The 70,646-nt window shown below is 50.3% G+C and overlaps 6 protein-coding genes across 6 annotated transcripts; 2 read left to right on the top strand and 4 right to left on the bottom strand.

The window, feature by feature from the left end:
• Positions 1 to 9,221: 9,221 nt before the first annotated feature.
• Positions 9,222 to 10,499, bottom strand: EI90DRAFT_3285177 (uncharacterized protein). Its single transcript, XM_039066953.1, has 2 exons — positions 10,434 to 10,499; positions 9,222 to 10,373 (listed from the first exon to the last, which is right to left on the bottom strand). The coding sequence occupies exon 2, from the start codon at positions 10,077 to 10,079 to the stop codon at positions 9,507 to 9,509; it is 573 nt and encodes a 190-aa protein (XP_038922612.1). The 5' UTR covers positions 10,080 to 10,373; positions 10,434 to 10,499; the 3' UTR covers positions 9,222 to 9,506.
• A 6,166-nt stretch (positions 10,500 to 16,665) lies between these two features.
• On the bottom strand, positions 16,666 to 17,625 carry EI90DRAFT_3115781 (uncharacterized protein; the record flags this gene model as incomplete). The annotated part of the gene is made up of 1 exon (XM_039062822.1): positions 16,666 to 17,625. The coding sequence occupies one exon, from the start codon at positions 17,623 to 17,625 to the stop codon at positions 16,666 to 16,668; it is 960 nt and encodes a 319-aa protein (XP_038922613.1).
• Positions 17,626 to 25,939: 8,314 nt separating this feature from the next.
• EI90DRAFT_3115783 (uncharacterized protein) lies at positions 25,940 to 26,422 on the bottom strand (the record flags this gene model as incomplete). Its single annotated transcript, XM_039062823.1, has 1 exon — positions 25,940 to 26,422. One exon carries the CDS (start codon positions 26,420 to 26,422, stop codon positions 25,940 to 25,942), a length of 483 nt encoding a protein of 160 aa, XP_038922614.1.
• A 1,846-nt stretch (positions 26,423 to 28,268) lies between these two features.
• EI90DRAFT_3115784 (uncharacterized protein) lies at positions 28,269 to 29,186 on the top strand (the record flags this gene model as incomplete). Its single annotated transcript, XM_039062824.1, has 1 exon — positions 28,269 to 29,186. One exon carries the CDS (start codon positions 28,269 to 28,271, stop codon positions 29,184 to 29,186), a length of 918 nt encoding a protein of 305 aa, XP_038922615.1.
• Positions 29,187 to 54,570: 25,384 nt separating this feature from the next.
• EI90DRAFT_3115794 (uncharacterized protein) lies at positions 54,571 to 55,179 on the top strand (the record flags this gene model as incomplete). Its single annotated transcript, XM_039062825.1, has 1 exon — positions 54,571 to 55,179. The coding sequence occupies one exon, from the start codon at positions 54,571 to 54,573 to the stop codon at positions 55,177 to 55,179; it is 609 nt and encodes a 202-aa protein (XP_038922616.1).
• A 6,567-nt stretch (positions 55,180 to 61,746) lies between these two features.
• Positions 61,747 to 62,705, bottom strand: EI90DRAFT_3150157 (uncharacterized protein; the record flags this gene model as incomplete). The annotated part of the gene is made up of 3 exons (XM_039065636.1): positions 62,451 to 62,705; positions 62,184 to 62,364; positions 61,747 to 62,114 (listed from the first exon to the last, which is right to left on the bottom strand). Exons 1-3 carry the CDS (start codon positions 62,586 to 62,588, stop codon positions 61,747 to 61,749), a joined length of 687 nt encoding a protein of 228 aa, XP_038922617.1. The 5' UTR covers positions 62,589 to 62,705.
• Positions 62,706 to 70,646: the final 7,941 nt, after the last annotated feature.

The raw sequence follows: 70,646 nt of genomic DNA on the forward strand, positions 1-70,646 counted from the left end.
GGAGTGGGTTCCAATGCAGGCAATGATCTCGAAAGGGCCAAGGTTTTTCTCGGAGAGCTTCTTGGAAGGATGGGTGGAGTGGAAATACTTGGCCTTTACATAGACTGAAGTTCCTACCTCAAAAGCTGGAGCAGGACCCTGATGGGAGTCTGCTGGGCCCTGGTAATGGATCTGAGCAAGGTGCATTTCCTCGCAAAGGAAGTGATGGAGGGAGTCAAGATCTATTGAGTACTCTTGGGCGCATACTGATGTTAGGTCTCGCTCCAGGTGAATGGTGATGTTCGGATGGTAACCCTTATTGGCAAAGAACGGAGAGATGCCGGTGGTGGCATTTGGAGCGTTATAGTATGCGAACTCCACGAGAGGTAGGAGTTCGGACCAATTATCCTGCTGATAGTTACTATAGATGCACAGGTACTGCTCAAGCATCTGGTTCACCCGTTCAGTCTGTCTGTCTCCTTCCAGGTGATATCCAGAGGTGAAGTGGAGGCGGATGTCGAGGGCTTTACCAAGTGAACAGAAAAAATGAGAAATGAACTCCGGACCCCTGTTGGAGGTGACATGGGAAGGAACTCCATGCTTGGAGAACACATGGAGGAGGAATAGCTTGGCCAGTTCCGGAGAGGTGATGGTATTGTGGGTAGGAATGAAGATGCACTGTTTGGACAGGTGGTCCACGACAACCAAGATGGAAGTGAATCCGGAAGAGGAGGGTAGCTGTTTGATGAAGTCCATTGAGATGGAGTTCCAAGGGCGATTGGGGATGGGGAGTTGTTTGAGTAAGCCGTAAGGCTTGTGGCAAGGGACTTTGGCATGGGCACAAGAAGTACAAGAGGATATGTAGTTCTTGACGAAGTTATAGATACCTGGCCAGGTATAGTCACAATGGACTAGCTCCAGGGTCCGGTTTTGACCGAAGTGTCCGGAGAGCTGGTGGTCGTGTTTGTCTCACAATATGTGGAGACAAAGATCATTGGAGTCCGGAACGTAAATGCAGTTGTCCAGCCTTAACAGGCCTTCAGCATCAATGGACCAGCGGGAGTTTGGGAGGTTGGGGGAAGCGAGATGAGAAGAGATTGTGGTGTCAGAGGAGAGGGATGACAGGATGTCTCGATGGAGAGCCTCTGTGTCAACGAGTATGGCTGCCTGGATTACTGTGGCAGCTAGAAACATGGCTCATAAGGACACAGTGAGCTGCTCTGAAGTGAAGACTGGTCAGAAGTTCTGTGGATTGACACAAGTGTAGTCCATATCCCCTTCTTTGGGATAGATGTCCCAGCATCTAGTCAATGCATCTGGTTTTACTCCGAGTCTTCCGGGACAGAATTGGACAGTCATGTGGAATTGGGAGAGGAACTCTGACCAGTGGGCTTGCTGCCAGGTCAAGAGTTTGGTGGTGGAGAAATACTCCAGGTTCTTGTGGTCAGTGACGACGTCGATTGGGGTTCCTGAACCTTCAAGGTAGTGACACCATGATCGGAACACATCATGGATGGCGAGCAGTTCCTTATCATGGGTGTCATAATTGAGCTCTGGCACCGAGAGTGTTCTAGAGCAGAAAGCGATGGGGCAAATCTCTCCATCATCACAATGGATGGACCGGATTCCGGAGATCTGTCAGGGACAGCTCCGAAAGCGGTGAGGTCCCATCGTGCAGGACTTGGTGGGATGAATAGCGGCTGTGCGTAGCGGCGATCCCGTTGCGGGGTGAGCATCCCTGACCACTAAGTCTGAAGTGGGAATGTGAGAAGAAGGCTATTTCTTCGGTTCCCACTCCAGCTGTTATTATATACATGTGGGACCGATCACGTGGGGCACGCCATGTCACCCTCGCACATGGCCATGGCTCTCCAGGTGCCTCCATGGGAGATCCCGAGAGGGCCCACTGTGGGTGCAGGGCGAGTGCGGTGGTGGTGGCAGCGATATAGGGATGGTAAGATACAGGAGGGGAAATGGGCATGCGTGCTGGTGATACATTGGACAGTGGGAAAGGTGGTCCATGTAAGAGAGAGAGAAAGAAAGAAAGAAAGGAGAAAGGAAAAGGGAAAGGAGGGAGAAGCGGTGCAGAGCGGGGAAGCGGAGCGGGGGTCAGGTGGGGCGTGTCGGGGTGTGCCCTGACAAGATCACGTAATTGGAGGCGTCGGTTTCTACAATGAGAGGGGCATTGGGTACCCAATGCGTCAGGATGGGGGCTGATGTGAAGGCTTCTTTCAGAGTGTTGAAAGCAGAACGACAGTCGTTGGAGAATAACCAGGGGGCTCCTTTACGCATGAGGTTATCTGAAGGATACATCAGCTTTCTGTTTGCTTTATTGGGCTGTATTTTAAATTTACTCTTTTTGGGACACTTTTCAAAACTGATTTATACCCTACATAACATGCATGGTTACATTGCCACACTTAAGTGCTTTCCAATGCACATAGATAGAATCATCAAAATTGGATGAGTTTTGAGCAAGAAATGAGATGAAAGATAAAGTGCAAAGTTTTGAATTTTGGAGTTTTCCTCAAATTTTGCAAATAGCAATAAACAAGGTGCTGTATCTCAGCATATTCCATGGATACATCAGTAAACACAAAAGGTCTATGAGGTCTATGAGCCTGCTGAGATCATGGAGCTCATAGAGCCTTTGGAGCCTTTGGAGTGATGAGGATGGCTATTTTCCACACATTTACAGAAACATGTATCCATATTACCATTGCACTACTGGTGTCAGCAGATTCCATGGAGACATGAAGACCATTCATTAGTAAAAAAAAAACACAAAGCTCTATGAGCTCTATGAGCCCACTGAGCTCATAGAGCTTTTCCAGTGATGATGATGGCTATTTTACATGCATTTCCAAAAATGGATATCCATATTATCTTTGCACTTCTGCATCCTTATGAGAACAAAATCATATATATATTTCATTTTCTTGGCTCTATGTGTAGAGGGTGCACAGCAAAAGACTCAATTTGCTCTGAGAGGTCCGTACCAGGTTTGCTGATGGAGACACGGTCATCTGTGGGAGGTATCCATATACTAACTCAAATGGGGCAAATCCTGTTGATTTATTTGCACTTGAGTTCAGTGCGAATTCTACCATGGGTATATGCATGGTGTTAAAGACCGGATGCAAGATGAAGGAAACGTCTCCATGGTGGAGGGCTTCGGCCTCAGCGACTTAGACCAAGAGCACTGTGCCTAGTTACATGTCTGTGCCCTAATTTACTAACTGGCAGCAAGAACTAAAAGGGGGATAACTCTAGTCGATTTTATCACTAGGGTGTAACCTATCTACAAGTTGTGTATATAGTTACATGAGGGTGGGCCTGTCATGGAAATGGGATTTTCCCATTTTTAGCCTCTTATGGGCTCTATGCAGTACAATATCACGTGATATGTAAATAGTAACAACTTAACCATCAATTACTACCCAAAAACACTCCTGTCCATGTTATTGTAAACACCATTGTTATAACTTCTGTTACATTAACTGTAACACTCTTTCTTTTTTTTTTTTTCTTTTTTTTTTTTTTTTTTTTTTTTTTTGGTGGAACTGCCCGTAGCTTTCGCTGGGTAGGTTTGCTACCTGGGGGTTTGAGTGTGGGGGGTTGTTCCCCGGGGAGAGAGGTTGTGCCTGTTGCTTGTGGTCTTGTTAGTGTTAAGTACCGCCTTCTGAGACTCCACCGCAGGGAAATGCCTTTATGCACTTTCCGGGATCATCCCTTGAGTGTGGGGCTCACGCTGATCCGGAGGATCGGGAATACCCACTAAAACCCCGTTGGTTTTTAGCCAGTTCTCAGGAAGGTCTACATCTGTGTTCAGGAGGTTCTTCCATGTCTCAAGCGCGATCTTTTCTGGGAGGGCCTTTGTGCCATATTTTCTCTTGTTAGTTAGTATTTTGTCGCTTTGTAGTCTGTCGTTAATGGCAGATCTTATGATATTATGGGCTTCTGTTCTCGATATTTTAATTTCGTTGTCGGTGTTGCTGTTGATGACTCTGTGGCAGCATAGTTTCCAGATTTGCCATGCCCCCTCGAGAATGAGGATTTTTAGGGCTCTGGAGTCTCCCGGTCTAGCGAGCCCTTCTTCGTCCTTGAGGTTCCATAGCGGGGTCGCCATTATGAGTGGGGTATTCATATTTGTAGGCCAGGGTATTCTTTTCTGGGCACAGAGGGATTTGATGGTGTCCCATACAGTTTGGCTTTGGTTGTGCGGGCAGTTAAATAGGACGTGGTCTAAGTTTTCTGTTTCCTCGCATTTTTGGCAGATTCCTCTGTGTTCATAGTTATGGATTTTCTTCCAGTAGTCCCCGATTTTGTGGCCGTTGTGGATCATTTTCCACAGGAAATTGCATATGCTAGTGGGGATGTCCCTTTTGTTTTTTAGGGTAGCCACCCAGATTCTGTCGTCTGTGGGTTCCCCGTTGTTTAGGTCGCAGAGCGTTTTTCTGATCTCGTTCAGGTTAGTTTTTACTGAGTTCTTGGTTTGGATGGCCTTTTTAAGCGAGTTTTCTCTTTTTATTAGTTTAAGGGCCGTGGCTTGGGTCAAGGTTCTTAGTCTTGCCCCTTTTGGGCAGTGTGGGAAGGTGTGGTTGGGTGTTGTTTGGCTGTTTACATCGGGCGTCTTGGCGGCTCCTTTCGCAGCAAGTTTGTCTGCTTCGGTGTTGCCCAGGATGCCTGAGTGTCCCTTTATCCATTCAAAGGTGGTGATCGCTTGCCTATTTCTTAGTAGGTTAACCACTTCTTTAATTAGGTTGGCATTCTTTTTTCTTATGTAGTCGCAGTCTTCATTGGATGGGAAGGTTGGGGCCTAGGGTTTTGATACACCAGTCCGAGTCCGATTTAATGTGGAGGCGGGAGTTACTGGGGGTATTTTTGGCAGCGTGGTATATGGCGAGCAATTCCGCTACGTTATTTGACTGGGTGAGGTTAGGGTCTACTGCTTCATCCATGTTGCGATGATCGTTTGGGCCGAACCAGACTCCGAACCCGGCTTTGGCTGTGGTTTCGCCATTGTTTGTACATGAGCCATCTGTGAACACTACTGTGTCTTGGGGGGATCTACTGTAGGGGAGTTGGGGGGCCGGTATGTTTTGTTTTTTGTAGTCATTTTTATTGCTGAGAATTCTATAGTTTGCTAGGGAGTCATCGTGTTCCATATCGGGCTGGTCGAATATTTTTATTTTGGAGAAGTTTCCGATGGCATGTTTTTTGATGCTCACCCGGTCTTCGGCATCTGGGGGAGTTTTTGGGGGTTCTGGGTCATATGGGTTGAATTTCGTGGATAGGTTCCCCAGGACTTTCTCTGCGGTGTTATAGCAGGTGTTGGGGTTTTTGCATCCCTTGGATCTGTAGGTTGTGCAGTGCCGGCACAGGCAGCTTTTGGTTTTCGGGTGGTGAGTCGTTTTTTCTGTGATGCTGGCTTGTATAACTAGGTCTCCGGTTTTGAAACAGTTGTGGTTTTTTCTTAGGCATTTTGCCTGCAGGCTTCTTTCTCGGTGAGCACCGTTAGTTTTTTTCCCCAGGTGGTGCCATGCGGGTAAGTTCATTTTTATTTCATTGGGAAGGTATGGCACGTCTAATTTCAGGTTGTATTTCGATGTGTTGAGTACTCGATTCAATTCTTGGGGTAGGATCTTACTGGTGTATTTCGATTTCTGGAATAGCCGTTGCGTGTAGATGTTTGTTATACTGGGGTCATGAATTTCTTCTAGGAGGATTTTCCCGGGGGTGGCTAAGGTAATTATGGCTTCTGCTGCTATGCTCGCCAGAGGTCTTACGCTTTTGTTTTCCAAGATACGTTTTAGTTTTATTATGTTTATGGCTTCGTTTCTGAGGGGGATATTCAGGATATTCCTGCCGCCTTCTTCAATTGGGCTGATCATTCTGTCGGTACTTATGGGTGGGGGGGCTTCGGATCCCCATATGAATGTTCTGGTCAGTTTGTCGAGTTTGGCTTCGGTGTGTTTTGGCATGCCTTGGGCTACCGTGTGGAATTGTGTCATTCCTCCGATGACCATTTGGGCGATTAGCTTTCTACCTTCGAGGGACAGGTAGGCCTTTTCCCATGTCTTTAACTTCTCAGTGATTTTTTTGGTGATGTTTGGCCAGGGGTCGTCGCTTATCGGCTTGTTGCCACACTGGGCCCCTAGGTACCGTGTGGATTGGCCATCTTTCAGGATTAGGATCTCATTGTCGATTACTGTTGAGTGGTCTGTGTTGAGTCGCCTCAGATTTGTGAGGTTTTCTCTATATTCTTTGGATCCAACCGGGATGGTTACTGATTTCTCTTTGTTGAATTTAGCACCTGAAGCGGTGCACCATTCATTGAGTATGGAGTATAGGTCCTCCAGTCTGTCGTCTTTGGACAGGAAGACGGCTGCATCATCTGCGAAGAGGGATAGGATGGCCTTTTCGGTTAGTGCTGGAGTTGGGATTTTGAGGCCATTTAGGTTTGTTGTGTTACGGATAGCTATCGACATTGGCTCAATTGCGATGTTGAAGAGTAGGCAGGAGAGGGGGTCTCCCTGTCGTACCCCTCTGTCGACTTTGAATTCTCTGCTTATGGTGCCGTTAATGATTACTCTGGTGTATGCTTTGCTGTATAGGGATTTAATTGTGTTAATTAAGTTGTTTGGGAAGTTCATGGCTGTCATTGTTTGCCAGAGATAGTCGTGCCTTATACAGTCGTAGGCTTTTTCTTGATCGAGGGCGATAATCGCCCCGTCTTGGCTGATTATCTCACATAGATCTATCATTCTGTTGACCAGGTCTATCTGGTCAAAGATACTTCTATTTTTGATGAACGCCGCTTGGCATTTGTTTATCAGCTTTGGGGCTATTGGTTGTATTTTATTCATTAGGGCCATTGTGATTATTTTGTATTCTGCATTAAGTACAGTGATTGGCCTATAGTTTTCGATTAGTCTTCTGTCCTTTTTCTTGTAGATCGGGCATATCCAGCCTTCTAGGATTCCGGGTTCTTGGATGCCGTTCGTCTCGATGTCGTTTGCTAGTCTGCAGAGTAGTTTCACAATGTCTAGTCTCTCTTTGTCATCTGATTTTTTGGAGGCCCATCTGGCGGCTATTTTTTTGTAGAGTTCAGTTGGTATTCCATTTAGGCCTGGGGCTTTACCGTTGGGTGATTGTCTCAGAGCCGTGTTTATGTCTTCGCAGCTGATGGGTTTATCTAGGTCCTGGGCTTCCTGGTCGGTGAGTCGCGTTACGTTTTCTAGCGTTTTTCTGATACAGTTTTTCCTGAGGTTCTCCGGGGCATCGAGGTCTTTCTTTTGGATTGAGTCATAGTGGGCAGCGGCAATTTCGGCCATTTCCTCTGGGTCAGACGTGAAGGTCGGTGTGGTGTGGTTCGCTCTTTGGATTTCCATTATTGTGTCTCTCGGTTTCTTCTCGTTTCCCCACTGGCACCAGTATTTATTGATTGATTCTGCTAGGAGGCGTTTGTTGGCTTTGGAGTGGGCTTTTATTTTCTCGTTTCTTAGCCTTTCTACTTCACTAATTCTTTCTGTTAGCGCTTGGATGCGCTTTTGGTCCACTAGTAGTTTGACTTGGTTTTGGGGGGACAGGTTGGTTGTGATTTTGTCTCTTCTTTGCGTTAGTTTTCTGATTGTTGAGTTCATTTTTCCAGCTTTTATTTTTTCTAGTTTTTTCGCTAGGGTGGTTAGCGATTTGCTGAATGTGAGGAAGGTCTGTTGGGTATTGGTTTCGTGGTGGTTATCTAGGTGAGCTAGGGCTTCGTTGCCTAGTTTCTCGACTTCTACTAGGAAGATTTTGTCGCTTAGGAGGAATTTGGGCATTGCCCAGCGGCCGCGTCCAATTGCTGGGGTGTTGGAGTTGTATAGGCTCGCCAGGATTAGTTGGTGGTCGGCTGTGGGGATTTCGGGGTTCATGATGTTCCATGTGAAGGCATTATTGTACATATCATCTGATACATAGATTCTGTCGATTCTAGACATGTGCGTTCCTGTTGTGTGGCCGAAAGTGAAGTTCTGGGCCGGGGTTGGGTTGGCTTTCCTCCAGCCGTCGGTAAGTTGGTGGTAGCTGATGAGGTTCTGGAAGGCTTCGGTTGCTACTGCTGCATCGGGGCGTTGGGGGAGTCGGTCCAGTGCATCCTCTACCATGTTGAAGTCGCCTAGTAGTATGTCAATTCTTACGCGTGTTGTGAGGTGTTTCAGTTCGCTCCAGAAATCCGCATTCTCTTGGCCAGAGGAGGTCATGTTAGGTGCGTAGATTGCTAGGATATTTATTTGGTTTTCTGGTGACCATTCTAAGTTTAGAAGTGCTGCGCGGCCTGGTACTAGGTTCTCAGTGAGGGTTGGTTCGTTTTTGATGAAGTCTTTGTTTAGTATTATTGCCACACCGCCCGCTCGTGAGTGGGGTTGTAGGAGTGTATTATTTGGTGGGTTTGTTTGTATCTCTCATTTAGGTAGTTTTTTTGGGGCTCATCTGTGTGCGTTTCTGACAGGCAAAGGATGGCTAGTTTCTCTTTTTTCATCTTGTTCATGACTAGGTTCCATTTGTGCTTGGTATTTTGGCTGTTGGTGCCTTTGATGTTAAGGGCACCTATTTTTATCTGTCCTGTTTTCTGTGTTGGGTCTCTACCACCCCTGAGGCGGAGTGGGCATCTGTTTTTTCTGGGTATTGTGTCATGGGGTGTTTGGTCACTTCTGGGGGGGATTTCGGGTGTTTCTTTGTTTATATTGGGCACCACAGTTCGCTTTATACTCATCCCTGTGCCCACCGTGGCCGAGGCACGGGGGTGAGGCAGGATTGTCTTTGCGGCCTCTTCACCTCCTTGCATGAGTGAAGGGGGGCCTCGTGGTTTTGTGCTGATATGCCGACCAGCACTATCAGGTGGCTCCGGGTGCGCCACTCTCCCCGCCAGGTGCACCTTTTGTGCACTTAGAGGGGCCGGTTCTGTGTATTTATTAGTGTGTGTGTGTTCATTGGGTGTTGTAGTCAGTTTGGAAACTTGACTAGGTTGTTGCGGTATTGGGGTTGTTAGTTATGTATTGGGATGTTGCGGTTTTTTGCTAGGGTGGGGGATTACATGATGTATCTACCTCTTGTGCCGGAAGGGTGTCTGCCGCGTGGGCCCCTAAGCCTTGCTGGTCCGCCTCTGTAGTTTCCGCATCCCATCCCCCTACCTCTGTGGTGTGTGTGGGTTTCTTCTCTCGCCATGCTCTGGTGGCCGCTTAGCTCGGTGGCCAGGGAAATGTCTGTGTTGGTGATCTCTTTCCAGAAGGGGAGTTCCGTGAGTGGGCACTGGAGTGTCGAGTGGTCGTGGCCTTTGCAGCATCTACATGGCTTGGGGGGGTTCCTTTTGGCTCCTTTCGCGATGGCTGGGTGGTACCAGACTGTGGCTTCTGCTGCTTCAATCCAGTGGCTGTGCTTCACAATGTCTTCGGGGTGTGGGGACTTGACTAGGAACGTCCAGTGGGTTGCAGTGGTGCTGTGGGTGGTGACTGTCAGAGGTCTTACTCGTGCTGAGTCGATTATTGTTAGACGTTCGTAGTTGTCGGGGACATTTTCGACAAGGTATTTCCCAATTTTCGAGGAGGGCGGTTCAGGGTGGTTTTTAGGCATGTTTGGACAGCCGTGCGGTCTCTGGCCGTGGCTGCGAACGCCCAGTTTCCAATCCAGTCGGAGGTGAACTCGGAGGCTGGGTGCGCCACAAAGCTGAATGCTTTGGAGAGCCAGAATTGGTGGTAGAGGAGCGTTGCAGCATCGCAGAGTGTCAAGCCATTGATCATGATACCCCAGGGGAGGGGGTCGTCTCCCTGGGCGTCAATCGCATTGGCAGCCGGTATGGTGCTAAGTGTTTCTGCTGAGTCTGGGAACGCTCTTTTAATGAAGGTGGAGGCGTGGTCTTTTGCCTCTTGCATTTTCGTGAGGGAGAACGCCATGTAGAGAGGGATAATGATAACTGCGTGTTCGTTGGCTTGGTTCCAAGCTTCGCAGGCTTCATCGGTTACGTTCAGGCGGAGGTGTGGGCTGTGCATACCAAGGACCTTATAGTCGAAGTTGGCTGGGAGTGGGCGGGCATTGTAGCTGACTTCGGTGTCGTCGGGCATGTCAAAAGGGCCGGATGCTGGGGTGATCTTCGCTTCGCGGTTTGTTGGGGCTCGGGTGTGGCTGAGAATTCTTTCTCTGAGACCCGGAGTTGGGATGGCTGGACTTCCTCTGTCAGGCCGCTACTGTCCATGTTTATGCCCAGGGTTGTAGGGGGGGTTTGGGTCGCGGGGACTCTGATAGCGGGTTTGGCGGGGGCTCCGCTACCGAAGCCAGGTAGGGCCATTCTGCGTTCTTTTCTAGGGGGGGTTGGGGTGTCCGAGGTGGAGTTTCCTCGGTTACGTTTATTACCCGCACTGGTTATGGGGGGGGCGGTGTGGTTAGGGTGCTGAAGTCCGGGCGGCATTGGGGCTTACAGGGTCGGTGGTTCTCGTGGTTGCGCTGCTACTTAAGTGGTCTTTGGGGCACGTGGTGTCATTTGGTGGGTCGTTTGCCCTTTCGTCTGCTGTACAGTTTTGGGGGTATGGCCGTAAGTTTTCTCTTCTTTTTTTTTTTTTTTTTTTTTTTTTTTTAGATTTAAGTTTAGATTTTTCGGTTATATGTGCGCATTTGTTTTCGTTGTTTCTTAGGGAGGGGGGTGTTTTGGGTGGCTTAGACTGCTGGGAGGTTTTCCTAGGCTTCTACCGCCCCGTTTGGCGAACGGGGCCCTAGCAGCTCACTTGGGTACAGTGAGGGTGGCCCTGCTGGCGCAGGGTCGGCAGGTTGGGGACTTGTTTGCCTGGCTAGCCTCTCTCCCAGTACTGGCAGTCACCCCTCGTTTCGTTTAGGTTTCATGTGTTTCTTAGGTTCCTAGTTTAACGACTTTGCGGTCGGTGTAACACTCTTTCGATGTCACGGCCCTCTCCTGCACCTGAACGCTATAGAAATGGGCCAATTAGGCCCCATTTTTATAACAGGGCCCATGAATGGTGGGGCCAAGTGGAGCGGAGCTAATGGAGTTACAAGTTAGCTGACTAAATATTACTGATGAGTCGGGTTACAGGGTTAGCAGAATGGCAGGCTATAACCCAGAAATGGAAAGGAGGGATAGGCCCATTGGTAGACTTGCAGGGCAAGCAAGTGAATTGCCCAGTGGAGGCAGGAGTGCGCTAGCGGACATCGGAGCTGTCCAGGAATCCGTACTTAGGGAGGCATAGGTAATATATTGGATTGAGGGGGTGGTGACCATTGAGGGGGTTGGAGGGACGATGGCTGTGGATGGATATGACAGTATCCCCTTCTTAGGCCTGAACCCTTGAAGGCCCAGAATTAGCAAGGTGAGGGGAGCTGTACTTACAGAAAAATAAAAATGGAATGAGGAGTGGAGAGAAAGGAGAGATGGAAGGGGAGTCAATGTTCCTAAGGAGCTTCAGGTCCAGGCTTATCTGGATACCGAGAGTGGAAAGCTTCGACAAGGTCAGAGGTGTGATCAAGTTCGCCAGCAAGGAGCCATTGTGTCTCCTTGTCAGTCCCTTCATAACCTAACCACTTGACCAGGTAGAGCAACTTGTTGCATCTATGTCAGTTGATCTTGGAGTCGAGTATCTCCTTGATCTCAAACTCCATTTCGCCTTCGATTTCTATTGGAGGCAGAGGTGGTTGGTGGCAGTTTGGAATGACGTTCAGGATGGAGGGTTCAATCTGCAAGACATGGAACACCAGGTGGATGGCTCGCATGTTTTCTGGCAGTTGGAGAGTGAGGGAGTGGGTTCCAACATGGGCGATGATCTCAAAAGGGCCGAGGTTTTTCTTGGAGAGCTTCTTGGAAGGTCGGGTGGAGCAGAAATACTTGGCCTTTACATAGACCAATGTTCCTACCTCGAAAGCTGGAGCAGGGCTCTGACAGGAGTCTGCCAGGCCCTGGTAACGGATCTGAGCATGGTGCATTTCCTTGCAAAGGAAGTGATGGAGGGAGTCGAGATTGACCAAGTACTCTTGGGCACACACTGATGTCAAGTCTCGCTCCAGGTGAGTAGATCTGTTGTAATTATAGTACCAATCCAAGTGTTTTGGCTAATTCTATTTTATGGGTTAGTCTAAAATTTCTGAGAAATGACTTACAGATAAACAAAGCCCGGTGGAGCTGTTCCTCTAGTGTAATTTCTCAATTTATCTGGGTGTAATTCTGTGTAGGATTGTTAAATTTGGATTTTAACCTGAAATAAATCTTCTACTTGGTGAATTTTCAAAGATTCTACTCAGTTAATGAGTTTAGATTGTGTCTGAAGTGTCCCTTGGCCTTGTTTATTTTTATTGTTTGTTTTAACAGTAGCAAAATAACTGTTTTGTGTTTACACTTTGAAATCTGGAGTGTTAACCAGCTCTCCTGTTGAAATATTACTTAATATATCTCTCCCTAATTGCTGCCTTTTACTACAGTGGCAATCTTAACTGTATTTCACTTTTTTGCACTGGAGTGATACAGTCATTCACCCCCCAATGGTGTGGATCTCACTAATCCAGGCCTCAGTGTAACGAAGTTCCATGAAAAAAATTGATAAATTTGAATAACATGAAGAACATAAATATGAATCAGTGGCTGGCAATATTTTGAGTGGAGTCCTGTCATGAAGTGAGTACGGGAGTGAGTGTGAAATGGGTGCTTTCACCTGTCAAAAACCCGGATCATAGGGGTAAATGCGTGATGTCATATCCGTGCATACCCGATCCCGACCCGACTTCCGGACCTCCTCCTTCCCCACCTCCGGAGTCCTACCCTACCGCCGCCCGTTCCGATACTCACCTTCGGTCCTGGCAACACACCTCCTTCTACCTCCCATGCCACCTCTACTCCTCCTTCCCTCTCCTCCCCTATCTCCGTCCACTCTGATACTCACCTCGGACCAAACACCGCCCCTCTCGCCACCCTCCTACTACTACTCCTCCTACACCTCTGCTCCTCCCTCACAACACCTCCACCCTCCCGTCATCCTCCTACGCTTCTCCCATCTGCTCCGATACTCACCCTCGGACCTGACAACTCTCCTTCCCGCCACTCCTTCCTTCTTCCCTTTCTCCTCCCTCTCTCCTCTGGTACTCTCCCGCTGACCTCCCGCCAAGTTACGACCTTCCACCGCTGTCCCATACTTCATACTTGGGCACCGATCGTACCTTTGCTCCGAGCCTCCGTCATAGTCCCTACCTCGGACTTTGACTCCACCTCGGTCTTAGTCCATTGCATTGGTGACCTCATACTACGTAAACACCATTGCCAATATTCCTCGGACTTTCAACCCCGCCTCCGTAAGCTCCGTAAGCTCCGTAAGCTCCACAACCTCCGAGCTTTGTGGATCATCTTCGGCACTCTCGCTGCTTGTAATGTATCTCTCGCGTTTTCCCCTCATCCCTATTTGGACTGCTGCTTCTTCCCATTCTAGCCAGTTAGTCATCATCCTGTCAGGGCATACACCCTGACCTAGCCCACACCTGCACTCCACCTGCACTCGCACCCGCATCTGCATGCACACCTGGCCGTTGCACCTCCCACGCGTACCCTGTGCCGGACGCTCCATGCGGCCGGATGCGCCAGGCCCCGGGTCTCGGGCCTCATGTGACTTCCGGATATCTCCGGAAGTTTTCGATTATATTGGGCCACTGTGGGAAGGTGAGAAGTTAGCTTCCTTCTCACCTTCTTACCCACAGCAGGCAAGTTGTACACTACTTGCCTTTTATCTATTCACCTTCTTACCCACAGCAGTGTGCCCTGGACAGGGCTGTGTCCCTTTAGGCTGTGGGCCATGGGGGGGGGTCACGGGGACCCATGAGACGTCCCCTGACACATCCCCACTTCTCTTCATCCTCCTGCCCCTCTGGGCCTGTCAGGGACGCGTCCGGGGTAGAGGGGGTCCGGATGTATCGCCCGGCAGAAGGGCCCTCACGGGGTGCAAACCGGGCGCATGTGCTGGCGGGTCCGGGGAGGGACAGCAGTCCCTGGCCACTTAGACTGAAGTGGAGAATGTGTTATTGTTATTAAAAGGGAAAACTATACTACTTACCTGAAGTGGAGAATGTGAGAAGAAGGTTACTTCTTCGGTTCCCACTTCAGGTACATTTATGTACATGCGGCTTGAGTCACATGACGAGTGCCACATCACCCTCGGAGGCAGCCGCAGGCATCCGGGTATCCCCGTGGGGGATCCCGAGAGCGTCCGCTGCATGCGCGTGTGTTGGGCACAGCGGGGAGCCGTCCAGGGTGTGTGGGCCGGATGGGTCAATAGTACATTGATACAAAGGAAGGTGGTCCGTGTAGATAGAAGGAAATAAACAAGAAAAGGAAGATGAGAGGAATGAGATAAAGAAAAGGGGAAGAAAGAGAGAAAGGAAAAGGGGAGGAGAGACAGAGGAAGGAGGAGGGAGAGGGTTGGACAGCAGGGAGCGGGTGTGGTGTGGCCGGGTGGGTCCGGGTGGACCCGGGTCAGGTGGGTGTGCCCTGACAGGGCCTCACCCTCCCTACCTCCTTTCGGACGTATCACATGTCCTGCCTTATGACCTTCGGTACCACTCCGCTTCTGTCTACCCTTTGTTCCCGTTTGGACGTCTTCGTTCCGATTCGGATCCCCTTTGTCTCCTTGTGCTTTTGCCCCCTCCATTATATATATCGGCACCTGTACATACTCGTTTTGGGCTCAGTCCGAAATCGACCTGAAATGCCCCCTAGAGACTTCCTGCTCACCTACTGTGAAATTAAGGACCAAATGGACAAACAGCAATGGCACAGCGCTCCGCTTGAGTCGCTGAGGCCAAGGTCCCTCCACGCTGTCAGGGCACACCTGTGTGACCCAAGCTGCATGTACATAAATGTACCTGAAGTGGGAACTGAAGAAGTAACCTTCTTCTCACGTTTTCCACTTCAGGTAAGTAGTGTAGTTCTTCCTTTTAATAACAATTCACGTTTTCCACTTCAGTCCAAGTGGCCAGGGACTACAGTCCCAGATCGGGCCCATCAGTACGTGCGTGTCAGGGATGGCTCGAGGGAGGCAGAGGTTGTGGCGTAGCGCTTGGCGCTAGCGGCCCAGACGGCGGCGGGGCGGTAAGACCGTATAGTGGGCAGCCCTCACTCGGGCTTACATCCCTGTGTGGCTTCTTAGGCTGAAGCGGGAAATGTATTGTTATTAGGGTGGGAAGCTAGACTAAACTAGGGTACTTACCTGAAGCGGGAAATGAGAAGAAGGTTACTTCTTCGGTCCTGCTTCGGCTTAGTTTATATACATGTGTGAATGGGTCACGTGGAAGTGCCACGTCACCTTCGGACAAAGCCGGGTTACCACGGGTGGCTCTGTGGTCGATCCCGAGTGTTGGAGGGGAAATACAAGTAGGAGTGCGCGGCACGTCTGGCGTGGCGGTGCCCCTACGGGGTGCTCAGCGTCGGGCGCGTCCATGCTACAAGTGTAGGAAAGAAAGAGAGAGGTCGTCTGTATAAAGATAGAAAAAGAGAAGAGGGAAAGAAGAGAGAATGAGACGATGAGACGAAAGGAAAGGAGGTGGCGGCGGCGGCGGCGGCATGCCCTGACAGCGCACCCACTTCATCCCCCGAGAGGGTCCCTCTGCCAGGCACTACAGCCGGGCCCCCTCCACCCCGGATGCGTCCCTGACACACGCTAAGTCTCCGATTCCACTCTGGAGTCGTCTGAATCCGCCCATCTCTAACATGTGAGTCCGAATGCAGGCGGGGCTCATCTAGCAGGGGATCCGAGAGCTCCAGTAGTGGTCCGAAGCTTCTCCAGGAAGCCCGAGTCTGCTGGATGGTACAAGAGGCTCTAAGAAGGATGCGGCCTCAGCGACTCAGAGGGAGCACTGTGCCTCTGTTACGTCTCAGTTAGTCCTCGTATTTCTTATGTCTGAGGTATCTTGTAGAACGGGAACGGGATTCACTCAGAGGGACTTTGGGTAGCATTTTAGTCGAGATTAGAACTGAGGAACTACAGGTTCTAATCTACGGGTATTTTATAAAGGGGAGTGGAAAGGACTTAGTCAAAGTCCAAATAACAATGGGACGCACCAAAAGGTGCCGAATGATACCAAGAGGTACCGAAAGGTCCCGAACGATATCTTTAATGGGGAACCAAGGTGTCGGACCATAGAGGGCGGAGTAAGAGGCCGGAAAATGAATGGGAACGAGAAATGGGTAAGGGGGGTTAGCCGACTGAATGGCAAGAAGAAGATAGTTGTGCTAAGAATGGAGGGTGACTAATAAGTGATGACGTGAGTGAGATCACCGAAGGATGCGGGTAACTCCAAAAGCGGAGTTGCATATCCGAAGGATGTTGGGTGACTCAAATAAATGAAATGGGTGGAGAAATGGTTTAAGGGTGTGTCACGGGATGTCGGAGGTCCATCGGGGTATCGGAGCAAATCCGGAGTCTCTGAATGTTCCGACTCAGGACCGAGCTTCCGGGATGGGAGTGGCCAAGGTTTGGTGTGCCGCAACCAGACTGGAGCTGAGACAGTCAGGAGGGAAGGTGACTTGAGGAGTGGGGAGGCATGGTGTAGGGGATGGTGAAGTTGTTAGGAAGGTGTGATGTGGTGGGAGTGCATGGGGTCGGGATTCCAGGATATGACATCACCCCTCAGTGGTATCCTGTGACAGAGTGTGACAGTGCATTTGCATGCTCATGTTGGACCCCCACTGACCCCATCAGTCACTTGTTCAGCACACCCTGGCACCTCCAGCATTGCAGGGGGCTTGTTCTGCTGGAGCTGTGGATAATTCTGAGCCATCCAACCCCTCATTCGGATTTCCGCTGGCTTTGCTGGCACTCTTTGTTTGAGCACAACTAAGTGCGCTTTTTCCTCTTTCCATTTCACCACCTCTGCTTTCTGTGTCTCATTGAACTTTCTCCATCCCTCCTTGGCCTCCTCCTTCAGCTTCTCCAGCTTGGCCTCATCCAGCCTCCATTGAGTGCGCTCAGCTTGATCCCTCAAAAACCCTTCATGTGTCACAACGTGGCTGAACGTTCCCTTGATACGTCCACCTTCTTCTTTCTCTGTTGACTTTTCCAATTCCTCCTGTGCTAGAAGTTGTGTCTGTGATTTAGACACATACATTCTTCCCAATGCCAACTGGGCATTTGCTGCATCCACCACATTAACGGCTCTTTCTACCAGTGTCTTTGCCTTCCAAAACTCATGTCGCATTTTGTCGATCTCCTTCATCAATTCAGGGTGAGTCTTGTGCTCTGAATTGTGATCATGTATCAGATCCCAATTGATAGGAGGAAGATCACTGAGGTGCCCATATGTGCGTTTGGGTAGTTTAAAGGTTGAACAAAGAGGTGAGGAAGACATGATAGAATTTGAGGATGAGGAGAATGACATGATATGTTCCAGGTCATCAACAGCGCGCTTCTTTGCCTGAGAGTAGGAAGGAGGGAAGGTAGGAGTTTGACAACAAGCATTGACTGTCGCATCATCTGAGCCAGAAGGTTGCGGTGGCATGTGGACATGTGTTGTCTGAGACACAGCAAACAATAAGGGATTAATGATCAGTCCATCACACTCATTATTATCCACTTCGCTGTATGTTCCATCATGACCCCCTAGGTACATCTGAACATCCTGCGAGTCATTCATCAGTGAGGGGGTATCATCACGCTAGTACACATGGGCCATCAGCTGACCATGAAAGTGCATAATGCGCTTAACAGGAGAGGTCACAGGGAGGGGAAGGTCTCCCTGGGTGGAATGTTCAATGCTTGGAGCAAGTTGTTCAGGGTGGATGATGGATGGATTAACAGGGTAGACACCAGTCACTCAGAAACTGGTGATAATGTGAGTTGAGTTCACAGCCTCCATCCATGTGTGGCCAAAGACTGATAAGAATGATGACTTGTTCAGTTTTTTGGGGTAATTCTGCAAGTTGAATGCATCATGTTGTTTAGAGAAGCTCCACTTCAAGAGGGAGAATATGAGGACATTGAGTCCTTGAAGGACATGAGTTGTATGTGCAGGATAATGAGAAGACAGGGGTGGCCAGCAGCTTTTCCCTGTGTAGCAGCATTAAGAGTTTGAAGCCAATCAAGGCCAATCTCATTGTCCGTCCACCCTTTCTCTGAAACAGTGACCCTAGTAGAAAGTGGAAGTATAAGCATGTGCAGTGATATTATGGATAAGAAACTCATGCAGCCTCCAAAGGATTGTCCTTCAACCATTTGGAGTTCACATTCTGCCCTTTAAAGATGACAACTGGAGGCACTGAAGTGCCATCTGCACAGACAGTTACAATCATGCTCACATTCTCGTGGTTCCCATCATGTTGAATGTGTGCTATTTTTGTCATCTTGCATGCAATGACTTTGGCCTTTTGTCCTGTCCCAAATGGGAAGCCGCTTTCATCCATTGCATAGATATCCTCACGTTGTAACGGGTCTATCGCCTAGACTCAAGACAGAGAGAAGGGGGAGGGTGGTAGTGTGCACGGGTGTGGTTCGTGAGGCCGGGTCTTGGTCCGTGGGCGCTACTGAGTCTGCAAAAACCTCAAACAAACACTCACCTACGTCTCTCTTGGACGTCAAGGCTGAGTATTATGATGTGAGGGGTCTTAGACGTGAGCAACTAGCTCAGAGGGGGCGTTAGGGTCGTGGATGGCGTCTTTGCCACTTGGATGCAACTTCTGCTTGTCCCTTCACGGGTCTATTCAATACTAACTTGTTATGTACAAGTTGTTATCTAGTTTATATATGTTTGAAATGGAATAAATGGCATGGGGGAATGTAAATGGGCCGTTAGGCAACCGTAAATGATGAATATCCAATTGGGAACAAAGAAACAATAAAAGAAATATGAATGAATGGGGAAAATGTGACAACGGGTCCGAAATGGGAATTGTGAAAATTAACTCCGCAACAGTTCGCCACAGCGCCCACCTATCCTCCCGTCAGAAATCTCCTCGTCTCCAGCTTTCCAACGAGCCCTTATTCGTCCCATTTGGTGCAGTAGTTCTTGAGATGTGGCCGTTGACAGGTGCTGTCAAGACCACGTGAGACTCTACTCCATGCTGAACCATCCGGGTATGGGATTGCCATTCTGGGAAATGCTCCGGGGGTGAAGAAGGGTGGTAGAGCATCACTATCGGGTAGAAAAACGGCTGGGTTGTGAGTGTGGGTATGGAGGTCTGGAGAGGGGGTGAAATTGGCGGCATGGTTGGGCGTGGGAATTTTGCTTGGGGTTGTCGGGAACGATGGGGAAAATGAGGAAAAATATGGAGTGAGTGTATGGAGTGTTGGATAGTGATGTAATGAGTATCGGGAGCGTCAGCGGATATGTACTGCCTGTTGGTGACCAAATTCCGCAGAATCCAACTTTTTGCGGTACACGGAGTTGTCCCCACAACAACGTCTAAATTTGAAATGGTCATACTGAGCTTGTAACAGCTGGAACCAGTGTCGCACAGCTGCAGGATTTACAGCACCACCCTGAATACTTTCAAGGTTGGAACTCCACTTGGCATCAAGTCAGTTTTTGTTGCATACTAAAAAGCTGTCAACCCAATTTTTACCAAGCCCAGTAAGGTTTGGGTGGCGTATCTGGGCAACTTCCAAGGCATATTCCTTCGAACGATCATGGGTAGCAGGGAATCCACAGTCAGACATAAGGAGAAGGAATTCCACCAGGGTGTCACTCTCAATCTGATTCAGCCATGACCGGTTTATTGAGGCCTCAAGCCGACTTTTCCCACCACTCAGCCTCCACATAAATGTAGAATAGGAAACATCACAATTAGAAGCATGTTCCCTGGTGCTGGGAGCTTTTTTGTGATTTTGTGTTGTGTCCAGGACCTGAGATCTATATGAAATGATGGTGTTCTGCATGTGCACCTCTGCTGCCTCAGCTGCAAGCTGCCTATGGCACTCCAAAGAGTTGGCATGCCAGACCATTTGTCAAAAGAAGCAAGCAAAGCAATATTGGGGTTGGGGGATGTGGGAATGGTGATTTAACTTACAGATTGTTTGGGTAACAGATGAAAACATGCTTCCGACTTAGGTTCCGTGTCTCATCAAAACAAACAAATACTGGCATGTGTAACACTGGCCTTTTGCTCACTAGCTGTCTGGCTAGCTATTGGTAAGATAAAGAGAGCAATGAAACTGGAGTGGTTAAGTTGCAAGCACGGCAACTCCTCACACCCAAGTTCCCTATGTTTCCTTGATTTTTTCCTTTACTTCTTGCCCACTTGACATCAAACTCGGTACATAAGTAGATCTAGCAACGACTTATATACATGCCAAATCTCATCACAAAGGGTGGGGGGGCTCGGAAATTATGTGGTGATTTATCATTGGGGGGTGTGTCTCATTGAGGGGTGAATGACTGTAACCAGAAATGCTTGAGAAAAATAATACTCTATTTTCTTACTTCTCTGAGGGGGGCGTAAAGTCCCAGAAAGGGTCTCCTTTTTATACAGTACTCCTTGGGTTGCCTTCCTTTTTCATGCTCTACCTCGTATTTACAGGATTTATTTACAGTGTATTTTCCTCAAACTGAATACAAATGAAATTTTCATGCTATAGTGTCAGGGCAGACCCACCCGACCCGGCTCCACCCACCCTCACCCGGTACCCCACCCACCTCCACTCCTCACTCTTCAGCATTGTTTCTCACTTCATGTTTTTCCTTTTGCCTTTCTGTTCTTTTGCTCTCTTGCCCTTTCTTCTATCTTTATCCACATGGACAACATTTCCCCTTATCTATGTATTATCGACCTGCCCGCAACGTGTGCATGATGCACCCAGCCCCGGACAGCCTCACGGTTGACTGCGGCTGTATGCAGGGTGACATGGCAAACCTCATGTGACCCAAGCTGCATGTACATAAAAGTACCTGGGGTGGGAACCGAAGAAGTAACCTTCTTCTCACAATTCCCACTTCAGTCTGAGTGGCCAGGGATTGTCGTCCTGGATTGGGCCTGTCACTACGCACGCCCGCTCTACACCTCGCAACGGCCTCAGCGCCAGGTGTTACACCTGGGCCCCCTCGACCCCGGACACGTCCCTGACATACAGTTCTGCTGCACTCAGCTGCGCTGAACTGCAGTTCTGCTCCAGTCAGACTGCACCTAGAATCCTTATTGTCCTTCCTCACCTAAGCTATTTTAATGATTTAATTAGAACTTGACTGTGCCGCATTTGTCGCAGTTCTTTATTTCAAATTACTCTTGTTTACCATTAAATTCACTATGACTTTCAGGTGATTTATTCTATTTTTATCCAGTGACATTTAGTTGAAATGAGACTTGAAATGTTAAACAAGTGAAATTGTTCAAGTTTAGAACCAAAAAAAAGAGTTGCTAGTAGTTAAGAATTGATCAAACGAATGTGTTAGAGCTCTCTGCCTTACAGTTTTTCACCCCCCAACAGTGAACATTTCACTAATCCGAATAGTGTTGCAAAACCTGAGTCACAACCAGTATTATAAGATTTCTATGTTACAAGGTGAGCATGCAAGGAAGCACTAAAACAATCCATTCACCCCTCAATGGTGAAGTGTGACATGCTGTGACACCGCTTTCACATGCTCACACTGGACTGTTGTCTCTGTCCATCATCGCTTGTTCTATGTTCTTGTCAGGGCACGCCGCTCCACACCCTCCCACTCCTCCTCTTTCCTTTCCCTTTCTTCTCTCTTTCTTTCTTTCTTTCTGTCTTTCTTTCTGTATACGGACAACCTCTCCTCTTACCTGTGTAGCATGGACGCATCTGATGCCAAGTACTCCATATGGGTACCACACTGCTGGATACACTGTAGGCGGGATAATCGCCCATGCACAGACTCGGCTCAGATACCCGATTCTACAATTAGGGAACCACTTCCATTCACGCAACAACTCGATACGAATTTGGTACCTAAAAATAGTCCTAATTCGTACGATTCTGACGATACCAAGAACGCCCCAATCGGTCGAGATTTGACGGAGTTCTGCATTGGACAGGTTAGGCATGGAAGGTCACGAGTGCAGGCATGGGAATCTCAAGCGGCAACCCAGAATTCCAGCCTCACTCGTTCCCACAGTATCTAATAAATCGGTAAAAATGCTTATCGGCTGCGTGAGAGTTATCTCCGGCTGCATTTCCAATTTTGGCTCTTAATTCCGCAAATCCGTTGAGATATCGCTTATTTTCTTATATTTTCATATTTTTGCATCATTTCAGGTATTGATCAATATTCTTTTATTGATACTGTTACCCTTTTTTATTATTTCGCCTAATAAGGTACCCAGGTGCCATATGGTACCAATATTTCCCATCTATTATTTCTAAAAATAATAATCCTGTACATACTGGATTTTGGAGAAAGAAGTTCTCCCCTCCCCCAATTCTCTAAGGTGCTAGGATGCGCTAGAGTTGGTGAGAGTGAGTGGAATTCCAACAGTAGGAATAAGGGCAACAATCTAGCCTGCAATGAGTGGGTAGTGGATTTGTTGAGCCTGGACCTTGCGGAAATCCTGGAGAACTCACCACAGAGTCAAGGATCGAGAGCATAGCAAAGCCAAGAGTGAGAGTAGGAGTTTAGGGAGGGTTTGGCCCCATGAGCTTAGTCGGCATCGAGAGCCATGAGCCCTCTTGCAATGCCATGCACCCTCACTTGTACCTCTCTCCTCTAACACTTGGGATTACCTGCAGAGCCACCCACAATAACCTGGCTCTGCCCGGGCTGACATGGCACCCCCACGTGACCTGTTCCTGCCTGTATATAAACCGAGCCGAAGCAGAACCGAAGTAGCCTTCTTCTCATTACTGCTTCAGGCAAGTACCTTAGTCTAGCTTAGTTTAGTTTAGCCTTTCATTCTAATAACAACCATTACTGCTTCAGCCTAAGAAGCCAGACAGGGACGCAAGCCTGAGTGAGGGCCACTCGCCATACATTCCCGTTACTCCCCTGCCGCCTGGGCTGCTAGCGCCAGGGGCTATGCCACTACCCCTGCCGCTCCTGTACCGTCCCTGACAGGTCTCCAGGGCCTCCAGTGTCACAGGATTTTTGTTCTGTTGAAGCTGTGGGTAGTTTTTGGCCATCCAGGCCCTCATTAAGACCTCTGATGGCTTAGGAGATACTTTCTGTTTGAGTACAGCAAAGCGCCCTTTTTCTTCACCCCATCTTGCAACCTCCGCTTTTTGTGCCTCATTGAACTTCTTCCACCATTCCCTGGCCTCTTCCTTTAGCCTCTCCAACTCTCCCTCATCTAATTTTCTTCGATTACACCTGGCTTGGTCCCTCAAAAAGCCCTGATGTATCACAACCCGAACCCAACCAAATGTTCCCTTGATGCAGCCACCATCCTCCTTTGACTTCTCTGTCTCCTCCTGTGTCAGGAGTTGTGTCTGGACCTTAGACACATACATCCCTCCTAATGCCAGCTGACCATTTGTCGCATCTACTGCATTGATGGCTCTCTCCACTAACACCTTTGCCTTCTGAAACTCGTGCCAAGTTTCATAGATTCCTTTCATCAATTCGGTCTGGGTCTTTGATGCCAAGTCACAGTTGTCTGTGAGATCCCACTTGATAGGTGACAGGTCACCAAGATGTCCATATGCACATTTGGGAAGCTCAAATGTTGAACAGAGAGGTGAGGAGGACACAATACAATTTGACAATGAAGAGAATGACATAATCTGTTCTAGGTCACCTGTTGCATGCCTCTTTGCACTGGCATGGGCTGGGGGGATGGTAGTGCCAAGAGATGAAGATGAAGATGGTCTATCACCCCCGCTTCCTGGGGATAAGGCTGCATGTGGGATTGTCAATGGAGACACAGCAAACAGCATAGGATTGATGATTGGTCCATCATTCTCATCTTCTCCCCCACTGTACCTGTCCTCATAACCCCCAAGTACATGCTGATGTCCTGTGAGTCATCAATTGGCAAAGGAGTGTGATCCCGTTGGTAAGTGTGGGACATCAGCTGACTGTGGAAGTGCATAACTCGCTTAACAGGAGAGGCCACAGGGAGTGGAAGATCTCCCCAGGTGGAATGCTGGATGCTTGGTGCAAGTTGATCCGAATGGATAACAGATGGATCAACTGGATAGACACCTGTTACCTGGAAGCTGGTAATGGTGTGCATTGAAATTATTTCTTCCATCCATGCATGACCAAAGACTGATAGAAATGATGATTTGTTTAGTTTCTTCATTCTGACGTGTAGTCTGGGAACACTGGACTCCTTGTCCATGGTTTGCCATATTGCACTCAAGAGTCATGGTAAAAGGGTCAGAGGTTAAAACTCTGCCCAGAGTTCCTGTCATTTCAAATTCCTCCTGGTCTTGTATTCCTGCTGTCATAAGGTCCTCACCACCCTTGCTCTTCACTACCTCTCCCTTAGGTAGTATCATTTCAACTATAGGCTTCCCTAAGCCAACCATGCTCCCTCTTAGCTTCCCATCAGCTTGTGCTGCCACTGGGAAAGATTGTTGCGGTACAAAATATCCCTTGCCATAAGGATTCCACTCATAAATCTCTGGCCCTCCTGTAGGCTTATTCTTAAACCTAACAAGTTCTCCATCCACTCCTGGGTAAGTCTCATGTCTGAAATCCCAAAACTCCGCATCCTCTTTGATGAATTTTTCCAACTCCTTCTCATCTAGATCCGGCTCCACAAGCTCAGGATGGTCAGGTTCAGTTAGTCTAAGCTTCATCTGCCTAAATTTCCCTTCCCAATACTCATCCCTCGCTTTTCCCTTCAGTTCCCATGGTTGCAGAAGCCCAAATTTCCTCTTAACTTTCGACCCATCCACAACATCTACTTCCTTATCGTACTTTTCCTCCTCTGCCTTAAGCAGCACCACTCTAACAATTGCGTCTTTGTTCTTACGATGATGGTACAATTTAATTCTTTTCCATGCCACTGGACGTTTCATAATTGTGCCATCCAATTCCTGAAGCAAAAACGCGCCCGACTTCAATCTCCCAAGTACCACATAAGGTCCAAACCACCTTAAGTGACCCTTGGAGTCGTGCTGAGTCTTCAACCTCTCATTAGACACTAAGACCATTTCTCCACGCTTATCCTTGCCAAATGCTTCTGATTAAAGGCATCGGCAGCTTTCTTCCTGGACTCATATGAGCTAATCGCCATGAATTCCTCCCACTGTGACAACTGTCTAATCCTCATGGCTATTAACTCCCTCGTGGTTGAGACCTTCAGCCAGTCCAAGGCATGGAAGGTCAAATCCATGACATCAAATGGCATGAGTGGGTGTTGACCATAAAGTAAGAAATAGGGCATATAGCCTGTATTCCTCTTCGTTGTCACCCTATCCGCCCATAATGCATATCCCACAAACTCGGGCCACCTATCAGTGCGGCCCTGTAACACCTTCCAAATACTTTCAATCCACACTCCATGTCCTCTTTCCACTTTCCATTTTCCCTGGGATTGTATGCTGTAGTTCTTACAATGGGAACCTGATATTTCTCCATTAACACTTGCGTAGCTCCCTGAAACTCACTTCCATTATCTACCGTTAGCTGAAAAATACACCTGAATCGACACATTACTTCAAATAACAAGTTAGCAATGGTCTCTGAGCATATATTTTTTGTGGCTTTGGCTTCCGTCCATCCCATGAGATTGTCAACAATGTCAATGAGGTATTTAAAACCTCCTTTTCCTTTCGGCATATTAACTGTATCTGCATCAAATCTCCTTAACAAGGTTTTCACATATTGCAGTTGAACTGGTACTGCATTTTTTTGTGAAGACCTCATTTGACATTCATGACACATCTGACAAAATTCACTGACTAGGTGGTACATATTCGGCCACCAATATGTGTCTTTAATCTTCTGATATGTTGGATCCCTTCCCCTATGTCCACTTCCATCGTGGGCATCACTGATTATTCTCGTCCTAATCTCTGGGTTCAGCACGACTTGGAGAAGGGGCTTATCCTTATTCCTTTTCCAGTAACTTCGCATTTTGAAGGTAGGTGATAATTGCCTTCCAATACCCTTCCAAATCATACTCCTTAACTCGATGAGGATGATTATTCTTCTTCATTTGTTCCTCTGGCTGGGGCTCAACTCCTTTGCCCTCAAATGCATCTCCTATTGCATTCAGCCTACTAATTCTTGACGGATCAGCCCAAACCACCTCCAAGGCTTTACACTCTCTGTCTTTTCTCATTAGGCAGGTTCTCCTTATTTTAATTTCTTCATCTGCATCAAATTCCTGTTCCCAAACCTCTGCTGCACTTGTATTTCTGAAATCATTGCTATACAACTCCTCTACTTCCTTCACCAATTTAACTCCATCTTCCACATCCAATTCTCCATCACTATAGTCAGAGTCTTCCCCTCCTTTCCTATGCCTAAATAATCCATCTGGCACCTTATGCTTATGTTTTGGATTATGTTCAATCTCAAAACTGAACATCAAAATATATGTAATTCACCTAGTCATTTCCGCGTTGGGCAAATCCAGTGAATTACTGCTGTTTTCCATTCAATAGTCCACATGACTGTCAGAGACCTGGTCGAGACGAAGGAGTGTCTCTGTGGTGGAGGGCTTCGGCCTCAGCGACTTGTGCCAGGAGCGCTGTGCCAAGTAACATGTCTGTGCCCTAACTTACTAAACTGGCAACCAGAACTGAAGGGGGTAAACTCTAGTCGATTTTATTACTGGAGTGTAACCTATGTACAAGTTAAGTATATATAGTTACTGTCATATCCATTCCTGGCCATCGACTTCCGGTCCCTCCGATTCCTCCGTTCCAACTCCGCTCCTCCCTCACTAACCTCGGAGCCCCCGTTATTCCGCAATCCTCTCGGTACCCCTCGATGGTCACCACCCCCCCATTCCAATTTATTACCTACGCCTCCCTAAGTACGGAGCCCCGAAGACTTCCGGACAGCTCCGACGTCCGCTAGCGCACCCCCGCCTCCGCTGAGCAATACACTCGCCTGCCCTGCAGAGTCCACCTTCGGGCTTATCCCTCCTTTCCGTTTCTGGGTTATCGCCTGCCTTTCCGCTAACCCCATGAACCGACTTGTCGGTAATATTCAGTCGGCTAATGGTTAAACCCCGTTAGCTCCGCTCCGTTCGGCTCCGCCAATTGCGGAACCGTCTCCGCTGTAACCATATATATATCCCACTTGTACATAGGTTACGCCCCAGTAGAAAAATCAACTAGAGTTCCCCCTAGGTTCTAATTGCCAGTCAGTAAGTTAGGGCACGGACGTGTCACTAGGCACAGCGCTCCTGGCAGAAGTCGCTGAGGCCGAAGCCCTCCGTTACGGAGACATTCTTTCGTCTCAAGTCTGGTCTCTGACAATCAGCTGTTAACGCCTGGCATTGACGAGCTAGACTCAGTCCTCCCCCTGGATTTGTGACCAGCGGACCCAGCGCCTATTCCGGTCATATCAGGCCAGTCGTCTCCTGCCACAGGTGAGTTTACTCAGTCCCAAGTCGACTATTCGTTGAACAAGCCCCAATACATGGGGCAAAATTACACCCCAGAAATGATGGTGCCTGTGCAGGTGCCACCATACCCAATGTTTGCCCCAGGCATGTGGGGGTATAATCCCCACATGCAGCAAGAGCCAGTGAGACCGCCCATTGCGGCCTCAAATGACTCAATACTAGGCAACCTTCTTAAGGAAGCAAGTCAACGAGTCCACCTTTTGGAAGGCTGTCAGAGACCAGGTTTGAGACGAAGGAAAGTCTCCGTGGCAGAGGGCTTCGGCCTCAGTGACTTATGCCAAGAGCGCTGTGCCTAGTAACATGTCCATGCCCTAACTTACTAACTGGCAACCAGAACCGAAGGGGGTTAACTCTAGTCGATTTTATTACTGAAGTGTAACCTATGTACAAGGTGGATATATATATGGTTACAGCGAAGACGGGTCCGCAAATGGCGGAGCCGAACGGAGCGGAGCTAATGGGGTTAAACATTAGCCGACTGAATATTACTGACGAGTCGGGTCATGGGGTTAACGGAAAGGCAGGCAATAACCCAGAAACGGAAAGGAGGGATAGGCCTGAAGGTGGGCTCTGCAGGGCAGGCGAGTGTATTGCCCAGCGGAGGCGGGAGTGCGCTAGCGGACATCGGAGCTGTCCGGAAGTCTTCGGGGCTCCGTACTTAGGGAGGTGTAGGTAATAAATTGAAAGGAGGGGGTGGTGACCATCGAGGGGTACCGAGGGGATTGTGGAATACAGGAGCTCCGAGGGTAGTGAAGAAGGAGCGGAGGTAGACCGGAGGAATTGGAGGGACCGGAAGTCGATGGCCGGGGATGGATATGACAAAGGCAAACTCTCCCAATCTCGTGATGAGGCCAATAACCTCAGAAACGAGAATAAGGAACTACAGGAGAATTTCCACAGGCTTGAGATCGAGAACGTTCATCTCAATCTTGAGTTGAGAAACTCTTCCTGTCACCAATCATGGCTCCAAGACAAGTGCAATGACCTCGAAAAACAGATTGATCGCTTGGAAAAGGAAACTAACGTCTTCAAGGGCTCTCGCCCTCGTAAGATCCCTCACATGTTGAGGGTAAGTATGCCACACATACTGCCTCAACACAGCCAGCATAGGGCACCAGTGGTCCCTATGTCTGCTTTGAATGTGGAGGTGCATAACTGCGCTGTGAGACCTCCTGTCCCGACAAGGGTAAGGGTTCCTCTTGCTGGCCTCATGGATGGCCATTACGGTCACCATGCAGCTCCCATTCCTCCTCCAGGGCCTCAAGGGCCCTCATCCTCTTTTGGTGCCATGACAGCACCTCCTCCTCCCCAACCCAGCGAGGTGCCTAGCTTGGTCCCAGAGGGGTATTTGTGGTTCACTGAGGTGAATTGCTCTGCCACTGCTGGGACCTGGAGAAACGTCCCTATCCCAGGCACGTTCTTCCAAGGTGACTTCCATTTTGGTGTCACCATCAGTGGCAAAAACTGGCCTGTGTCGGACAGTCGCAACCATCACCAAAAGCGGTGGAATGACTGGGTTCACCCATTCTTGAACTCGATTGAAGGGTTCAAGTTCATGGTGGACTTGAAATGGCTCGACCATGAAATGAGGAATGGGTTCAACAGCGCTTTGCTGGAGGCTCGTCAACTTCATGGACAATTCTTCGACATTAAGTTTGTGAACGGACAGAACATGTCTGCCACTGAACTTGATGGACATTTCGGGGATGATCCCTGAAACTTCGAAAATACTATCGAGGCAGGGAAGAAGTATCTTCTTTGCTGCCTCTGGAAGCACTACTGCTCAGAAGCGGCACAAATTATGAAGGCAACTAGCACCACTGCATACAACCTTTCCAGGTTGCAAGTAAGTGAACCTAGTTCTGCCATTTCGGGGCCCCCCCAGGTTCTGCCTCCTCACTACACAATGGTGGATAATAATCCACCGTTACCATATTCACAGGTAATAGAACCCACCCTGCCCCATAACCCCGTTCCCCACACTGAGGGAATGTTGGTGGACAATGGTGTTGTGGAAGAGGCCCCAAGGCCGAGACGTTTCCTGGTGGCCCAACAGATGCAGGCCCCCTCTGCTGAGAATGCAGTGGTGGGCCTGTCTAGAGGGCCCCAGGCTAGTGGGTCCATGCCTGCCTGAAAGGGCAAAGCCAAGAAGGACTGATGTCCCCTCGGCTTGGTAACCCCTGCTCACACTCGATGAGTGGGATGGGGTATTTCTTGTCCAACAAGCAGGAAAGGTCTAACAACCTTGGCTGCCTAGCTTAACTTCCTCAAGAGCGTTGAAGGTCTGACCACCTTCGTTGCCTCCTATTCTTGTTCCAGGAGGCTGGGGTTTAACCACCTCCACCCAATTATTCTTGTTCGATTGAGTAATGTCAGGGGACGACTCCCGGGTCCCCATGACCCTCCCCTATGGTCCACAGCCCCATGGTGTAACCAGCCTTATCCAGGGCACAACCTACTGTGGGTAAGGAGATGAGAAGGAAGCTAACTTCTCATCTTCCCACAGTGGCCACAATATCAGGAAAACTTCCGGGGATACCCGGAAGTCACATGAGGAATAGGAACCGGGCCTGGAGCATGCAGGGCAGAGCATGCAGGGTGGAGCACACATGCAGGTCCAGATGCGGGCTAGTCAGGGTGTGTGCCCTGACAAGTAACTGGGGCCTAACTGTTAGATCGGGCAGATTCGGACGATCTGGAATGGAATCAGAGACTTAGCATGGAAGGACCTCAGCCTCAGCAACTCATGTGGAGCACTGTGCCATTGCTGGTTGTCCTGGGGGTCCCTAATTTCGGATCTAGCAGAGGGGAAGTCTCTTGGGGGGAAATCAAGTCGATTTCAGACTGAGGTTACAAGTTACTAAGTACATTGTATATAAGGAGGGGTCTGGAATCAAAAGAAGCAAGGGTACTCCAAAAGGAGACAAAGGGAGCTGGAGGGAGGAACAACACCAAGGGTCAAGGGTTTGACTCAATGGTGTTTCCCAAAGGAGGAGTGAAGGGCCAAGGCCCAAGGAGGATGGGAGTGGGGAATGGCCAGCTGACTGAATAGAAAGGAAGCAGCAGCCCAAATAGGAATGAGGGAGAATAGCGGAATTGAATGGAGCAATGCAATAGTTGCAAGGTCCGAAGTAAGTCCGGAAAGTCCGAACTTGGAAGTTAAACTCTGGAATATTGGCAAAGGTGATTAAATGGAATGAGCTAACCAATACAATGGGTATAAGCGGAGGTGGGGTCAAAGTCTGAGGTCAGAGCTAAGACCAGAGGTTCCAGAGACGGAGACGTGAACAGGATTCCAGAGCAGAGGTCCGGAGTTGGGAGCATAGGTGTTGCATGCTCGTTGTCAGGGCACACCCGCCTGACCCGGTTCCACCCGGCCCAACCTGACCCGGTACCCCGCTGGTCCACCCTTCCTTACCTCCTCCCCCTTTTCCTTCTTCCCCCCTCATCCTCCCCTCCTCAGTTTCTCCTTATCTTACGTCTTCTTTATTCTCCCTTTATTCCACATGGACAACTTTCTCTGTATCAATGTACAATTGACCCATCTGCAGCGCGCCCACCATGTACCTGGCCCGGGCACCTCGGGCGACCTCCTGCTGTGCCCAGCACGCGCGCCTGCACTGGATACCCTCGGGATCTCCCACGGAGACACCCGGGTGGTTACGGCTGTGTGCGAGGGTGACGTGGCACCCGTCATGTGATCCAAGCCGCATGTATATAAACGAACCTGAAGTGGGAACTGAAGAAGTAGCCTTCTTCTCAACCTTCCACTTCAGTCTAAGTGGCCAGGGACCACTGTCCCACATCGGGCCTGTCAGTACGCACGCCCGATCCGCCCCCCGCCAGGCTCTCGGTCCCGGACGCTATACCCGGACCCCCTCGACCCCGGATGAGTCCCTGACACTCGTCTGGAAGGTGTCGAGGTTGAGGTCGGACCTGGAATGTTCCGGAGTCAGACTGAAGGTGGTGTCGGAGCCGGAGGTGGGATAACCTCTTGGAAGTTGGCAAGGAGAAGGTGACGGAAGGGAATTGGGGCTCCGGAGTCAGTTTCGGAGTTCCAGGAGCCCGGAGCAGAGGTCGGTGTTAGAACAGGCAGATTCAGATGACTCCGGAGTGGAATCAGAGACCTAGCGTGGAAGGACCTTGGCCTCAGTGACTCAAGCGGAGCGCTGTGCCATTGCTGTTTGTCCATTTGGTCCTTAATTTCACAGTAGGCGAGCAGGAAGTCTCTAGGGGGCATTTCAGGTCGATTTCAGACTGAGCCTCTGTCAGGGCACGCCCGCCTGACCCGGCCCCACCTAACCCGGTGCCCCACCATCCACTCCTCCCGACCTCCCCCCTCTTCCCCTTTTTCTCCCTTCCCTTTCTCCTTCTCCTTCTTTTCTATTCTCTCTCCTCTTTATTCCTTTCTTATCACATGGACGACTTCCTTTGTATCAATGTACCATTGACCCGGCTGCAGTGTAACGCGCCCGAACCCGGACACACCGGACAACCCCCCGCACACCGGACGCTCCTAGGACCTCTTACAGAGGTACCCAGACGGGGGTGGCTGTGTGCTCAGATGACGTGGCGCTTCCCACGTGGCCTTCAACCACATGTATATAAACATAGCCTAAGTGGGAACTGAGAAGCAACCTTCTTCTCACATTTCCCACTTTAGGCAAGTAGCTTACACCTCCCTTGATAATGACAATAACACATTTCCCACTTTAGTCTTAGTGGCCAGGGACCCTTGTCTGCTTCGGGCCCGTTGCTACGCGTGCCCGTGTCATACCTACCGGACCCTCAGCCTCGGGCGATACACCCGGGCGTTCTCGACCCCGGGTCGGTCCCTGACAGCCTCCTATGAGTATGTACAAGTGCCGATATATATAATGGAGGGGCAAAAGCACAAGGAAACGAAGGGGAACCGAATCGGAATGAAGGCGTCCAAACGGGAACAAAGGGATGACAGAAGTGGAGCGGTACCGAAGGTCATAAGGCAGAACCTGTGATATGTCCGAAAGGAGGTAAGGAGGGCGAGGCCCAGAGGGGCAGGAGGATGAGGGGAAGTGGGGATGATGACTAACTGGCTAGAATGGGAAGAAGCAGCAGTCCAAATAGGGATGAGGGGAAAATGCGAGAAATACATTACAAGCGGCAAAAGTGCCGAAGATGATCCACGAAGCTCGGAGGTTGCGGAGCTTATGGAGGCGGGGTTGAAAGTCCGAGGAATATTGGCAATGGTGTTTACGTAGTATGAGGTCACCAATGCAATGGACTAAGCCCGAGGTGGAGTCAAAGTCCGAGGTAGGAACTATGACAGAGGCTCGGAGCAAAGGTACGAGCAGTGCCTGAGTACAAAGTATGGGTCAGTGGCGGAAGGTCGTAACTTGGTGGGAGGTCGGCAGAAGAGGACCAGAGGGAAGAGGGGGGAAGGAAGAGAGGAGAGGTGTCAGGTCCGAAGGTGGGTATCGGAGCGGATGGGAGAAGAGTAGGAGGATGACGGAAGGGTGGAGGTGTTGTGAGGAGGGAGCAGAGGAGTAGGAGGAGGAGTAGGAGGAGGAGTAAGAGGAAGAGTAGGAGGAGGGGTGGTGTTCGGTCCGAGGTGGTTATCGGAGCGGACGGAGATAGGACAGGAGAGTGACGGAGGAGTGGAGGTGGCATGGGAGGTGAAGGGTGGTGTGGTGCCAGGACCGAAGGTAAATATCGGAACGGACAGCGGTAGGGTAGGATTCCGGAGGTGGGGAAGGAGGAGGTCCGGAAGTCGGGTCGGGATCGGGTATGCACAGATATGACATATACCATGCCCCAATACAGGACCAGTTCGCCTTGCCTTTCCCATTCATCCGACCTTAGCGTCCCCTCTCCTAGCTCTCACATGGCTTTTACTACCCTCTCATCGTGGTCCTTTTCCCTGCGTATCCGATCTAAGATGCCTACCTCCTCACCTTCCACCAAGAATGCCTCTGTTGCACGGGCCTCAAACCAGGCTGGTTGGAGGAGGGTCAACCCTTCGTTGTCGTCTTTCCCTTTCGGATGGTCAGCACGATGGGAGAGTGCATCCGGTTTTCCCATGAGCTTCCCAGGATGATGGACAAGGGTGAAGTGGAAGCGGGAGAGGAAGAGGGACCATCGGGCCTGGCGACGATTTAGCCTCTGGGCCATCCGGAAGTACCCCAGGTTGCAGTGATCGGTGTAGACCTCGACCTTCTCTTCAGCACCCTCTAAGAAGTGTCGCCATTCCTCAAGAGCTCGGACGATCACGAGCATCTCTTTGTCATACACTTCGTAGTTACGTTCCCCGTCCGTAAAGCTCTTGGACATGAATGCCACCGGGTCGAACTCCCCATCGGGTTGGAGCTGGGAGAGGACCGCACCGGTTGCGAAATTGGAGGCGTCGCATTCGAGTTTGAAGTGGCTGGAGTCGGAGGGGAAGGAGAGAACTGGGGCAGTGGTGACAGCTTCTTTGAGGGTGCAGAAGGCATCATCTTCGTTCGTGCCCCAGTTCCAGATTTGGGCCTTTCGGGTCAACTTGTGGAGCGGGCGTGCCTTCTCAGAGAAGTCTCTGATGAACCGGCGATAGAAGTTCACAAACCCCAGGAAGGACTGCACTTCCTTCACTTTGGTTGGGGTTGGCCAGTCAAGGACTCCACGGACCTTTACGGGGTCCATGGCAACGCTACCCTCCGAGATGATGAGGCCTGTCAGGGTCGCGTCTGCGGTCAAGGCAGTCCGGGCGTAGCGTCCGGTGCTGAGGACCTCACGGGGGATGGATCGGGCATGCGTACTGGCAGCCCCGATGCAGGACGGCGATCCCTGGCCACTTAGACTGAAGTGGGAATGTTGAGTTATTATTAAAAGGGAACTAAGCTACTTACCTGAAGTGGGAATGTTGAGAAGAAGGTTACTTCTTCGGTTCCCACCCCAGGTGTGTTTATATACATGCGGCTTGGGTCACATGAGGTCCGCCACGTCACCCCACATACAGCCGCAGTCACCCGGGTGTCCCCGTGGGGGATCCCGAGGGTGTATGCTGCACTAGGTTGCACCCTAGAGCCGTCCGGGGTCGTCCGGGGCTAGGCACGTCGTGTGTGCGTCGCGGGCGGGTCAATAATACATGGATATAAGGGAAAGGTCGTCCGTGTGAAGTAGAAATAGAAATAGAAATAGAAATGGAAATAGACGGGGAAGTGGGAGAGGGATAGAGGGGGAAGGGGTATGAAGGAGGGGTGCAGGGTGGGAGAAGGGGAACCCGGGTGAGGTGGCCCCGGGTGGAGGCGGGTCAGGCGGGTGTGCCCTGACAAGGCCGAGGTACTCGATCTGGGTCCGCTCGAACTTGCACTTTTCTGGCTTCAGGAAGAGCCTCCTCTTTCGCAGCGTCTCCAGGACTTCTCGGACGACCTTCCGATGCTCCTCCAGGGTGGCCATGAAGATGAGAATGTCGTCCATGTAGCAGATAATGACTTCCCGGTCGATGAAATCGCTAAGGATGTCATTCATCATGGTTTGGAAAGTCGCAGGGGAGTTACACAGCCTGAAGAACATCACCATAGGCTCGAATAGCCCTCGGTTGGTCGCAAATGCTGCCTTCCACTCGTCCCCATCCTTGATCCAGATGTTGTTAAACCCCCAGCACAAGTCCAGGGCAGAGAAGTATTTGGCATTCCGGAGGCGGGTGAGGACGTCCAAGATGAGTGGGAGTGGGTATGAGTTCTTTACGGTGATCTCGTTCAGCTTCCGGTAGTCCTGTACTAGGCCAGTGATCCATCTTTCTTCTTGACAAAGAAGACTGGTGCACCCATCGGAGACTTAGACGGTCGTATCTGCCCGTTCTGCAGGTTCTTGCGCAGGAACTCATCCAGTTCTTTCTGCTCCGGGCACGAGAGGGGGAAGGTCTTTCCTCTGGGCAGTTTGGCATCTGGTACCAGATCTATAGCGTGATCCCAGGGCTTCCGGGGGGGCAACTGGTCGAAGGCTTCTTTCAAGAACACGTCCCGGAAGTCCTGGTAGTGCTCTGGCACCAGCGTCTCGAATGATGCGGGCTGGGCATCTGGGTCACAGGCTTCCTGGGCCATCCGCTGAGAGGGGGTTGTGGTGGCCCTCAGGTCGTGTCCCCAGTTGCAGTGTAGATCCCATCCCCCAGCTCTAGTGCAGGGTCCTGGTCTTCTCGTGCTCGCAGCTGTCTACAGGCGGATGGGCAACAGGACATGATGACTCTCTGTTGTGCCCAGTCTACCTCTGGGTTGTGGTGTAGCAGCCACGAGTGCCCTATGATGAGGGACTGTCATCCCAGGTTTGCAACTGCGAAGTGGGCGCGCTCTGTGTGCCGCCCAAACATCAGGAGGGCTTCCAGCTCTTCGGTTATGGCTCCATTCTCGTTTGGGGTTCCATCAATGTTACAGACAGGAATGGGTTGCGGGAGAGGGGTTGTCTCGAGCTTGTGCTTCCAGATGAACTCAGGGCTCACGAAGTTCCTGGTGGCCCCTGAATCTAGGAGGGCTGATACCGACACTGATGCGAGGGAGGTCAGGGCAGTTAGTTTCACCGTAAGGTTGAGGGATCTGGGGGATTGCTTGGAGAGGACATAGATGGCTGGCAGGGATACTGCCACTTCGGGTGCTGCCTCTATGGTTCTCTTACTCTCACGGGTTGAGGATGCATTTTTTCTCCTCTTCTTTGCAATAACTCGGTGAAGTTTTGGCATTGGCGTTGACTCACGTGCGCTGCAGTATTTACACAAGCTATCTTCTATGGGCGGCCAGGATGCATCCCTCACCAGTCGCCTTCCTGAAAACCCCCCTGAGCCTCCGTCTCTGGCTCTTCAGTCAGCTGGCTCTTCAGCCCTTCCATCAATGCCCGAAGGTCCTCAGGGTGGAGACGTCGTGCTCGGCGGACTCTGGGGTGCAGGCAGTCTCGTAGGATGTGCCCCTGGGTGTTACAGTTGTAGCACTGTCTCTGGTCAGTCCTCAAGCGGTCGAGGTCCATCGGTTGGGGGCCCGTCCCTGTTGTGGGGCGGGCTGCTGGGGTGGAGGGTGGAGGCAGTGGTGCAAGTCGTGGAGGCCCGGGTGTGGGTCGTGCCTGAGGTGGGTCACGATCGACGGGGGTCGAGTTGGCGGGAGCACGGGTTTGGGTGGGAACGTGCGTGGTTGAGTGGCCTGGAATCGTCACCACTGGTTGTCCAGGAGCATGGCTTTGCGCTTCCACTCGGCCCAAGTAGTGGGCATGGGACGGAGCCGGTATATACTCTCCAGGAGGCGGGAGTTGATCGCCTGCTCGAAGCAGTCGACTAGTCCTATGTTGCCCAGCCTTGAGGCGGGTCCCAATATCTCGAACTCTTGGATTACTTTATCCACAGAGTCACTTCCCTCGCAGATGGCTGCCAGCTTCTGCCTGGCTGTGGCCTCCCAGTTTGGGTCCTGGAACATGGCATCGAGTTCTGCATTGAACTCGTCCATGGTGAGGGGGGGGGAGCCGGCTGTCAGCAGTGTGATCATGCATTGCGTGGCCCATGCCCCTGCGGGTCCTCCTTTCATGTAGGACAACATGAAAAGGATCTGGGAGAGGGCGGTAGGGAACTCAGCCACAGAACGTGGAAATAAATCCCGCACTCGGCCTTAGGTGGTTTGGGTCTGGGTGCAGGTGCGGGTGCAGGGGTAGGCGCAGGGGCGGGTGCTGGTGCAGGTGCGGGTGGGGGGTGGTTGCAGGCCTGGCTCTCCACAATGGCTTGGAGCTCTTGGAAGCGAGCCAGCAGTTCTTCATACTGCTCTTCTGACACCATGGCTGGGGAGGCAGGGGAGATGGGGGAGGTGGGGGAGGTGGGGGAGATGAGGTTGAAACCTTCTTCTGCTGTCAGGGATGCGTCCAGGGTAGAGGGGGTCCGGATGTATCGCCCGGCAGAAGGGCCCTTGCGGGGTGTGAACCAGGTGTGCGTGCTGGCAGGTCCGGGAAGGGATGGCAGTCCCTGGCCACTCAGACTGAAGTGGAGAATGTGTTATTATTATTAAAAGGGAAAACTATACTACTTACCTGAAGTGGAGAATGTGAGAAGAAGGTTACTTCTTCGGTTCCCACTTCAGGTACATTTATGTACATGCGGCTTGAGTCACATGACGAGTGCCATGTCATCCTCGGAGACAGCCACAGGCATCTGGGTGTCCCCATGGGGGATCCCAAGAGCGTCTGCTGCATGCACGCTGAAGGAGAGAACAAAGGAAGGTCAGTTGGGAGGTTCAAACGAGACCACCACCAAGCTGTTCCCTGGTTCTTTAGTTAGGATGGGGAAGTGTACTAGTGTTATTTATTGTAAATATAGTACCAATCCGAGTGTTTTGGCTAATTCTATTTTTATGGGTTAGTTTTAAAGTTCCTGGGAATTGACTTACAGATAAACCGAGCCCTGCGGAGCTGTTTCTTTATTGAAATTTATTAATTTGTCTAGGTGTAATTCTGTGTAGCGTTGTTTAATTTGGATTTAAACTTGAATTTAATCTTCTACTTAGTGAAGTTTCGAAGATTCTATTCAGTTAATGAATTTGGATTCTGTCTGGAGTGTCCCTTGAGTTTGTTTTATTTTTGTCTTATTTTATTGCTTGTTTTAACAGTAGCAAAATAACTGTTTTGTGTTTACACTTTGAAATCTGGAGTGTTAACCAGCTCTCCTGTTGAAATATCTACTTAATATTTCTCTCCTTAATTGCTGCCTTTTACTACAGTGGCAATCTTAACTGTATATCACTTTTTCGCACTGGAGTGACAACCAGAAATGCTTGAGAAAAATAATACTCTATTTTCTTACTTCTCTAAGGGGGGCGAAAAGTCGCAGAAAGGGTCTCCCTTTTATACTCCTTGGGTCGCCTTCCTTTTTCACACTCTACCTTCTATTTACAGGATTTATTTACAGTGTATTTTTCTCAAACTGAATAAAAATGAAATTTTCATGCTATAGTTCTACTGCGCTTTTGCTGCACTGAACTGCGGTTCTACTGCGGTCAGACTGTGCCTAGAATTCTTATTGTCCTCCCTCACCTAAGCTATTTTAATGGTTAATTGGAACTTGGCTGCGCTGCATTTGCTGCAGTTACCTATTTCAAATTCCCTATATATACCATTAAATTTGCTATGACTCGATGATTCTGAATTCAAACTTCGCATTACTATGCGTACGGCTGTGCTGAGACCTTCAGCTGATTTATTCCATTTTTATTTAGTGACATTTAGTTAAAATGAGACTGAAATGGTAAATGAGTGAATTATTCAGGTTTAAAACTGAAAGAAAAAGTTGCTAGTAATCAAGAATTACTCAAACGAATGTGTTATAGCTCTCCACCTCATTAGAATATCGTTCCCTAAAATTCCTGCCATGGTCTGTCATAGTTTAGTGGTTTTCGTGAATTTCATTCATATTCCCTGATTCCCTTTTGTATTATCACATCCTAATCCTCCATATGTATTGTTCGTTGTTATAGTAGGTCGTCCTTGAAGATTTCATATTTTTATGTATTTTATTTAGGACTCTGGACCTCTTGAAGCTGTTTTCCCGCGCATTTTCAGGTTTCTAACTTCATGTCCCTATATCTCATTCATTTCTGGATGTTTTCTCACGTTCTTGGTATCATACATTTTCATTTATTCCCACCTTTCCAATGGTACCAAGGTTGTGTCCTATTTCCTGGTATTCGTTGAGTTAGCAAAAGTTCGCGCACACATTCGGTAATCACGTGCGTCATTCCCATAGTCGTTTGTATGCGGGCGCCGTTTCCGTTTAATTGTTCGGGATTTATGATATGCGTGGGTGTTTATTTCTTTCATATGGGCTTCTGTGATTTATTTCAGATTTTTCCCTCATGATTTAAGGTTGTTTTGCACTTTCCGTGCTTTGTTTTGACCGGGCTCTTCCTTATTTGGACAGAAATTGGTCTTCGCGATCTGCCGAAGTGCGGATCTCGGTTCCGATGGCCGGTTCCCTGTGCATCGCCACCCTCACGTGTCATTACACATGATGCGGATTTCTATATTCCTGTCATGGGTATAACTTCACAACGGCTGGACTGTTTTGGCTGAAAATTTGCATAACTATAGTTCCCCATTTTTAATAATTTCCGTGTAAATTTCGTTGTATGTTTTAATTATGGATCCTACGCAAACATTGTCTTTTCCCTAAGCTCGGACTTTTGATGTCACTATTCCTGTTATTGGATATCTCATTAACGCATGATCCTTTTATTATGAAAATTTGGGAGGATTAAGATTGGATCCCTTCCTTTCTAATGGGCTATCAAGCTTGTCTCGGTCGTTACTGGTTAATCTTCGCGCTTCCCTTTTAGGCATTGTCCTCGTTTTTCAGGAGTTTTAGTCATATCTCCATCGTTTATAGGTAGTTTCCCCTGTAATTACTCTCATTGGTTCCGTTTGGAAGACATCTACATTTCCTATTGTAAACACGACTCTGACTTTTGCATTAGTTCCTGAGGAATCTTCATTCCATGGTACTTCCATCCTTGGCTACATGTTCGGACGTGGGAAAGTAGTTTCCGTGGAGGTTCTCTGATTATTTTTATAGTCAAATCGTGGTCGATTGTCCTAATTCTTGGTTTAATATTTGCTATAAATTCCCCCGAGAATTCCGTCTCGTTGATAGTAAGCTTGAAGTATTTTTGCTATTTTTCTTTCTTTCGATTTATCGTGTATAGTCATAATAATTCGTAAAACTTCGTAAAATTCGTTAAAATTCAGGTCCTTCTATTTTCTCATATCTACTTGTCGTATGAGGTTTTTGTGATTTATCTGGCATATTTCCATAATGGGTTTCCATAGTGTGGCGTTATTTCTCCTACAGTGCGCCAGGGCCAAATGCGACCTGGTCACGGTTCGAGTGGGGACTGCGATGCCCTCACAGCAGAAGAAACTGCGGGTGATCTCACCCAAGGCGCCAGTACACGTGTCTGAGGATGGGGGAGATGATACAGAGGATGAGGAGGATGATTGGGATGAGGATGGGGGTGATGTGGAGAAGTGGGGTGAGGTGATCGTTGACACCCTCAGGGAGCTGACCGACGCTGTGAAGCAGTTGCCCAGTGAGGTCGCCAAGATTATGCGGGAGGAGAGGTCGAGGAAGAAGAAGGAGAAATCGGACGGTGGGGGAGCGGGTGACCCGCTCACATATACTTCCCGTGGTGTGGGTGTGTCGCCCTGATTTTTTCATCATTTTTTTGTTTTTTGTATATACCTCCATTTGTGCCATACCCTAGTCAAACATGGCCAGTTGACGTGTGAGCACTCTAAGAAAAGTGAGGGCCCAGCTTGTCAGGATACAGCGCGTGGAAGTCAGAAACCAAGTCAGAGGCATGGCCAAGCTCTGTGGCTGGCAACCAAGAAGTCTCCTCGTCCATCCCATCATACCCAAGCCAATGTACCAGGTACAGTAACTTACAGTTACGACGCCTACGATCCAGCTTTGAATCTAGTATTTCAGCAATCTCATACTCAGGTTCACCATCGATCTCAACAGGCGGAGGCGGAGGTTGTACGCGGTTGGGAATGGTGTTGGGGACGGCTGGTTCGAGTTGGGACACATGAAAGACCGGGTGCACGGCTCTCATAGTCTCAGGGAGGCGGATGGTGCGGGAGTGGGTTCCTGGCACAGCAATGATCTCGAAGGGCCCGAGATTCTTTTCTGAGAGTTTCTTCGAGGGTCGGGTGGATCTAAAATACTTAGCCTTAACAAAGACCAATGTACCAACCTCGAAGTCGGGTGCGGGTGAGCGTCTAGCATCCGCAGGGCCCTGATATCGTCGTTGCGCTGAGGACATTTCCTCACATAGGAACTGATGTAAAGAATCGAGATCAACTGAGTACTCTTGGGCATGTACTGAAGTCAAATCTCGTTCCGGATGGACGGAGAGGGTCGGATGGTATCCCTTGTTGGCAAAGAATGGGGAGACGCCAGTAGTAGCATTGGGGGCATTGTTGTACGTGAACTCAGCCAGGGGCAATAACTCAGCCCAATTATCCTGCTGGTAGTTGCAATACACCCGAAGATACTGTTCTAACATCTGGTTCATCCGCTCGGTCTGACCATCCCCTTCTGGGTGATAACCCGAAGTGAAGTGAAGGCGGATGTCAAGAGCCTTACCTAGGGAGCAGAAGAAATGGGATACAAACTCGGATCCTTGATCCGAAGTGATGTGAGAGGGTACGCCGTGTTTCGAGAATACTGTCAGGGACGCGTCCGGGGTCGAGAGGGCCCGGGGGTAATATCCGGCACTGAGGCCGTCGCGGGGTGTGGAGCGGGCATGCATACTGGTGGGCCCGATCCGGGACAGTGGTCCCTGGCCACTCAGACTGAAGTGGAGAATGTGTTATTATTATTAAAGGGGAAAACTATACTACTTACCTGAAGTGGAGAATGTGAGAAGAAGGTTACTTCTTCGGTTCCCACTTCAGGTACATTTATGTACATGCGGCTTGAATCACATGACAGGTGCCACGTCATCCTCGGAGGCAGCCGCAGGCATCCGGGTGTCCCTGTGGGGGATCCCGAGAGCGTCCGCTACATGCGCGCATGCTGGGCACAGCGGGAAGCCGTCCGGGGTGTGTGGGCCGGACGGGTCAATAGTACATTGATACAAAGGAAGGTGGTCCGTGTAGATAGAAAGAAATAAACAGGAAGAGGAAGATGAGAAGAATGAAATAAAGAAGGGGGAAAGAAAAGGGAAAAGAAAGGGGAGGAGAGGGAGATAGACAGCGGGGAGCGGGTGTGGTGTGGCCAGGTGGGCCCGGGTGGGCCCGGGTCAGGCGGGTGTGCCCTGACAAATACATGGAGGAACAGCTTGGCGAGACCGGGCGCATCAATGGTATCGTGCATAGGAATGAAGACACACTGCTTAGAAAGATGGTCAACGACTACCAGGATGGCCGTGAAGCCAGAGGACAGGGGAAGCTGTTCAATGAAGTCCATGGATATCGAGTTCCACGGGCGACCGGGGGACAGGGAGTTGTTTCAGCAAGCCATAGGGCTTGTGACGAGGGACCTTGGCACGGGCACAGGCACTACAGGACGAGACGTAGTCCTTAACAAATGAACGGATACCCGGCCAAGTATACTCTCGACGGACCAGATCCAATGTGCGGTTCTGACCAAAGTGTCCGGAGAGTGGATGGTCGTGCTTGTATCTCAAGATCCTGAGACGAAGATCGTTTGCGTCCGGTACGTAGATACGCTTGTCGAGCCTTGATAGGCCGTCTGCATCTAAGGACCAACAAGAGTCTGCAGGGATAGGACCAGAGAGATATTCAGCAACAGAGGAGTCGGATGGCAGGGCGGTAATGATGTCCTTGTGGATAGCTTCGACGTCAACCATAGAGCTGGCCCGAAGGACTGGAGTGGGTAGACAAGTGGCTCATAGGGAGGCCGAGAGCTGTTCAGCGGTGAAGACAGGGCGAAAATTCTGCGGATTGACATGGGTGTAGTCCCTATCCCCTTCTTTGGGGTAGACGTCCCAGCGTCTAGTCAACGCATCAGGCTTCGCACCAAGTCTTCCCGGACAAAAACAGACAACCATGTTAAACTGCGAGAGAAACTCTGACCAGTGCGCCTGCCTGCAGGTCAAGAGTTTGGTAGTGGTGAAATATTCCAAGTTCTTGTGATCCGTGACAACGTCAATAGGAGTGCCAGAGCCTTCAAGATAGTGTCGCCAAGAGCAGAAAGCTTCAAAGATAGCTAGGAGCTCCTTATCATGGGTATCGTAGTTGAGTTCGGGCGCTGTCAGTGTTCTCGAGCGAAAAGCAACCGGGTGAATCTCATCATCCTCACAACGGATGGAGAGAATACCTGAGATTGCATAGTCGGATGCGTCAGTTTCAACTATTAGCGGATGATCGGGTACCCAGTGAGTAAGGATGGAGGCGGATGTGAAAGCTTCTTTGAGACGAAGGAAGGCAGAACGACACTCATCAGAGAAGGACCAAGCCACATTTTTACGGGTGAGTCTGGTCAGCGGAAGAACTATACTGGAATAATCATGGATGAAACGGCGATAGAAGTTTGCAAATCCCAAGAAGGACTGATGTCCTTGACCTTATGGGGCTTGGGCCAATCCTGAATGGATTGAATCTTCTCGGGCGACATGGACAAACCAGTCAGCAAAAGGATGTAGTGTCACGGCCGTGCATTCCGGCCCGTTAGCTGCCCGTCCCGATGCCGCCCGAGCCCGTTACCACTATGCGAGCGTGAGTGCGAGCCCTGACCTCAGCCCTATCCTCCATGAGGACTCCCTGCTCACTCCCCCGCTTGCCCCTAGGCTCCCCTGCACCTGGCCGACTCCCCCACAGCCCCACCAACCTTCCCACCCGAGTCCGCCTCCGGCACCGTGCCCAGTGCGACTCCCCTACCCCGCCCGCCCACTTGGCCCCTACAGGGCCGCTATCATCCCCGCGCCCGACTCCGGCCCAACTCCGAGTCCAGCACCACTACGATACCATCGCCGCTATCGCAGCCCTACGCTCTTTCCTTTATTTATCTGTTATTGTTTGTTTTGACCCTCGGTCATCGCTGGCCGCTATGCGGCCAACCCCGCTCCTTATCCTTGTTTGCTTCCGGACCCTTCGGCCTTCGGCCCAGGTCCGCTTCCATTCATTTCTTCCTCCTATATATATCCTGTATACTACATTATAGTACTTTAGCTCTAATATCGATGTGACCACGACCCCTAAGTCCTGACCCCAGCAAGGCAACCCCAGTGAGTCTGAAATGAGGGCCAAGAGACAGCTAGGGGGCACAGCACTCCCTTTAGAGTTGCTGAGGCCGAATGCCCTACCCTCGGGCCTTGTTCACGGCATCACGGCCATCGTGGCCTATAGCGGCCCGCAACGGCGACCTTCGGTGCCGACCCCAGACCAGTGTCTAACATATAGCCCAAATACTCCATAGTGTCAATTGAGAATTCACACTTCTGCGGATTGGCAAATAACCCATGCTTGCGTAGCCTACTCAGGACTTCCCGGACGTGATCCTCATGCTGAGTCTCATCTTCCGAATAAACCAGGATATCGTCCAAGTAGACCACCACGCAAGTGTCGAGAAGATCAGCAAAGATGGTATTGACGAAGTGCTGAAAGGCTGCGGGTGCGGAAGGAAGTCTTCCACTCATTGCCCGCTGCTATCCGCACCAAGTGGTATGCATGGCGGAGGTCGAGCTTGGTGTAGATCTTCGCATGGCTAGGAACGTCTAGGAGATCAGAGATACGTGGCAGCGGATACCTATCTTTCTTTGTGATCTTGTTGAGGCCCCTGAAGTCCACACAAAGACGCAGAGAACCATCTTTCTTGTGGACGAAGAGCACTGGCGTGGCGTGGGTTGAAGACGAAGGACGGATGAAACCGGATGCCAAATGCTCGTCAAGGAATGTACAGAGAGCCTCCAGCTCAGACTGGGAAAGGGAATAAAGGGTGCCAAGGGGAGGATGGGAGCCTTCCTCCAACTCGATCTTCAGGTCATATTCACGGTGCGGTGCGAGAGTATTGGCTTTACTCTTACTGAAAACATCCGCAAACTCGTGATAAGCCTTAGGAACAGTTGAGAGGTCGACGGGGTCAGAAGAGGTGGATGTTGAGCGCAACTCTGCTAAAGTGGACAGATTTTCCAGGCAGAAAGTGACGGACCCATCGAGTCGGGCAGTCTGGGCGAACACAGCCGGGCTGACGATCTCGATGGTGATTGCCTGACGGACGGATGCACACTGTGGGTCGGAGGTCGGATTCCCTTGCGTTGGGACTGGGTCCACAACTACGGGAGGAGAGCTCAGGGTGGTTGGACTGGATTGCACAGACGTCTGGAAAGTTATACTGCTCGAGACCCAGTCAATCAACGGATTGTGTCGGGTGAGCCAGTCATGTCCTAGGACGATAGCGCAAGAGCCATCCAACGATGTGACATAGCATGTCGTCGGAGTAACCTCACCAGTGGCGAATCGGATGGGCAGATTGACGGCTTGGGTAATCATGGAGTTCATGGTACTGTCAAATAAACGGAGTTGCAGAGGCGCGACAGGGTACGTGGAGATGTGGTGTTTATTGACGAAGGAAGTATCTACAAATGTGTCAGAAGATCCTGAGTCAATAAGAGCGGAAAAGTTTCCAGACGGAAGAGAAGAAGGGAAAGACATATTTTTACGGGGTTCAGACCCCCCGGAAGAAGGAAACAGAGCAGAGCCGGGAGCATTCTCCCTTGAAGTGGAAAACAGATCAGAGCTGGGAGCACACTCCCTTGAAGTCGGAAATCGACCATCATCAGAACAAGGAGAAAAAGAGATCGGAACAGAAAGAGAATGAAGAGCGGATAGTCCAGATGCGTTCAAGCGCAGGACTCTAGACGTACGAGGAGGGTCATCATGACCAACCGGTCATACGGGGCCCGGAGGGTCACTATCTAGTTTTTTTCCTCATCCGAATCCGCCACAGAATCCGCGACATCCTCAGCCTGGGCTGCCCTAGCTTTGGCCGCATGGGAGGAGGACTTAGGACACTCTTTGGCCACATGCCCAGAGTGCCCACAGAAGAGGCAGAGGTTATTCTCGAAACGACGCTGGCGTTTTTCTTTGGTGAGCTTGCCACTCTTGTCAAGTTTCGAGGATAGATCAGAGTCGGGTTGCTTTCCCTTGGACTTTTTAGGGTCCTTGGTAGAGCGATCAGCGGAGGTGGAAGGGTCGGACGTGGAGTCAGGAGGATTGGAGGACTTAGAGTACTTCGGGTTCTTGCCCGATTTCGCATTCTGCTTGGAGGAGTCGGGTGAGGTAGCTCGATCTCTCGGACGGTGCAACAACTCGCCCTTGCGCTCCCAATATCGTCCATCGATATCTTGGGCAAGAGAGCGCATGTCATGCAACGAGCGTGGCTTACTGTAACGAGTGATCTCATCCTTGATCCTATCCGGCAACCCATTATAGAAATGGTGCCTCAAGGCAACCTCACCGTATCCAGGTAACTGTGAAGCATTGTGATTAAACTCGACGATGTACTTGGCGATCCTGTGATTATCCGACATAGTCAGAGTACTCAGACGACGCTCAGCATCACCAAAGGGGTCGTGCGGGCCGAAGTTCTCTTCGAGTTCTCGGACGAAGAGTTCGTAGTCGTCCATCCAACGTGGACGGCAACGCGGGTTACCATGAAGAAGTTCAGGCTCAAACCAACTCAGAGTGATCCCCTTGAGGAAGGACGTAGCGTAGATGACTTTCGTATGCTCGTTAACAAATGCTTGGGGGCGGTTCTGGAAGTTGAGTTCGCACTGAACAAGGAAAGTGCGGAGTTTCTGAGGGTCAGTACCGTCAAACTGGTCAGGCTCACGAAGCTTCATCCTACGGCTGGGGTCTGGAGGTTGACAAGCGGCAGTGGTCGAGCGGGCCAGGGCGGCAATAGCATCCGTCAACTGGGCCAACACACGGCTACCCAGGTCATCTGGCAGCTGATCCTCAGGCGGATCATCACCACCGTCATCACCGTCATCACCATCACCGTCACCACCACCATTACCATGGTTGGGTGGGGCATCTGGCGGGTCTAGGGGATTAGCGGGATCAGGACGTGGAGTAGGGTTACGAGAAGCTTCGGGGTCATAGTCATCAGCTTGGCTGTCTGGATCGACATCTCTCTCAACAGCAGCCGCCTTGTCATGGTCTTGGAATATGGAATGACGGAATCGATGGGAGGGTGCAGGAGTGGAGGAGGAAGTAGGGTCGTCACGGTCAGCTGTAAAGCTTTGGAATGGCGGACGTTCAGAAGGGTCTAGGTCATGTCTGCACAAAAGTTCTTCAAGCGTCCCGAGACCTGGAAGCCTAGAAGAACCAGGTTCGGTGCGCGTCTGTGAACGGGTTTGATAAGCTCTAGACATAGTTCAGTGAAACAATGATAGAGCAAGGAAAGAACGTAAGAGCGATTTGAGTTCGTATATACTGTCAGGAACGTGTCAGACGTGTATCCAGGTGACCTGCGAGGCACGCGAGGTCGTCCGGGCTCGTAAGGTCGGAGGGGCAGGACTTTAGCTTCAGCGACTCGGGTGGAGCGCTGCGCTTCATTCTTATGTTGGTGTCCCAATTTCAGACAGAAGCCTTACGATGAGGATAAGAGTTTAGAGGGGGAATCCAAGTCGATATACGAACTGAGGTACATCTGGTGTAACCTACACGCGTTATAAACACAAGTAACTAAATGAGACCGGCCCAGAAGGAGTGGCAGATCAAGCGCGATATTAATGAATGAAGGAAGAAACAAATAGTTAATATCGGCAAACTTGGTCAACAAAAGGAAAGCAAGAAACAAAAGGAAGAACAATAGTCCACAAGCGGACAAAAGAGAAAGAACCATCCGGCCATCTAGAAAGCCGTCCAGCTGGCAAGCGGACAACAATGAAGCGGGCAACCTAGGTTGGAAGGTACACGCACGAGGGAGGAAGTGTGGGTGAGGGTGATGGGTGGACGGATGGGTGGACGGATGGTGATGATAGCGGGAGGGACGGCCAAGTGGCACTAGGACGTGTAGACGGAAGTGACGGATATGTCAGGTCGTGACACCTTGCACGTACCTTCCAGTTGTGGCTGCCTGTTCAGGTGTTTCATTGTTATCCACCTGCCAGCTGGACGGCTTGCTAGACAGCCAGATGGCCTTTTTCTCTTTTGTTCACTTGTGGACTATTGTTCTCCCTTTGCCACTCCTTATTTCTTTATTTCCTTTTTGTTGGCAAGGTTTGCTGATATTGACCATTTGTCTATTCTTCATTCATCAATATCACATTTGATCCACTAACATGTGTAGGTTACACCAGATGTACCTCAGTTCATATATCGACTTGGATTTCCCCCCTAGTCTCTTCTCTTCATCATAAGGCTCCTGTCTGAAATTGGGACAACAATGTAAGAACGAAGTGCAGTGCTCCACCCAAGTCGCTGAAGCTGAAGTCCTGCCCCTCCACCTTACGAACCCAGACAACTCCGTGCACCATTGTGGACCATCCAGATATGCATTCTTGTCAGATACTGGATGTGAGACAAAGGATACATCTCTGTGGTGGAGGGCTTCGGCCTCAGCGACTCAGACCAGGAGTGCTGTGCCAAGTTCCTAATTTACTTACTGGCAGCAAGAACTAAAAAAGGGGGATTAACTCTAGTTGATTTTATCACTAGGGTGTAACCTATTTACAAGTTAAGTATATATAGGTACATAGAGGGCAGGCCAGTGAATGATGGGGCTGAGTGGGGTGGAGCTAACGGAGTTACATGTTAGCCGACTGAATATTACCGACAAGTCAGGTTATGGGGTTAGCGGAGTGGTGGGCTATAACCCAGAAATGGAGGGGAGGGATCGGCCTGAAGGTAGGCTTGCAGGGAAAGCAACTGAGTTGCCCAGCGGAGGCAGGAGTGTGCCAGCGGATGTTGGAGCTGTCTGGAGGCCTTTGGGGCTCCGTACTTAGGGAGGCATAGGTAATATATTGAATTGAGGGGGTGGTGACCATTGGGGGAGTCAGAGGTAGCTGTGGAATCCAGAGGCTCTGAGGTTAGTGACGAAGGAGTGGAGGTGATCTGGAAGGGCCAGAGGTAGTGGAGGGTGATGGCCATGGATGGATATGACAGTTCTAGACGTTCCTGACACTGTTCCGGTAAGAAAGTGTATAGATAAACAGTAGGTAAGTACACTTGCCTACTGTGGGTAAGAAAGGTTAACTTCTCACTTTCCCATACTGGCCCCAATATCATGAAAACTTCTGGGGATACTCAGAAGTCACAGGAAGAATGGGAACTGGGCCCAGAGCATGCGATGTGCAGAGCGTGCAGGGTGGAAGCGCACATGCAGGTCCAGGTCCAGGCTAGTCAGGGTGTGTGCCCTGACAGTTGGGGGGTTCTAATGAGACCACCACCAAGCTGTTCCCTGGTTCTTTAGTTGGGATGGGGAAGTGTACTAGTACAAATATAGTACCAATCCGTGTGTTTTGGCTAATTCTATTTTGTGGGTTAGTCTAAAATCTCTGAGAAATGACTTACAGATAAACAGAGCCCTGCGGAGCTGTTCCCTTAGTGTAATTTCTCAATTTATCTAGATATAATTCTGTTTAGGATTGTTAAATTTGGGATTTTAACCTGAAGTAAATCTTCTACTTGGTGAATTTTCAAAGATTCTGCTCCGTCAATGAGTTTAGATTGTGTCTGAGGTGTCCTTGGCCTTGTCTTATTTTTGTCTTATTTTTATTGCTTGTTTTAACAGTAGCAAAATAATTGTTTTTGTTTACACTTTGAAATCTGGAGTGTTAACCAGCTCTCCTGTTGAAATATTTACTTAATATTTCTCTCCCTAATTGCTGCCCTTTACTACAGTGGCAATCTTAACTGTATTTCACTTTTTTGCACTGGAGTGATAACCACAAATGCTTGAGAAAAATAATACTCTATTTTCTTACTTCTCTAAGGGGGGCATAAAGTTTCAGAAAGGGTCTCCCTTTTATGCTCTACCTCATATCTACAGGATTTATTTACAGTGTATTTTCCTCAAACTGAATAAAAATGAATTTTTCATGCTATAGTTCTACTGCGCTCATGTCATATCCATGCATACCTGACCCCGACCCGACTTCCAGACCTCCACCCTCTTCACCTCCGGAGTCAAACCCTACCGCTGCCGTTCCGATACTCACCTCCGGTCCTGGCAACACACCTCCTCTCACCCCCCCACGCCACCTCTGCTCCTCCTTCCCTCTCCTTCCCTATCTCCGTCCGCTCCGATACTCACCTCGGACCGAACGCCGCCCCTCTTGCCACCCTCCTACTACTCCTCCTCCTCCTACTCCGCTCCTCCTTCACAACACCTCCACCCTCCCGTCATCCTCCTACGCTTCCCCCGTCTGCTCCGATACTCACCTTCGGACCTGACAACTCTCCTTTCCGCCACTCCTTCTCCCTTACCTCTCCCCTCTCTCCTCCCTCTGATACTCCTCTGCCACCCTCCCACCAAGTTATGACCTTCCACGCTGTCCCGTACTTCGTACTCGGACACCTCTCGTACCTTTGCTCCGAGCCTCTGTCATAGTCCCTACCTCGGACTTTGACTCCACCTCGGTCTTAGTCCATTGCATTGGTGACCTCATACTACGTAAACACCATTGCCAATATCCCTCGGACTTTCCACCCCACCTCCGTAACCTCCGTAACCTCCGCAACCCCCAAGCTTCACGGATCGCCTTCGGCACTTTCGCCGCTTGTAATGCATCTCTTGCGTTTACCCCTCATCCCTATTTGGACTACTGCTTCTTCCCATTCTAGCCAGTTAGTCATCATCCCCACTTCTCCTCATCCTCCTGCCCCTCTGGGCCTCGCCCTCCCTACCTCCTTTCGGACGTATCACAGGTCCTGCCTTATGACCTTCGGTACCGCTCCGCTTCTTCTACCCTTTGTTCCTGTTCGGACGTCTTCGTTCCAATTCGGATCCCCTTTGTTTCCTTGTGCTTTTGCCCCCTCCATTATATATATCGGCGCTTGTACATACTCGTTTTGGTTTAGTCCGAAATCGACCTGAAATGCCCCCTAGAGACTTCCTGCTCACCTACTGTGAAATTAAGGACCAAATGGACAAACAGCAATGGCACAGCGCTCCGCTTGAGTCACTGAGGCCAAGGTCCCTCCACGCTAAGTCTCCGATTCCACTCCGGAGTCGTCTGTTTCCGCCCGGTTCTAACAGCTCAGCTGCGCTGAACTGCAGCCCTGCTGCAGTCAGACTGTGCCTAGGATTCTTATTGTCCTTCCTTGCCTAAGCTATTTTAATGTTTTAATTAGAACTTGACTGTGCTGCATTTGTCACAGTTCTTTATTTCAAATTCTTCTTGTTTACCATTAAGTTTGCTATGACTTGGTCATTCTGAATTCAGATTACACATTACTGTGTGTACAGCTGTGCTATTACTTTCAGCTGATTTATTCTATTTTTATCCAGTGACATTTACAGTAATTCACATGTGAACGGTTTTCACCCATCAATGGTTTTTTCATCCACAACACCCTTATTCCACAATGATATCCCCCCATTCTTTCCATGTTTGTCCATCATAACTACTACTATGACTACGCAAAAAATTAGCCAGATCGGACATGAAATAAATGAGTTATGGTGATTATTAACCTAACTTCTCATATCCTTGAAAGTTATGTGTCCCATGCTTCCAGGAGTGGGGCTACAGTGGTACAGGTGCACTCCAGAGCTTGGGATGTCACTCAAGAGTAAAAAGCCAGTGTCACATGCACTCATGTTTGTTTGTTTTGATGAAATGCGCACTCATTTTGGGCAGGTTTACATCTGTGCTTCATTTCATTAAGTCATCCCTTTTTGTGCCTGCTGCTTGCCAATTTCTACCCGACTTCCTCTCTGGCTAGGCATGCAGATTCCCTAAGGTTTCAAAAGCAAAAGGTGGCTCAAGCAGCAGAGCTGCATATGCTGCAAGCCCTCACATCATACCATTCTGGACTAGTGCGTGCCAAGCAGGAAGGCCGGAAGCCATGTGCAAAAGAATATGCATTGGATTATGGGGTAGCCTATACTACATTTCTAAGGAGGCTCAATGGTGGACATAGTCATAGAGCAGCAGCTGTGGCTAAATCAGGCTGAAAATGATACTCTTGTTGACTTTTTACTCCTCATGTCAGACCATGGCTTCCCCTTAGCACATGGTGGAGCTGTGGAGTATGCACTAGAAATTGCCCGAGTCCAACATCCTGATCTCCACACTGGGCAAGAACTGGATTGACAATTTCTTGATCCATAACAAGGACCGACTCAATTCAAAATGGAGCTCAAACCTTGAGAATATTCACGGTGGTGCTGTCAACCCCACTACCTTAGAACATTGGTTTCAGCTCCTGTGTGCTCGGTACGGGGGGTTCGGCTTCTTGCCTGGGAACATATGTGGGGTGGATGAAAGTGGATTTGGTACTGGGGAAAAGATCAAAGTGATTGCACACAAGATGACAAAACAGGCACATGTCCAATGTGATGGCAACCGTGAGAATGTTAGTGTCATTGTGACAGTCTGTGCTGATGGCTCCTATGTGCCACCAGTCATGATCTTCAAAGGACAAAACATAAATTCAAAATGGTAGTGGAACACCCCATTGAAATGCACGTAAGTCTTGATGTTCACAATTCAACCTAAGCTCACTTTTGGCAGGGTTGCTGTTTCTGACAAGGGCTGGACAGACCATGAGATTGGAATGGACTGGCTCCAAACATTCAATGAAAATAGGCAGCAGACCATTACCGTCTCCTTGTTGTTGATGGGCACAACTCCCATTACAGCCTTGACTTCATCTCATATGCATGCAAGCACAAAATTGTTGTGATTTGTTATCCTGCTCATACGATGTAACGGGTCTATCGCCTAGACTCGTGACAGAGAAAGGGGGAGGGTGGTAGTGTGTGTGGGTGTGGTTCATTGGGCTGGGTTTTGGTCCGTGGGTGCTACTGAGTCTGCAAAAACCTCAAACAAACACTCACCTACGTCTCTCTTGGACGTCAAGGCTGAGTATTATGATGTGAGGGGTCTTAGACGTGAACAACTAGCTCAGAGGGGGCGTTAGGGTCGTGGATGGTGTCTTTGCCACTTGGATGTAACTTCTGCTTTCTCTTTCACAGGTCTATTCAATACTAACTTGTTATGTACAAGCTGTTATCTAGTTTATATATGTTGGAAATGGAATGAATGGAGTGGGGGAATGTAAACGGGCCGTTAGGTAACCGTAAATGATAAATATCCAATTGGGAACAAAGAAACAATAAAAGAAATATGAATGAATGGGGAAAATGTGACAACGGGTCCGAAATGGGAATTGTGATGGTTAACTCCGCAACACTTCGCCGCAGCGCCCGCCTATCCTCCCGTCAGCAGCCTCCTCGTCTCCAGCTTTCCAACGAGCCCTCATTCATCCCAATTGGTGCAGTACTTCTTGAGATGTGGCCATTGACAGGTGCTGTCAAGACCACGTGAGGCTATACACCATGCTGAGCCATCTGAATATGGGGTTGCCATTCTGGGAAGTACTCCGGGGGTAAAGGAGGAAGGTATAGCATCACCAACGGGTAGAAAAATGGCTGGGTTGTATGTGTGGCTATGGAGGTCTGGAGAGGGGGTGAAATTGGCGGCATGGTTGGGCGTGGGAATTTTGCTTGGGGTTGTCGGGAATGATGGGGAAAATATGGAAAAATATGGAGTGAGTGTATGGAGTGTTGGATAGTGATAGAATGAGTATCGGGAGCGTCAGCAGATATGTACTGCGTGTTGGTGACCAAATTCTGCAGAATCCGACTTTTTGCGGTACACGGAGTTGTCCCCACAACAACGACTCATGTGCTTCAAGGACTTGATGTTGTAATTTTCGCCCTTCTCAAAAGATCCTTCACCAAACACCATGATATTTATAACCAGGAGAATGTCCCAAAGAAGTTGAACAAAACTTCATTTCTATCTGTGTTTGGGTTGGCTTGGGTGGACTCTGTCACTGAGGAACATGTCAAGACTTGTTTCTGCATAACTGGTGTCTACCCATTTGACCCAGCTGTAATCCACCCCCAACAACTGGCACCAAGTATTGAACACTCAACCCATGCTGATCTCCCTCTGCCTGTTACATTATGTACTTCCACAGTCAACTCTTGGCCAAGAAGTACCAGCACAAGGACACACCTTCCCCATTTGACAGCTCTCAGGACCCTGGGATGTACCTTGGCAGTCAGAGTGATCACTACAGTGAGGACAGCAACACAAACAATCAGCCAATATTTGATCCTATGATCCGTGCCTACATTGGCAGCGACCTGAGGATTCCTCATCGATACACACCCCAACATGCCAAAGCCAAGGCTTCTTAACGACATCTCCAACAGTAGTTGAGACTGTTGTAACTCAGGTTATGGCACCTCTGAGGATGACTTTAGTGTTTATACAAGTAGTAGAAACAGTAAAGTCCGACTCAGTAGTCATGTGACTCATATGGAGTGAGATTGAATAAAAAAGAAAAGGATAACTTCCACAGAGACACCAGTGGCATATTCCCAGGCGAAAAGGCATGCAGTCAATGATTCAGAGCACATCATGTCATTCTCATCATCGTCCAAATTCGTTGTTTTGACATCACCACTCCGTTCAACATTTGAACTTCCAAAGGAGGCATATGGGGATTCTGCAGGACTGAAAAGCATCCAATGGGACCTAGCTGAGGGAACAAGCTATGAGTCAAAGACACATGGGGAGTTGATTGCCGAATTGCAAGAAACATGCTCTGAATTCCGGAGCGCAAACGAGTATGTGGCAAGTGCAGTGTCAGCCATAGACGCAACCAATGCCCAGCTAGCTCTGTGTGGAATGTATGCATTAAAGGCTCGGGCCCAGCTTCTCTCGCATGAAAAGGGAGACAAACACAAAGAGGAGGGTGGTCGGATCAAAGGCACATTTGGACGTGTGGTGACACACAGTGGCTTTGTTCAGCACCAAACAGACCGATTTAAGAGGAAGATGATGGAGGAAGAGTTAGAGAAGGTAATGAAGGAAGTACAGAAGGATTGGGAAGAGTTCCAAAGAGGGCAGAAGGCATGTGCGGCAGCGTGGAAGGAGAAGGAAAGGTTGCAGGCACTAAAGCTGAGGGTGCCTGTCATATCCATTCCCGGCCATCGACTTCCGGTCCCTCCGATCCCTCTGGTCTAACTCCGCTCCTTCCTCACTAACCTCGGAGCTCCCGCATTCCGCAATCCCCTCGGTACCCCTCGATGGTCACCACCCCTCATTTCAATTTATTACCTACACCTCCCTAAGTACGGAGCCCCGAAGACTTCCGGACAGCTCCGACGTCCGCTAGCGCACCCCCACCTCCGCTGGGCAATACACTCGCCTGCCCTGCAGAGCCCACCTTCGGGCCTATCCCTCCTTTCCGTTTCTGGGTTATCGCCTGCCTTTCCGCTAACCCCGTGACCCGACTTGTCGGTAATATTCAGTCGGCTAATGTTTAAACCCCATTAGCTCCGCTCCGTTCGGCTCCGCCAATTGCGGACCCGTCTTCGCTGTAACCATATATATATCCCACTTGTACATAGGTTACACCCCAGTAAGAAAATCAACTAGAGTTACCCCCCTTCGATTCTGATTGCCAGTCAGTAAGTTAGGGCACGGACGTGTCACTAGGCACAGCGCTCTTGGCAGAAGTCGCTGAGGCCAAAGCCCTCCGTCACGGAGACTCTCCCTCGTCTCGAATCTGGTCTCTGACAGTGCCAATGTCAGGGCACACCCGCCTGACCTGGGCCCACCCGGGCCCACCCGGCCACACCACACCCGCTCCCCGCTGTCTATCCCCCTCCCCCCTCCTTCCTCCCTCTCCTCCCCCTTCTTTTCCCTTTTCTTTCCCCTTTCTTTATTTCATTCTTCTCATCTTCTTCTTCCTGTTTATTTCTTTCTATCTACACGGACCACCTTCCCTTGTATCGATGTACGATTGACCCGTCCGGCCCACACACCCCGGACGGCTTCCCGCTGTGCCCAGCACGCGCGCATGTAGCGGACGCTCTCGGGATCCCCCACGGGGACACCCAGATGCCTGCGGCTGCCTCCGAGGATGACGTGGCACCTGTCATGTGACTCAAGCCGCATGTACATAAATGTACCTGAAGTGGGAACCGAAGAAGTAACCTTCTTCTCACATTCTCCACTTCAGGTAAGTAGTATAGTTTTCCTCTTTAATAATAATAACACATTCTCCACTTCAGTCTGAGTGGCCAGGGACCACTGTCCCGGATCGGGCCCGCCAGTACGCACGCCCGCTCCACACCCCGTGACGGCCTCAGTGCCGGGCATTACCCCCGGGCCCTCTCGACCCTGGACGCGTCCCTGACAGCCAAAGAAACTGAAAGGAGTCACAAAAAGAGCAATGAACTATCCCCAGCTGGCCGGTTTGGCATCAGATATGGTCAGAGAGTGTGGAGGGGAGGAGGTTGAGTCCATTGGGGATGACAACGAGTGATTGGGTTGGCACGTGGTATCCATTGTCACACCTTGTCATGCAAAACCATTGAGTAGGGAAGGCCTCATTTTTTGTTTGCTCATATTCTCACTCATTTCCCATCTGTTTGCTTTAATATTCCGTATACATGTAAACATTTAGTTTGGCTATGATCCATAATGATAGATTTCCATTTGGTGCTTATTTCAGGTTGCAATCTCAAAATTACAAAAACAACACCATTCATGGGTGAATTACTGTAGTTGAAATGAGACTTGAAATGATAAATGAGTGAAATGGTTCAAATTTAGAGCAAAATACTTGGTCATAGTTAAGAATTGAACAAACAAATGTGTTAGAGCTCTCTGCTTTATTAGTATATTTTTCCCTAAAATTCCTGCCATGGTCTATCATAGTTTTGTGGTTTTTCATAGTTTTTCGTCCATTTCCCCTGGTTCCCATTTGTATTATTGCATCCTAGTCCTTTGTATGCATTGTTTGTTGTTATAATAAGTCGTCCTCAATGATATCATATTTTTATGAATTTTATTCGGGGCTTGGGACCTCTAGAAGTTGTCTTCCTGTGCATCTTCAGGTTACCAATTTCTGAATGGTTCTTCACATTCTCAGCATCATAAATTTTCATTTAATCCAACCTTTCTAATGGTACTAAAGTTGTACTCTAACTCTCAGTATTTGTCAAGTTAGCAAAAGTGTGCACTGTCAAAAACCCTGAATGTGGGGAAAGTGCGTGAGTCCGAATGCAGGCAGGGCTCAACTAGAGGGGATCTGAGAGCTCCAGTAGTGAACTGAAGCTTCTCCAGGAAGCCCAGGTCTGCTGGATGGTACAAGAGGCTCTAAGAAGGACGCAGCCTCAGTGACTCGGAGGGAGCGCTGTGCCTCCGTTACATCTCAGTTAGTCCTTATATTTCATGTGTCTGAGGTATCTTGTAGGAAGGGGTCGGGATTCACTCATAGAGGGACTTGGGGTAACTTTTAGTCGAGATTAGAACTGGCCTACAATGGGTTCTAATCTACATGTATATATAGAGGGATGGGGAGAAGGACTTTAGTCAAAGTCCGAGTGATATCAACAAACACCGAAAGGTTCCAAGTGATACTGAAAGGTACCGAAAGGTCCCAAATGATATCCTTAAAGGGGAACCAAGGTGTCGGGTCGAGGAGGGCGGAGTAGAAGGCTGGATCCGAAGGATGTTGGGTGACTCCACTAAATGAAATGGGAGGAGGAGTGGTTTAGAGGTAGGTCACAGGATGTTGGAGATCCATTGGGAGGTTGGAGCCAATCCAGAGTCTCCGAATGTTCCAACTCGGGGCCAAGCTTCCGAGATGGGAGTGGCCAAGGTTGAGTGTGCCGAGATCCAGGCTGGAGCTGAGACAGTTGGGAAGGAAGGTGAAATTGGGAAGTGGGGGGGATATGGTGTAGGGATGGTGAGGTTGTTAGGAAGGTGTAGAGAGGTGGGAGAGTGTGGGGTCGGGATTCTGGGATATGACATGCACACACAATTGGTAATCACATGTGTTGTCATATCCATACATACCCGATCCCGATTCGACTTCCGGACCCTCCACTTCACCACCTCCGGAGTTCTACCCTATCCCTGTATGCTCCAATATCCACCTTCGGACCTGACATCACCTCCCTCCTCCCTCCTCTCTTCACTCCCTTACCTTCCATCCCTCTTCTGCCAACCTCTGCCAAGTCACAACCTTCTGCCACCTTCCCATACCCTGTACTCAGACACCGCTCATACCTTCGCTCCGAGATTCAATCATGGTCCCGACCTCAGACTTTGACTGCACCTCAGCTTAAGTCCATTGCATTGGTGACCTCATTCTATGTAAACACCATTGCCAATATTCTTCGGACTTCCAACTCCATCTCCATAAGCTCTGTAAGCTCCATCACCTCCAAGCTTCACAGACTGATCTCGGCACTTTTGCCGCTTGTAGTATACATTTCGCACTTCTCCCTCATCCCAATTTGGACTACTTGTCAGAGACCAGGTCGAGACGAAGGAGTGTCTCCGTGACAGAGGGCTTCGGCCTCAGCGACTTATGCCAGGAGCGCTGTGCCTAGTAAACACGTCCATGCCCTAACTTACTAACTGGCCACCAGAACTGAAGAGGGTAAACTCTAGTCGATTTTATTACTGGAGTGTAACCTATGTACAAGTTAAGTATATATAGTTACAGCGAGGGCGGGTCCGCAAATGGCGGAGCGGAGCTAACGGGGTTAGACATTAGCCGATTGAATATTACCGACGAGTCGGGTTACAGGGTTAGCAGAAAGGCAGGCAATAACCCAGAAACGGAAAGGAGGGATAGGCCCGAAGGTGGGCTTTGCAGGGCAAGCGAGTGTATTGTCCAGCAGAGGCAGGAGTGCGCTAGTGGACGTTGGAGCTGTCCGGAAGCCTTTGGGGCTCCGTACTTAGGGAGGCATAGGTAATAAATTGAAAGGAGGGGGTGGTGACCATCGAGGGGTACCGAGGGAGTTGCGGAATACAGGAGCTCCGAGGTTAGTGGAGAAGGAGTGGGGGTAGACCGGAGTAATCGGAGGGATCGGAAGTCGATGGCCAGGGATGGATATGACACTACTGCTTCTTACATTCAGCCAGTTAGTCATCAATCCTGTCATATCCATACCAACTCCGCCTCACCTCTGCTCTACTCCACCACCACTCTGGCCCACCTTGTTAGAACGGGCGGATTCAGACGACTCCGGAGTGGAATCGGAGACTTAGCGTGGAGGGACCTTGGCCTCAGCGACTCAAGCAGAGCGCTGTGCCATTGCTGTTTGTCCATTTGGTCCTTAATTTCACAGTAGGTGAGCAGGAAGTCTCTAGGGGGCATTTCAGGTCGATTTCGGACTGAGCCTGATACGAGTATGTACAAGCACCGATATATATAATGGAGGGGGCAAAAGCACAAGGAAACAAAGGGGATCCGAATTGGAACGAAGACGTCCGAACGGGAACAAAGGGTAGACAGAAGCGGAGTGGTACTGAAGGTCATAAGACAGAACCTGTGATACGTCCGAAAGGAGGTAGGGAGGGCGAGGCCCAGAGGGGCAGGAGGATGGTGAGAAGTGGGGATGATGACTAACTGGCTAGAATGGGAAGAAGCAGCAGTCCAAATAGGGATGAGGGGAAAACGCGAGAGATACATTACAAGCGGCGAAAGTGCCAAAGGTGATCCGTGAAGCTTGGAGGTTGTGGAGCTTACGGAGCTTACGGAGGCGGGGTTGAAAGTCCGAGGGATATTGGCAATGGTGTTTACGTAGTATGAGGTCACCAATGCAATGGACTAAGACTGAGGTGGAGTCAAAGTCCGAGGTAGGGACTATGACGGAGGCTCGGAGCAAAGTGTCAGGGACTCGTCCGGGGTCGAGGGGGTCCGGGTATAGCGTCCGGGACCGAGAGCCTGGCGGGGGGTGGATTGGGCGTGCGTACTGACAGGCCCGATGTGGGACAGTGGTCCCTGGCCACTTAGACTGAAGTGGAAAGTTGAGAAGAAGGCTACTTCTTCGGTTCCCACTTCAGGTTCGTTTATATACATGCGGCTTGGATCACATGACGGGTGCCACGTCACCCTCGCACACAGCCGTAACCACCTGGGTGTCTCCGTGGGAGATCCCGAGGGTATCTGGTGCAGGCGTGCGTGCTGGGCACAGCGGGAAGTCGCCCGAGGTGCCCGGGCCGGGTACATGGTGGGCGCGCTGCAGATGGGTCAGTTGTACATTGATACAGAGAAAGTCGTCCATGTAGAATAAAGGGAGAATAAAGGAGAAGTAAGATAAGGAGAAACTGAGGAGGGGAGGATGAGGGGGGAAGAAGGGAAAGGGGGAGGTAAGGAAGGGTGGACCGGCGGGGTACCGGGTCAGGTTGGGCCGGGTGGAGCCGGGTCAGGCGGGTGTGCCCTGACAGGCAGTTCTGTAGTGCAACTCAGGATGTCCCATGTCTGTTCTGTTCGAATTCCGTGATATACACATAAGAGACTATAGCAAGTTGTAAATCGCCATACAGATGCGTCCTCAGACAGTCAGACTGGTGAAAAACTTGGATTGTAACTCGTTCACTTGTACAGATGTTGTCATATCCATCCCTGGCCATCGACTTCCGGTCCCTCCGATCCCTCCGATCCAACTCCGCTCCTCCCTCACTAACCTCGGAGTCCCCGTATTCCGCAATCCTCTCGGCACCCCTCGATGGTCACCACCCCCTCATTTCAATTTATTACCTATGCCTCCCTAAGTACGGAGCCCCGAAGACTTCCGGACAGCTCTGACGTCCGCTAGCGCACCCCCGCCTCCGTTGGGCAATACACTCGCCTGCCCTGCAGAGCCCACCTTCGGGCCTATCCCTCCTTTCCGTTTCTGGGTTATCGCCTGCCTTTCCGCTAACCCCGTGAACCGACTCGTCGGTAATATTCAGTCGGCTAATGGTTAAACCCCGTTAGCTCCACTCCGTTCGGCTCCGCCAATTGCGGAACCGTCTCCGCTGTAACCATATATATATCCCACTTGTACATAGGTTACGCCCCAGTAGAAAAATCAACTAGAGTTACCCCCCTAGGTTCTAATTGCCAGTCAGTAAGTTAGGGCACGGACATGTCACTAGGCACAGCGCTCTTGGCAGAAGTCGCTGAGGCCGAAGCCCTCCGTTATGGAGACATCTCCTCGTCTCGAGTCTGGTCTCTGACAGATGTGTACTTCATTTGGAATGGAAACATGATGAGTGTAATGACTTGTCAAGTAACATAACAAACAAGAAGGATACTAATCCTGGGGTCAGCAAACGAAGGGAGATGTCTGAGATAATATAATGATCACGTGCTTGCCAAAAAATGGCCATCAAATAGCTATAAATCTAAAACACCATAGCATGGCATTTACAGCCCCTCTGATGATGGAAAATGATGGTGCTCAGCTCAAACATGGTTCAATCATTAAAATGTCCATCTAATTACCCATCCTTCCATATGCATAATCTTCAGTCTACATAATACCATTATTCAGTTAATTCTAATATAGTTTACAACCTAAGGATGATGTGTTTTGAGGGTGAGGATGGTGTGGCCAGGATTGAGACGAATGTTGCTTATGTAAGCGTCACCAGGCTCTAACCTGGTTTGCCAACCCCCACTAATCCTCAGACTCGTGAATGGGAACTGAGGGGAACGAAGTTTTAACAAGCTCCGTTCGTGGAACACCAGTGTCAGACAAGCCAACAATAGAATCCGTCAGCCAAACAGAATAATTAGCCTCAGAGATATGAGATGGTTATTCCTGGGGAAGAGGTGATGTAAGTGGAAGTAAGATTTGCCCCATTAGGTGTAACGATGTTTTGAATGGTTGCTCCCCCCGGACCAACTTCCGGCAGCCCGTTTGCGGGACGAGCGAACGTGTTGAAGAAAATGATACTGCCCACAAAAGGCCGAGAGTTGGGCCCCTCGATACCCCATACTGTCGTGTTACAGGTAGGAGGTATAGCTGAAGGCATGTGTCCGTGTGTCGCGTTGCCAGAGGTTAAATTCTCAACAGTTGCATTGTATCCGTTGTTCGCCACTTCTACGGTTATCCTAGCTGTCTCCCCGACATTGAAGGATACTGCCGGGGGAACAGGTCCCAGTGCTGGTCAGGGTACAGCAACGAATAAGTAATCAACACACTGCACGAAAGTCAGCCTCATTGGGTACGTACCAGAGACATACACACCCCCATCGGGACTAATTGAGAAACCAACAAATGCGTAGATACGAACAGCCTGAGTGCACTGAAGGCCAACTACTGCATTCAAGTACTGGGTGCCATCCGGCACGGTCGAATTGTTCGGGCCAAATTTCGGAATAACAAAGGTCGAGGTAACCCGATCATAAGTGGACTGCAAGTACGAGGAAGCGCACAGTTGAATGGTGAGATCCCGGGTTATACGCATATGAGTATTAAGCCTGAGGCGCGAGAGCTTACTTCACTGAGGATCGCACCAGCGAATCTAGGGGAGTCCTTTGGCTCTCGGATGAGATTGGCAGTGGGATGGGCCGTGACAGAGGTGGCGAAGGAAAGAAGGGTCGCGATGAAGCTAATTGTTGCAAAGTTCAGAAACATCTTGTAATTGTTTAGGTTTTCAATCCATCAGAGGGTCTCCAGTCTTTATATCCTTTGTGAAACCCCTATACACTGCGGCCAGAGTCGCAAGCCGCAGCTCAATTAATGCATGGTGATTATGGCTCCTAGCGGATCGGATCGGATCGGATATGGATCAGAATCCGCGGATTTTTAGAGGTTTGAAATAAAATCCGTATCCAGGGGTTAGAAATCCGCGGATATGCGGATCAACCGCGGATTGTAGATAAAATGTTCCAAAGTTGCATTTCGTCAGAATTGTCCTTGACGAGAGCTTTCTAACAATCCCAAATTTGTCCATATTGGTGGAGAACTGATGGAAATATGGGGAGAATGGTGGAAAACTTGGAGGTCAAATGCCTAATTTGGGAATAACAGGCCTGGGTGGTCAAATAAGACTTGAAAAAATTGGAAAAAAAATATAGAAACATAGGAGGGATATCTAGAACAGTAGCGACAATAGATCCGCGGATTAGAAACCGCGGATATTATCCTGTCAAAAGCCAAATCCGCATCCGCGGATTTTCGGATAAATCTGCGGATATCCGAGTGTTATCTGATCCGCTAGAAGCCCTAATGGTGATATCGCAGGGTTCTCATAGACATTATTGTGTTGATATCTGGTGTATTGACGATACATCTGTGCATGCTATGTAACTGCATGCTGGTATGCCTGGGGTCCCAGGTAGTAGGCACGATACTCGGAATACAGGATCCGTCGAGGATTTACCTGCGGGCCCAAGGTATCACACCAGAGATTTTCCAAGTGTTGCGACCTCTCCAAGTAGTTTACAATGGAATACCCAATCATTGTGATTAATGAAATCTTCATGTTTATTGGTTTGTCTGATGCGGTGTTGATGTGAACACCGCTGATACCTTCTTCCGCTTATACATTGATCCTTGCTGACCACCACATGTTATTATGGCTGCAAGCGATATTATTGATATGGGGGTTGGCAGCACAGGTTGGAAGCCTAGGGCTCCTAGCGGATCGGATGATCTGCAGATATCCGCAACCGCATCCGAAAATTCACGGATCCGGTTTTGGATTTCCAGTGGATTGTATCCGCGGTTTCTAATCCGCAGATGGGCGGATTATCCGCGGATTTATTGTCGCCTACTGTTCTAGATACCCCTCCTATGTTTCTATATTTTTTTTTCCAATTTCTTCAAGTCTTATTTGACCACCCAGGCCTGTTATTCCCAAATTAGGCATTTGACCTCCAAGTTTTCCACCATTCTCCCCATATTTCCATCAGTTCTCCACCAATATGGACAAATTTGGGATTGTTAGAAAGCTCTCGTCAAGGACAATTCTGACGAAATGCAACTTTGGAACATTTTATCTACAATCCGCGGTTGATCCGCATATCCGCGGATTTCTAACCGCCGGATATGGATTACCTTGCTTGCAAGGTCACTTTCCGGGTCCACAATTCGTGGGAATTTTACTTGTCTCACCCTGTGGTTCTCTGTTCCCATTGGGTATTGGGTTTAGTATTGATTGTTCGTAACTATCTCGTGATGTTCTCACGTTGGCTCTTTGGCCAACTATATGTCTCTGTCATCACCCTCTCATGATTGATCCTACAAAGCTCTCTGAGATCTTTCCCATATCTCCTCGTTCACACTCTCTGATCTTTTTCACATGTTGGTTGCCTGAACAGCTTCTCATCAAACACTCACAAAAGTCGGATAGTATCATGGCCTGAGCCTCCATAGTGGATGCTATCTCAAGCTCAAGCCCACAGATATCTCAATGTCAGGGACGCGTCCGGGGTCGAGGGGGTCCGGGTGTAACGCCCGGCACTGAGGCCATCGCGAGGTGTAGAGTGGGCATGCGTAGTGACAGGCCCGGTCCGGGACGACGATCCCTGGCCACTCAGACTGAAGTGGGAATTGTGAGTTGTTATTAAAAAGGAAGCTATGCTACTTACCTGAAGTGGGAATCGTGAGAAGAAGGTTACTTCTTCGGTTCCCACCCCAGGTACTTTTATGTACATGCGGCTTGGGTCACATGAGGTTTGCCACATCACCCCGCATACAGCTGCAGTCATCCAGGTGTCCCTGTGGGGGATCCTGAGGGTGTGTGCTGCATGCCTGCATGCTGGGTTGCACTGTGAGGCCGTCCGGGTCATCCGGGGCTGGGTGCGTCATGCATGTGTTGTGGGCAGGTCGATAATACATAGATAAGGGGAAATGTCGTCCATGTAGATAAAGATAGAAGAAAGGGCAAGAGAGCAAAAGAACAGAAGGACAAAGGAAGAACAAGAAGTGAGAAACAATGGTGAAGGGTGAGGGGTGGAGGTGAGTGGGGTACCGGGTGAAGGTGGGTGGAGCCGGGTTGGGTGGGTGTGCCCTGACATCACCCCCTCCTTAAGCCGCTTTGCCTCGAAGCAGCCAGGGGGTTCGTTCTCTCCCTTCCTGGGGCATGGGGGTGTTTCTGGTGGAACTCTTCGATCTGGTCAGGGGCATGGGTTAGTTGGTCTTGGGGGAGCCATTCATTCTCCGAGTTCAGCCAGCCAGCGAACTTTACTGAATACCAGAGCTTCCAGCGCAACCACTTAGAGTCCAGTATTTTCTCCACTTCATATTCCTCCTCTCCATCTACGAATTCTGGGCCCAGGCAGGGGTTGGGGGGTCGCTCTGCAATCTCGTCCAGGCAGTATGGTCGTTACAAAAATGGGGCCGGAAGTGCCCATTTTCGTCCGTTCTGGTGCAGGAATAGGGAAGGGGGTTGGACATAAGGGTTTACAGGTTGTTTCACAGATGGTTTAACATGTTGTTGAACAGGTAGTGTGGCAGCGGGTTTTTGTTGATTATTGATTCGATACTATACAAATCATGTGACACAGAACCCATAAGAGTCTAAAATGGGAAATTCCCATTTCCATAACAATGGTCTTACGTTCGTCACGGATATGACTGGGTGTATTCCCTTCTGCCGTGTGGTGAGCTGGAGTTTGACAGCAGCCGGGGAGATGACTTTGGCGACCTTGAAGGGGCCTAGCCACTTATGGTCCAGTTTCTTGGTCGGGCGGTCAGTCATGTAGTTCTGGGCACTGAGTGTCAGGGCACACCTGCCTGACCCCACTCCACCCGGTCCGACCCCACCCGATCCCACTACCCCCACCCGGTGCCCCCATCCTCCCTCCTCCCTTCTCTCCTTCTTCCTTTCCCTTCTTCTTTCCTTTTCTACTACATGGACGACTTCCTTGCTCGATGTACCATTAACCAGGCTGCACAACATGCCCGGACCCGGACACACTGGGTGATGCCCTACACACCGGACGCTCCTGAGATCTCTTACAGAGATACCCGGGCAGACACGGCTGTGCGCGTAGATGACGTGGTGCTCCCCACATGACCTCCAACCGCATGTACATAAACACAGCCTGAGTGGGAACTGAGAAGTAACCTTCTTCTCACACTTCCCACTTTAGGCAAGTAGCTTACATTCCCCTGCTAATAATAATAACACACTTCCCACTTTAGCCTAAGTGGCCAGGGACCCTTGCCTGCTTCGGGCCCGTTGTTACGCATGCCTGCACTACACCCTACCGGGCCCTCAGCCCTGGGCGATATCCCCAGATGCTCTCGACCCCGGGTCGGTCCCTGACAGCAGAAGAAGGTTTCAACCCCATTTCCCCCCATCTCCCCTGCCATGGTGACGCAAGAACAGTATGATGACTTGCTGGCCCGATTCCAGGAACTACAGGCCATTGTGATAGCCCAAGCCCAAGGCCAGCCCGCGCATGCGCCCAGACCACCCAAGGTCGCCCCCCCCCACCCCCTTCTTGGGAGTCAGCGAGGACCTTGACCGCTTCAGGGCCGAATGCGGGATCTATCTCTACGTCTGCGTGGCCAAATTCCCCAGCACCCTCTCCCAAGTCCTCTTCATGCTTTCCTACATGAAAGGAGGGACTGCAGGAGCGTGGGCGACACAATGCACCATGGCACTACTGACAATGGGCTCTCCCACACCCACCATGGACAAGTTCAATGTGGAACTCGATGCCATGTTCCAAGACCCGAACTGGGAGGCCACAGCCCGGCAGAGGTTGCTACCGTCCGACAGGGGAGTGATCCCGTGGACAAGCTCATCCAGGAGTTTGAGATATTGGGGCCCACTTCGCAGCTGGGCAACGTAGGGCTAGTCGACCGCTTCAAGTGGGCAATCAACTCCCGACTCCGTGAGAGCATCTACCAGCTCTGCCCTATGCCCACCACCTGGTCCGAATGGAAATGCGAGGCCACCCTCCTTGACAGCCAGTGGCAGCGCTTCCAGAGGACACAGCTGTGTATGCCCTCACCCAAACCCTCTCCCCCACTAGTCCCGTCCGTGACTCCCGTAATCTGCCCCAGACCAGAGACGAACCCGCACCCAGAGGCCAGCCAGACCCAACGCTTGCACCCAGAAGACCTCCAAACGTTGATGAAGGGGCTGAGGGGCCAAGTGACGAAAGGATCAGAAGCAAGAGGGAAGGGGCTAGGCACAGACCAAAGAGGGTGCCCGGAGACCCAACCGCCCATGAGGGATAGCTCACGCAGATGCCATGACGCACACGAGCCCCTACCAGCACTGAAACTCCACTGAGTCATTGCAAAGAAGAAGAGGAAGGGAGCACCCCCAGCCCGCAAGGACGATGACCCCAGAGGTAGCAGTGTCCCCACCCGCTATCTATGTCCTCTCCAAACACTCTCCGAGATCCCTCAACCTTGCTGTGAAGCTGACCACCCTGACCACCCTGGCCTCCGTATCCGTGTCAGCACTCCTCGACTCGGGAGCCACTGGGAACTTTGTAAGCCCCGAGTTCATCCAAAAGCACAGGCTCGAGACCACCCCGCTCCCCCAACCCATCCCCGTCCGCAACGTCGATGGAACCCCAAACGAGAATGGGGCCATAACTGAGGAACTAGAGGCCCTCTTGACATTCAGACGCCATACAGAGCGGGCCCGCTTCGCAGTCGTGAACCTCGGGCAACAGTCCCTCATCATAGGGCACTTGTGGCTGCTACACCACAACCCGGAAGTGGACTGGGTATGGCAAAAGGTCGTCATGTCCCGTTGCCCATCCTCCTGCCGCCCACCACAAGCACGAAGTGACCAAGACCCCACACTAGAGCCCGGAGATGGGATCTATGCCATGATCATCCCCCCAGAATGGGGACATGAGCTGAGAGCAACCACCACACCCTCCCAGCGGATGGCCCAAGAAGCCCATGACCCGGAGGCGGAGCCTGTACCATTCGAAGCATTGGTGCCAGAGCAGTACCAGGATTTCTGGGATGTGTTCTCCAAAGAGGCCTTCGATCAACGGAAACCCTGGGACCATGCCATCGACCTAGTGCCGGATGCCAAGCTCCCTAGAAGGAAGACCTTCCCGCTCTCATGGCCGGAGCAGAAAGAGCTGGACGAGTTTCTGTGAGAGAACCTGCAGAATGGGCGCATCCGACCGTCCAAGTCCCCGATGGGAGCCCCAGTCTTCTTTGTTAAGAAGAAGGACGGGTCACTACGCCTGGTTCAGGACTACCGGAAGCTGAACGAGATCACAGTAAAGAACTCATACCTGCTCCTGCTCATTTCTGACGTCCTCGCCCGCCTCTGCAATGCCAAATACTTCTCAGCACTAGATCTGCACTGGGGGTTCAACAATGTCCGAATCAAGGACAGTGATGAGTGGAAGGCCGTGTTTGCGACCAACCGGGGGCTGTTCGAGCCCATGGTGATGTTCTTCAGGCTATGCAACTTGCCTGTGACCTTCCAAACCATGATGAATGATATCCTCCAGGATTTCATCAACCAGGAGGTTGTCATCTGTTACATGGATGACATCCTCATCTTCACAACTACCCTAGAGGAGCACCAGAGGGTCGTCTGAGAGGTCCTGGAGACGCTGCGAAGGAGGAAGCTCTTCCTGAAGCCAGAGAAGTGCAAGTTCAAGCGGATGCAGATCGAGTACCTTGGACTCGTCATCTCCGAAGGGAGTGTTGCAATGGACCCCGTGAAGGTCTGGGGAGTCCTTGACTGGCTGTCAGGGCACACCCGCCTGACCCGGGCCCACCCAGGCCCACCCGGCCACACCACACCCGCTCCCCGCTGTCTATCCCCCTCCCCCCTCCTTCCTCCCTCTCCTCCTCCCTCTTTTCCCTTTTCTTTCCCCTTTCTTTATTTCATTCTTCTCATCTTCCTCCTCCTGTTTATTTCTTTCTATCTACACGGACCACCTTCCCTTGTATCGATGTACTATTGACCCGTCCGGCCCACACACCCCGGACGGCTTCCCGCTGTGCCCAGCACGCGCGCATGTAGCGGACGCTCTTGGGATCCCCCACGGGGACACTCGGATGCCTGCGGCTGCCTCCGAGGATGACGTGGCACCTGTCACGTGACTCAAGCCGCATGTACATAAATGTACCTGAAGTGGGAACCGAAGAAGTAACCTTCTTCTCACATTCTCCACTTCAGTCTGAGTGGCCAGGGACCACTGTCCCGGATCGGGCCCGCCAGTACGCACACCCGCTCCACACCCCGCGACGGCCTCAGTGCCGGGCATTACCCCCGGGCCCTCTCGACCCCGGACGTGTCCCTGACACTGGCCCACCCCAACCAAGGTAAAGGAAGTACAGTCCTTCTTGGGGTTTGTAAACTTCTACCGCCGGTTCATCAGAGACTTCTCTGAGAAAGCCCACCCGCTTCACGCACTGACCCGTAAAACCAAAGTCTGGAACTGGGGCCCGGACAAAGACCATGCCTTCCATACCCTTAAGGAAGCTGTCACCACTGCCCCTGCCCTCCCCCTCCCCACTGATTCCAGCCACTTCAGGCTCGAGTGTGATGCCTCCAACTTCGCAACCGGTGCAGTTCTCTCCCAGCTCCAGTCAGACGGGGAGTTCCACCCGGTAGTGTTCATGTCCAAAAGCTTCACGGACATGGAATGCAACTACGGGGTATATGACAAGGAGATGCTTGCAATCGTCCGAGCCCTTGAAGAGTGGTGGCACTTCCTGGAAGGTGCCAAGGAGAAGGTTGAGGTTTACACGGACCACTGCAACCTGGGGTACTTCTGCACGGCCCAGAGGCTGAACCGACATCAAGTACGGTGGTCCCTCTTCCTCCCCCGCTTCTACTTCACCCTCGTCCACTGCCCAGGGAAACTCATGGGGAAACTGGATGCACTCTCATGACGTGCTGACCACCCGAAGGGGAGAGATGACAACGAGGGACTGTAGGGTGTATGTTCTGAAAGACCCACAACTCCACCACGATCTGGTATGGCTACACCACGACGCGTGGGCAATGGGGCACCCAGGGCGATGGAAAACCTTGGAGCTCGTCTCCCATGACTACTGGTGGCCCTGGATGGCAGACTATGTTGGATGATACGTACGTGGATGCGACACCTGTAACCGTGTCAAAACCTTCCCCACACGAAAGGTTGGGAAGCTCACCCCAAATAAAGTCCCCACCCACCGCTGGGAGGTGATCTCAGTAGACATGGTGGGAGAGCTCCCAGAGTCGAAGGGATATAATGCCATCCTAGTTGTAGTGGACTGCCTGTCCAAACGTATCTACATGATCCCTACTATGACATCCGTGGATTCGGCTGGTATCGCCCGGCTCTTCCTGGAGCATGTCTGGAAGCACCACGGGCTCCCTGAAGAGATCCTCAGTGATAGGGGAAGCGCCTTCGTCTCACGCTTCTCAAGGGAACTCGTGGACCTCCTGGGGGTCAAACTAACCCCTTCAACACCCTACCACCCCCAGACTGATGGACAAACGGAACAGGTCAACCAGGAGATTGAAGCCTATCTCTGGGTGTTTGTCAACCACCGCCAGGACGATTGGGCGGACTGGCTCCCACTGGCAGAGTTTGCCTACAACAACTGCATACACTCCTCCACCCATCGAACCCCCTTCAAGCTTGACACCGGGCAGCACCCCAGGATGGGGACGGAACCCACATGTACATCCGAGGTAGAAGCCGCTGACGCTTTCCCATCCAGGATGATGAAGATGCAGGAGGAGGCGAAGGC

This window comes from Cantharellus anzutake (assembly GCF_015039405.1).
Source record: "Cantharellus anzutake strain C23 chromosome Unknown EI90scaffold_3, whole genome shotgun sequence".
In the NCBI taxonomy this organism is placed as follows: Eukaryota; Fungi; Basidiomycota; class Agaricomycetes; order Cantharellales; family Hydnaceae; genus Cantharellus; species Cantharellus anzutake.

Excerpts from the sequence above, each read along its gene's own strand:
- EI90DRAFT_3285177 (XM_039066953.1), bottom strand. The coding sequence starts at position 10,079 with ATGCCCGACGACACCGAAGTCAGCTACAATGCCCGCCCACTCCCAGCC.